The sequence below is a fragment of the Oncorhynchus masou genome, unplaced genomic scaffold, assembly GCF_036934945.1.
Source record: "Oncorhynchus masou masou isolate Uvic2021 unplaced genomic scaffold, UVic_Omas_1.1 unplaced_scaffold_1006, whole genome shotgun sequence".
Taxonomy (NCBI): Eukaryota; Metazoa; Chordata; class Actinopteri; order Salmoniformes; family Salmonidae; genus Oncorhynchus; species Oncorhynchus masou.
The window spans coordinates 90538-162626 of NW_026999758.1; the positions used below are offsets into that span (position 1 = coordinate 90538).

Sequence of the window (72089 nt, forward strand, 5' to 3'; positions counted from 1 at the left end):
GGTGGTTGGTGGTATGTAATAGTGGTGTATAGTTGGTGTGTGTAATAGTGGTATATCGTTGGTGGTATGTAATAGTGGTATATAGATGGTGGTATGTAATAGTGGTATATAGTTGGTGGTGTGTAATAGTGGTATATAGATGGTGGTATGTAATAGTGGTATATAGATGTTAGATGGTGGTATGTAATAGTGGTATATAGATGGTGGTTGGTGGTATGTAATAGTGGTGTATAGTTGTGTGTGTAATAATAGTGGTATATCGTTGGTGGTATGTAATAGTGGTATATAGTTGGTGGTATGTAATAGTGGTATATAGTTGGTGGTAGTTAATAGTGGTATATAGATGTTAGTTGGTGGTATGTAATAGTGGTATATAGTTGGTGGTGTGTAATAGGGGTATGTAGATGTTAGTTGGTGGTATTTAATAGTGGTATATAGTTGTCGGTGTGTAATAGTGGTATATAGTTGGTGGTATTTAATAGTGGTATATAGATGGTGGTATGTAATAATGGTATATAGATGGTGGTATTTAATAGTGGTATATAGATGGTGGTATGTAATAGTGGTATATAGATGGTGGTATTTAATAGTGGTATATAGATGGTGGTATGTAATAATGGTATGTAGTTGGTGGTGTGTAATAGGGGTATATAGATGTTAGTTGGTGGTATTTAATAGTGGTATATAGTTGTTGGTGTGTAATAGTGGTATATAGTTGGTGGTATTTAATAGTGGTATATAGTTGGTGGTATTTAATAGTGGTATATAGTTGGTGGTGTGTAATAGGGTATATAGATGTTAGATGGTGGTATTTAATAGTGGTATATAGTTGGTGGTATTTAATAGTGGTATATAGTTGGTGGTGTGTAATAGTGGTAAATAGATGTAGATGTAATCGTGGCTATTTTTTGTCCTTCCCTTTCTTTTTCTTTTAGAATCACAAAATGCAACCTGACAGATCACATACTCGTGCACAGCAGCTGTAAGCATGCACAAATAAATGTCCTAACGCCTTGATACCAAAGAAGGAGAAGAAGGATTTGACGCCATGATACCAAAGAAAGAGAAGAAGGATTAGGTAAGGGGTATGGTTACGGTAAGGAGTTAATTTTAGGGTGAGGTTATGGACGTCCCAAGGAACCTTTTATACCATTAGTTTTGTTTCCGTCCATACTACTGTAAGTGTGACACTTATTGTTTTGCTTATTCTACTCGTGACGACCGGCTCCACTGCTGATGACAAAATTACATGAATCTTATGATCGATAATTAACCCAACTCGATGTTTCCCCTGCTGATTATTATTGGCGATAAACCGTTTTTCATTGATGAGCGTCACTGTTCAAATCTACCGGGAGGAAACGTGAGTTGCTTTGCCAATGTTAGCAACATTATTCTATTACATACATTGGCAAGCTAGATCAATGCGAGTAGACAGACACATGGCTAAGTTAGCAACTATTCTTTCTGAAAGCCTCGTCTCGTGCATTGAGCTATGGAATAACTCGTGGGGGCGTCCCTATAGTCTAAAGAGGCTTCCTCACATTGGGAGCATCTCAATTGTATTTCCTTGATACCCCGAGTGTCCCTCTTCTTCTCTTCTCAAAGCACATTGGAGCAGAAGATCTGAGGATCCCGACTTCTTCATTCCAGTGTTCTGTCAAAACGGCCTCTCAGGAAATGCTTTTGAGAGGGTTTGAGAGCAATGGCTGTCTTCTGCGCTGAAATGACAAACATCGGGACAGACACCAAAATATAGCTTTGGTGCAATTTTCAGAGGTATGTGATACATTTTCACAACTAAGTACAAAACTCAAAGCAGATCATCAAAAATGCAGTTGATTCAAAACTCATTTTAAATTGACTTAGTACAATACACCAAATCAGTCACTTTTCCACCAAATTTAGTGTTTCATCTAGAAATACATGTTCATGTTCATATAAAGTAATTTCCTTTCACAATGCTCACATTACTTTTGGCTATGATTGTCTTCTCTTTTGTTAAAATACATTTTACTATTACTTAATCCGACTGTTCTTAATGGATGATCACCTAAGCATTTAAAAAAAATCTAACTTTATTTGTCACATGCGCCGAATACAACAAGTGTAGGCTTTACCGGGAAATGTTTATTTACCAGCCCTTAACCAACAGTGCAGTTCAAAAAGAAGAAAATATTTACCAAGTAGACTAAAATAAAAAGTAACACAATAAGAATAACAATAATGAGGCTTTAAATAGGGGGCACCGGTGCAGAGTCAGTGTGCAGGGGTACAGGCCAGTTGAGGTAATCTGTACATGTAGGTGGGGGCGGAGTGACTAAGCATAGATAATAAACTGTAGCATGTAACAACCAACCAGCGAGTAGCTGCAGTGTACAAAAGGGAGGGGATGGGTGGTCATTGTAAATTGTCCAGTGACAAATTTATTAATTTTTCAGCAGTCTTATGGCTTGGGGGTAGAAGCTGTTGAGGAGCCTTTTCGTCCTAGACTTGGTGCTCCGGTACCACTTGCCATGTGGTAGCAGAGAAAACAGTCTATAACTTGGGTGACTGGAGTCTCTGACAGTTTTATGGGCTTTCCTCTGACACCGCCTATTATATAGGTCCTGGATGGCAGGAAGCTTGGCCCCAGTGATGTACTGGGCCATTCGCACTACCCTATGTAGCACCTTACGGTTAGATGCCGAGCAGTTGCCATTCCAGGCGGTGATGCAACCGGTCAGGATGCTCTCGATGCTGTAGAACCTTTTGAGGATCTGAGGACCCATGCTACATCAGTCTCCTGAGGGGGAAAAGGCGTTGTCGTGCCCTCTTTGGACCATGTTAGTTTGTTGGTGATGTGGACACCAAGGAACTTGAAGCTCTCAATCTGCTCCACTGCAGCCCCGTTGATGAGAATGGGGCGTGCTCGGTCCTCCTTTTTCCTGTAGTCCACAATCATCTCCTTAGTCTTGTTCACATTGAGGGAGAGGTTGTTGTCCTGGCACCACACTGACAGTTCTCTGACCTCCTCCCTATAGGCCGTCTCATCGTTGTCGGTGATCAGACCTACTACTGTTGTGTCGTCAGCAAACTTAAGGATGGTGTTGGAGTCTTGTTTGGTCACGCAGTCGTGGGTGAACAGGGAGTACAGGAGGGGGAGTACACACCCCTGAGGGGCCCCAGTGTTGAGGATCAATGTGGCAGACGTGTTGTTGCCTACCCTTACCACCTGGGGTGGCCCGGCCTGTCAAGAAGTCCAGGATCCAGTTGCAGAGGGAGGTGTTTAGTCCCAGGGTCCTTAGCTTAGTGATGAGCTTGTAGTCAATGAACAGCATTCTCACATAGGTGTTCCTTTTGTCCAGGTGGGAAAGGGCAGTGTGGAGTGCGATTGAAATTGCGTCATCTGTGGTTCTGTTGGGGCGGTATGCGAATTGGAGTGGGTCTAGGGTGTCCGGGAGGATGCTGTTGATGTGAGCCATGACCAGCCTTTCAAAGCACTTCATGGCTACCGACGTGAGTGCCACGGGGGCGGAAATAATTTAGGCAGGTTACCTTCGCTTCCTTGGTTACAGGGACTGTGATGGTCAGCTTGAAACATGTAGGTATTACATACTTGGTCAGGGAGAAAATGTCAGTGCATGTCAGTGCATGCTTTGAGTACACATCCTGGAAATCCGTCTGGCCTAGCGGCTTTGTGAATATTGGTCTGTTTAAATGTTTTGTTCACATTGGCTGCCAAGAGCATTATCACACAGTCATCCAGAACAGCTGGTGCTCTCATGCATGCTTCAGTGTTGCTTGCCTCAAAACGAGCATAAAAGTAATTTAGCTTGTCTGGTAGGCTTGCGTCACTGGGCAGCTCGCATCTAGGTTTCCCTTTGTAGTCCGTAATAGTTTTCAAACCTGCCACATCTGACGAGCATCAGAGCCGGTGTAGTAGGATTCAATCTTAATCCTGTATTGACACTTTGCTTGTTTGATGGTTGGTCTGAGGGTATAGCGGGATTTCTTATAAGCGTCCGGGTTGGTCTCCCGCTCCTTGAAAGTTGCAGCTCTAGCCTTTAGCTCGATGCGGATGTTGCCTGTAATCCATGGCTTCTGGTTGGGATATGTACGTACTAGAGGTCGACCGATTATGATTTTTCAACGACGATTCCCGATTATTGGAGGACCAAAATAATCGATACCGATTAATCGGCCGATATTTTTAGAATTTATTTGTAATAATGACAATTACAACAATGAACACTGAATGAACACTTATTTTAACTTAATATAATACACCAATAAAATCAATTTAGCCTCAAGTAAATTATGAAATATGTTCAATTTGGTTTAAATAATGCAAAAACATATTGTGTGGTAGAAATTAAAAGTGCAATATGTGCCATGTAAGAAATCTAACTTTTCAGTTCCTTGCTCAGAACATGAGAACATATGAAAGCTGGTAGTTCCTTTTAACATGAGTCTTCAATATTCCCAGGTAAGAAGTTTTAGGTTGTAGTTATTATAGGAAATTATAGGACTATTTCTCTCTATACCATTTGTATTTCATTAACCTTTGACTATTAGATGTTCTTATAGGCACTTTAGTATTGCCAGTGTAACAGTATAGCTTCCGTCCCTCTCCTCGCTCCTCCCTGGGCTCGAACCAGCAACACAACAACAGCCACCATCGAAGCAGCGTTACCCATGCAGAACAAGGGGAACAACTACTAGAAGGCTCAGAGTGAGTGACGTTTGAAACGCTATTAGCGCGCGCTAACTAGCGAGCCATTTCACATCGGTTACACCAGCCTCATCTCGGGAGTTGATAGGTTTGAAGTCATAAACGGCGCAATGCTTGACGCACAACGAAGAGCTGCTAGCAAACCGCACGAAAGTGCTGTTTGAATGAATGTTTACGCGCCTGCTTCTGCCTACCACCGCTCAGTCAGATACTTAGATATTTGTATGCTCAGTCAGATTATATGCAACGCAGGACACGCTAGATAATATCTAGTAATATCATCAACCATGTGTAGTTAACTAGTAATTATGATTGATTGTTTGTTGACTGTCCGTCCGTCGGTGCAGAGTGATGACGTCATCAGAAGGTGGGGAGGCGGTGCTTCTGGTTGGAGAGGGGAACTTCTCGTTCTCTGCCGCTCTGAGCCGGATCGTCGCCACGGAGACAAATGACATCACCTCAGGGACCGATGACATCACAAGGGAGACCGATAACATCACCACAGGGACCGATGACATAGCTGGTGGGAGGGGCTTGAGGATCACAGCCACCTGTCTCCAGACCAAAGAGGAGGCGCTACGACACCACGGCTCCGCCCACAACATACACACAATCACACACTCAGGTAGCTCTGCCCACAACATACACACAATCACACACTCAGGTAGCTCCGCCCACAACCGCACCATTAAAGATTGTGGATAAATGAAGACGACTCAAGCCATTTACAGATTTGTGTTAATGGTTTCTGTCTGTATAAGTGGGTGTTGCTTTTCTTCATAACATCTGGCTTGGAGAGAGGGTATTGCTGCTTCTGGTCTACTTATTGCCCCACCTATCCTTTCTCTGCCTTCTCTGGGGCACCCCCTCCACGGTTCCGGGGCAATAAGAAGACCAGTCTGGCCCCGCCTCAATCAAAAAATATACTGTCTCACTTTCTCTTCCGTCTCTGACACCATCACACACTCCAATTAGAGACAGGCTGGGTGTGTGTGTTCTATTCTGTTTTGTTTCTGAATGGACAATGTGATGTCCTTATGTACAGTTGGTCTAATGTGTGTGTGTGTGTGTCAGGTGGGGAGGTGCTGTTTGAGGTGGATTGTACGCGTCTGTCAGAGTGTGTGTGTCTGCGTGGTCGACAGTTTGACCGCGTCATCTTTAACTTCCCTCACTGCGGTCGGAAGAGTGGCGTGAAGAAGAACAGGCTGCTGCTCAAACACTTTTTCCTCAGGTGAGACACACACACACACACACACACACACACAACACTGTTGAATCTCATCTCACCTCTAAGTGTGTGTGTGTAGCTGTGTGGGAGTGCTGAAGGAGGAAGGGGAGGTGCTTGTGTCTCTGTGCAACGGGCAGGGCGGGACTCCAGCCGACCGGCCAATGAGAGAGTGGCACAACAGCTGGCAGGTGGTCGCCATGGCAGCAGAGGCAGGGCTTATCCTGAACGAGGTCCGCCCCTTCGATGGCGAGAAACCTGACAGTTACCAATCCACCGGGTACAGGTGAGCTGATGGCGTCTCAGAGTAGGAGTGCTGATCTAGGATCAGATCAAAATGAATAAGAGGATATGGACATCGTGGCAAACCAACCAATCAATCAAATGTATTTATGAAGCTTTACCCAGCCTAAAAGTCCACAGAGCAGATACCCAGCCTAAAAGTCCACAGAGCAGATACCCAGCCTAAAAGTCCACAGAGCAGATACCCAGCCTAAAAGCCCACAGAGCAGATACCCAGCCTAAAAGCCCACAGAGCAGATACCCAGCCTAAAAGCCCACAGAGCAGATACCCAGCCTAAAAGCCCACAGAGCAGATACCCAGCCTAAAAGCCCACAGAGCAGATACCCAGCCTAAAAGCCCACAGAGCAGATACCCAGCCTAAAAGCCCACAGAGCAGATACCCAGCCTAAAAGCCCACAGAGCAGATACCCAGCCTAAAAGCCCACAGAGCAGATACCCAGCCTAAAAGCCCACAGAGCAGATACCCAGCCTAAAAGCCCACAGAGCAGATACCCAGCCTAAAAGCCCACAGAGCAGATACCCAGCCTAAATGCCCACAGAGCAGATACCCAGCCTAAATGCCCACAGAGCAGATACCCAGCCTAAATACCCACAGAGCAGATACCCAGCCTAAATACCCACAGAGCAGATACCCAGCCTAAAAGCCCACAGAGCAGATACCCAGCCTAAATGCCCACAGAGCAGATACCCAGCCTAAAAGCCCACAGAGCAGATACCCAGCCTAAAAGCCCACAGAGCAGATACCCAGCCTAAAAGTCCACAGAGCAGATACCCAGCCTAAAAGCCCACAGAGCAGATACCCAGCCTAAAAGCCCACAGAGCAGATACCCAGCCTAAATGCCCACAGAGCAGATACCCAGCCTAAATGCCCACAGAGCAGATACCCAGCCTAAATGCCCACAGAGCAGATACCCAGCCTAAAAGCCCACAGAGCAGATACCCAGCCTAAATGCCCACAGAGCAGATACCCAGCCTAAATGCCCACAGAGCAGATACCCAGCCTAAATGCCCACAGAGCAGATACCCAGCCTAAAAGCCCACAGAGCAGATACCCAGCCTAAATGCCCACAGAGCAGATACCCAGCCTAAATGCCCACAGAGCAGATACCCAGCCTAAATACCCACAGAGCAGATACCCAGCCTAAAAGCCCACAGAGCAGATACCCAGCCTAAATGCCCACAGAGCAGATACCCAGCCTAAATGCCCACAGAGCAGATACCCAGCCTAAATGCCCACAGAGCAGATACCCAGCCTAAATGCCCACAGAGCAGATACCCAGCCTAAATGCCCACAGAGCAGATACCCGGCCTAAATGCCCACAGAGCAGATACCGGGCCTAAATGCCCACAGAGCAGATACCCGGCCTAAATGCCCACAGAGCAGATACCCGGCCTAAATGCCCACAGAGCAGATACCGGGCCTGAAAGCCCACAGAGCAGATACCGGGCCTGAAAGCCCACAGAGCAGATACCGGGCCTAAATGCCCACAGAGCAGATACCCGGCCTAAATGCCCACAGAGCAGATACCCGGCCTAAAAGCCCACAGAGCAGATACCGGGCCTAAAAGCCCACAGAGCAGATACCCGGCCTAAAAGCCCACAGAGCAGATACCCGGCCTAAATGCCCACAGAGCAGATACCCGTCCTAAAAGCCCACAGAGCAGATACCCGGCCTAAATGCCCACAGAGCAGATACCCAGCCTAAAAGTCCACAGAGCAGATACCTGTCCTGAAAGCCCACAGAGCAGATACCCGTCCTGAAAGCCCACAGAGCAGATACCCGTCCTAAAAGCCCACAGAGCAGATACCCGGCCTAAATGCCCACAGAGCAGATACCCAGCCTAAAAGTCCACAGAGCAGATACCTGTCCTGAAAGCCCACAGAGCAGATACCTGTCCTGAAAGCCCACAGAGCAGATACCTGTCCTGAAAGCCCACAGAGCAGATACCTGTCCTGAAAGCCCACAGAGCAGATACCTGTCCTGAAAGCCCACAGAGCAGATACCTGTCCTGAAAGCCCACAGAGCAGATACCTGTCCTTAAAGCCCACAGAGCAGATACCTGTCCTTAAAGCAGAAGGCAATGCAGCAGCAAACATACCTCACTGATAGTTAAAGAACGTAGCAAACATTGAATTGAGGCACCCAAGAGGAAGGGTTTTGGTTGACTGTGTGTTTGTGTGTTGTCAGGAGCCAGGATAAGTGCTTCCATGCAGAGCAGGGCGTGACTCATGTGTTCAGTCGTAGTGTGGCCTGCAGCGCCCCCCAGAGGAAGGACATGAAGCAGCACATTCTGGGAGGACGACCACTGACCTACCACATACCTGCTGAACTTTCACATTACATACACAGGTACACACACACACTGACCTACCACATACCTGTAGGGTGACCACATTTAAAATCTCCAAATGTGGGACAACAGGATGATTTTGCGGGACAGATGAATATTCATCCAACGTCTGGCACTGTCCACACACACTGTCCACACACTGTCCACACACGCTGTCCACACACGCTGTCCACACACGCTGTCCACACACACTGTCCACACACACTGTCCACACACGCTGTCCACACACGCTGTCCACACACGCTGTCCACACACGCTGTCCACACACGCTGTCCACACACGCTGTCCACACACGCTGTCCACACACGCTGTCCACACACGCTGTCCACACACGCTGTCCACACACGCTGTCCACACACACTGTCCACACACGCTGTCCACACACACTGTCCACACACGCTGTCCACACACGCTGTCCACACACGCTGTCCACACACGCTGTCCACACACGCTGTCCACACACGCTGTCCACACACGCTGCCCACACACACTGCCCACACACTCTGCCCACACACACTGCCCACACACGCTGCCCACACACACTGCCCCACACTCTGCCCACACACGCTGCCCACACACACTGCCCACACACTCTGCCCACACACACTGCCCACACACGCTGTCCACACACACTGCCCACACACTCTGCCCACACACACTGCCCACACACACTGCCCACACACACTGCCCACACACACTGCCCACACACACTGCCCACACACACTGCCCACACACACTGTCCACACACACTGCCCACACACTGTCCACACACACTGTCCACACACACTGCCCCACACACTGTCCACACACTCTGCCCACACACTGCCCACACACACTGCCCACACACTGCCCACACACACTGCCCACACACGCTGTCCACACACACTGCCCACACACTCTGCCCACACACACTCCACACACACTGCCCACACACACTGCCCACACACACTGCCCACACACACTGCCCACACACACTGCCCACACACTGCCCACACACACTGTCCACACACACTGCCCACACACACTGTCCACACACACTGTCCACACACACTGCCCACACACACTGTCCACACACACTGCCCACACACACTGCCCACACACTGCCCACACACACTGCCCACACACACTGCCCACACACACTGCCCACACACACTGTCACACACACTGCCCACACACACTGTCCACACACACTGCCCACACACACTGTCCACACACACTGCCCACACACACTGCCCACACACACTGCCCACACACTCTGTCCACACACACTGTCCACACACACTGTCCACATACTGTCCACACACACTGCCCACACACACTGCCCACACACACTGCCCACACACACTGCCCACACACACTGTCCACACACACTGCCCACACACACTGCCCACACACACTGTCCACACACACTGTCCACACACACTGCCCACACACACTGCCCACACACACTGCCCACACACACTGCCCACACACACTGTCCACACACACTGCCCACACACACTGTCCACACACTGTCCACACACACTGCCCACACACACTGTCCACACACACTGCCCACACACACTGCCCACACACACTGCCCACACACACTGCCCACACACACTGCCCACACACACTGCCCACACACACTGCCCACACACACTGTCCACGCACACTGCCCACACACACTGCCCACACACACTGTCCACACACACTGTCCACACACACTGTCCACACACACTGTCCACATACTGCCCACACACACTGTCCACACACACTGTCCACACACACTGCCCACACACACTGCCCACACACACTGCCCACACACACTGTCCACACACACTGCCCACACACACTGCCCACACACACTGTCCACACACACTGTCCACACACTGCCCACACACACTGCCCACACACACTGCCCACACACACTGTCCACACACACTGCCCACACACACTGTCCACACACACTGTCCACACACACTGCCCACACACACTGCCCACACACACTGCCCACACACACTGTCCACACACACTGTCCACACACACTGCCCACACACACTGCCCACACACACTGTCCACACACACTGTCCACACACACTGTCCACACACACTGCCCACACACTGTCCACACACACTGCCCACACACACTGCCCACACACACTGCCCACACACACTGCCCACACACTGATCCCCATTAGGATCCCCGTCAGCTACTCTTCCTGGGGTTTATTATGGATCCCCATTAGTTCCTGTTTCCAAGGCAGCATAATAATAAACCCCAGGAAGAGTAGCTGCTGCCATGGCAGGAACTAATGTGGATCCATAATAAACCCCAGGAAGAGTAGCTGTTGCCTTGGCAGGAACTAATGGGGATCCATAATAAACCCCAGGAAGAGTAGCTGCTGCCTTGGCAGGAACTAATGGGGATCCATAATAAACCCCAGGAAGAGTAGCTGCTGCCTTGACAGGAACTAATGGGGATCCATAATAAACCCCAGGAAGAGTAGCTGTTGCCTTGGCAGGAACTAATGGGGATCCATAATAAACCCCAGGAAGAGTAGCTGTTGCCTTGGCAGGAACTAATGGGGATCCATAATAAACCCCAGGAAGAGTAGCTGCTGCCTTGACAGGAACTAATGGGGATCCATAATAAACCCCAGGAAGAGTAGCTGCTGCCTTGGCAGGAACTAATGGGGATCCATAATAAACCCCAGGAAGAGTAGCTGCTGCCTTGGCAGGAACTAATGGGGATCCATAATAAAAACAAATACAAACAACAATTATTTTTTTATTTAAGTAGGCAGGTCAGTTAAGAACAAATTCTTATTTACAATGATTCGATGATCGTAGATTCGATCTTGCAATCTTTTGGGTACCGTCCCAACGCTTTAACCATGAGGCTACCTGCCGCCCCAAATAATCAAGGGTCAAAACAACCACACATTGAACATTAACAATAAGCATAGAGTACAGGTTTGTGGTCTGTCAGACACTGGCCCTCATCTTATGGCAGACAGGAATGTAGTGCGCTGTCAATCCACTGCTCTCTGCATCCCTCCCCCCAACAGGGGATAAGTTTTATATTTTTGACAGTCACACAAGTTCTAAAAGAATAAAGACATTTCAAATGTCATTTTGTCTTTATACAGTGTTGTAACTCTCTCTCTCTTTCTCTACAGGGGTTTTCTCTCGAATTCTAATCATCCCGTCAGGCTGGTTCAGGACTTTCTGGTTCAGGCCCTGGAGAGGGAATGGCCTGTCTCCATGGTTACTGAGCCCCTCCCCCTGCTCATACACTCCTCCCCCCAGAGACTAAATGCATGTTGCCCTGAGATACAAGACACACACACACATTGCTACTGGCTACACCCCTCCCACACACACACCACTTCACACACACCCTCAGATGATCACAAACACATAGACACTCTACTGGCAGACACACACATAACCTACGACTCAGAGGATGAGGGAAGGGAGAGAGAGTGTAGCAGCCGTTTTAAGGAGTGTGTAGGTGAGGGAAAGGAGTGTGAGGGAGAGGAGTGTGTAGGTGAGGGAGAGGAGTGTGTAGGTGAGGGAGAGGAGTGTGTAGGTGAGGGAGAGGAGTGTGTAGGTGTTGGGGGATACGTGCTGCGTCCTTCTCTACTGCCTCAGATGGAGATACTGAGAGAGGAGAGAGAACACAGAGAGAGAGAGGTTCTGCATGGTGTGAGCGGCCTAGTCTTTCAGAGAGTTCACATCAGTCCCTGGTCCCCCCCTGCCTTCCACCAGCTCCTCCTCTGGGGAGCATGGCCCAAAGCCTCTCAGTCAATCCCTGACCTGGGGCGGAGTCTGGAGCGTCTGCTGACCCCCTATGGGCTTTCCCTGGCTGAGGAGCAGGGGTCTCTGTGGCTGGCAGCCGAGCGATGGGACGGCTAGGCCGGCTGTGGGCTGATGACCTCACTGATGGCGTCTGTGTGTGTCTGAACCTTGACCTCCTGGCTTCACTGGTCTACTCCCTACCTGACTGGCGCCTGCTCTGGTCACCTGACCCCGCTTCCTCAACCACTTCCTGCTCCGCCCATTGCCAGAGCAACCGTTCCATCCCTTCTCCCTGTTTCCACAGAGCTTTGTTTATGACATCAGCTCTGGGCGGGGCCAGACTGGCAGGAGGCAGCGTTTCATGCTCTAGTCAGGGAGGCCAGTAGAGAGATGGTAGAGAACGTTATGCTCATCGACACCTACACACCCAACACACAGACCGACACACACCTGACGTAACACACACCTACACACCCAACACACAGACCGACACACACCCTGACGTAACACACACCTACACACCCTACACACAGACCGACACACACCCTGACGTAACACACACCTACACACCCAACACACAGACCGACACACACCCTGACGTAACACACACCAGCTACTGTTACAGACTCACCTATCGCCACACACACATGCCCTCTCACACACACGCGCTCAAACTCCACACACACCTGCAAAGCCTGCTGTCCACACGCATGCATCTCACCGTCAGGTAGTGTCTGTCTGTCTGTGAGAGATGAGTGCAGTGTGGTAATATGCTGTTGGTGTCAGGACGGTGTTGGTGTCAGGATGGTGTTGGTGTCAGGATGGTGTTGGTGTCAGGACGGTGTTGGTGTCAGGATGGTGTTGGTGTCAGGATGGTGTTGGTGTCAGGATGGTGTTGGTGTCAGGATGGTGTTGGTGTCAGGATGCTGTTGGTGTCAGGACGGTGTTGGTGTCAGGATGGTGTTGGTGTCAGGACGGTGTTGGTGTCAGGATGGTGTTGGTGTCAGGATGGTGTTGGTGTCAGGATGGTGTTGGTGTCAGGATGGTGTTGGTGTCAGGATGGTGTTGGTGTCAGGATGGTGTTGGTGTCAGGACGGTGTTGGTGTCAGGATGGTGTTGGTGTCAGGATGGTGTTGGTGTCAGGACGGTGTTGGTGTCAGGACGGGTGTTGGTGTCAGGACGGTGTTGGTGTCAGGACGGTGTTGGTGTCAGGACGGTGTTGGTGTCAGGATGGTGTTGGTGTCAGGATGGTGTTGGTGTCAGGACGGTGTTGGTGTCAGGACGGTGTTGGTGTCAGGACGGTGTTGGTGTCAGGACGGTGTTGGTGTCAGGATGGTGTTGGTGTCAGGATGGTGTTGGTGTCAGGACGGTGTTGGTGTCAGGACGGTGTTGGTGTCAGGATGGTGTTGGTGTCAGGACGGTGTTGGTGTCAGGACGGTGTTGGTGTCAGGACGGTGTTGGTGTCAGGATGGTGTTGGTGTCAGGATGGTGTTGGTGTCAGGATGGTGTTGGTGTCAGGATGGTGTTGGTGTCAGGATGGTGTTGATGTCAGGATGGTGTTGGTGTCAGGATGGTGTTGGTGTCAGGATGGTGTTGGTGTCAGGATGGTGTTGGTGTCAGGATGGTGTTGGTGTCAGGATGGTGTTGGTGTCAGGATGGTGTTGGTGTCAGGATGGTGTTGGTGTCAGGGATGGTGTTGGTGTCAGGCGGGTGTTGGTGTTGGTGTCAGGACGGTGTTGGTGTCAGGGTTGGTGTCGGTGTTGGTGTTGGTGTCAGGATGGTGTTGGTGTCAGGACGGTGTTGGTGTCAGGATGGTGTTGGTGTCAGGACGGTGTTGGTGTCAGGACGGTGTGGTGTTGGTGTCAGGATGGTGTTGGTGTCAGGATGGTGTTGGTGTCAGGATGGTGTTGGTGTCAGGACGGTGTTGGTGTCAGGATGGTGTTGGTGTCAGGACGGTGTTGGTGTCAGGATGGTGTTGGTGTCAGGACGGTGTTGGTGTCAGGACGGTGTTGGTGTCAGGATGGTGTTGGTGTCAGGATGGTGTTGGTGTCAGGATGGTGTTGGTGTCAGGATGGTGTTGGTGTCAGGATGGTGTTGGTGTTGGTGTTGGTGTCAGGATGGTGTTGGTGTTGGTGTCAGGATGGTGTTGGTGTTTTGGATGTCAGGATGGTGTTGGTGTCAGATGGTGTTGGTGTCAGGATGGTGTTGGTGTTGGTGTCAGGATGGTGTTGGTGTCAGGATGGTGTTGGTGTCAGGATGGTGTTGGTGTCAGGATGGTGTTGGTGTCAGGATGGTGTTGGTGTCAGGGCGGTGTTGGTGTTGGTGTCAGGACGGTGTTGGTGTCAGGGTGGTGTTGGTGTCAGGATGGTGTTGGTGTCAGGACGGTGTTGGTGTCAGGGCAGGTGTTGGTGTCAGGACGGTGTTGGTGTCAGGACGGTGTTGGTGGTGTCAGGATGGTGTTGGTGTCAGGATGGTGTTGGTGTCAGGATGGTGTTGGTGTCAGGATGGTGTTGGTGTCAGGACGGTGTTGGTGTCAGGATGGTGTTGGTGTCAGGACGGTGTTGGTGTCAGGACGGTGTTGGTGTGGATGGTGTTGGTGTCAGGATGGTGTTGGTGTCAGGATGGTGTTGGTGTCAGGATGGTGTTGGTGTCAGGATGGTGTTGGTGTCAGGATGGTGTTGGTGTCAGGATGGTGTTGGTGTCAGGATGGTGTTGGTGTCAGGATGGTGTTGGTGTCAGGATGGTGTTGGTGTCAGGATGGTGTTGGTGTTGGTGTTGGTGTCAGGATGGTGTTGGTGTCAGGTGGTGTTGGTGTCAGGATGGTGTTGGTGTCAGGATGGTGTTGGTTGGTGTCAGGATGGTGTTGGTGTCAGGATGGTGTTGGTGTCAGGATGGTGTTGGTGTCAGGATGGTGTTGGTGTCAGGATGGTGTTGGTGTCAGGACGGTGTTGGTGTCAGGACGGTGTTGGTGTCAGGACGGTGTTGGTGTCAGGATGGTGTTGGTGTCAGGACGGTGTTGGTGTCAGGATGGTGTTGGTGTCAGGATGGTGTTGGTGTCAGGACGGTGTTGGTGTCAGGATGGTGTTGGTGTCAGGATGGTGTTGGTGTCAGGGGTGTTGGTGTCAGGACGGTGTTGGTGTCAGGACGGTGTTGGTGTCAGGATGGTGTTGGTGTCAGGATGGTGTTGTGTTGGTGTTGGTGTCAGGATGGTGTTGGTGTTGGTGTCAGGATGGTGTTGGTGTCAGGATGGTGTTGGTGTCAGGATGGTGTTGGTGTCAGGATGGTGTTGGTGTTTTGTTGATGTCAGGATGGTGTTGGTGTCAGGACGGTGTTGGTGTCAGGATGGTGTTGGTGTCAGGATGGTGTTGGTGTCAGGATGGTGTTGGTGTCAGGATGGTGTTGGTGTCAGGATGGTGTTGGTGTCAGGATGGTGTTGATGTCAGGATGGTGTTGGTGTCAGGATGGTGTTGGTGTCAGGATGGTGTTGGTGTCAGGATGGTGTTGGTGTCAGGATGGTGTTGGTGTCAGGATGGTGTTGGTGTCAGGATGGTGTTGGTGTCAGGATGGTGTTGTGTTGGTGTTGGTGTCAGGATGGTGTTGGTGTCAGGACGGTGTTGGTGTCAGGACGGTGTTGGTGTCAGGATGGTGTTGGTGTCAGGATGGTGTTGGTGTCAGGATGGTGTTGTGTTGGTGTTGGTGTCAGGATGGTGTTGGTGTCAGGATGGTGTTGGTGTCAGGATGGTGTTGGTGTCAGGATGGTGTTGGTGTCAGGATGGTGTTGGTGTCAGGATGGTGTTGGTGTGGTGGATGGTGTTGGTGTCAGGATGGTGTTGGTGTCAGGACGGTGTTGGTGTCAGGATGGTGTTGGTGTCAGGATGGTGTTGGTGTCAGGATGGTGTTGGTGTCAGGATGGTGTTGGTGTCAGGATGGTGTTGGTGTCAGGATGGTGTTGGTGTCAGGATGGTGTTGGTGTCAGGATGGTGTTGGTGTTGGTGTCAGGACGGTGTTGTGTTGTGTCATTGGCCCCCACACTTACCCTGTAATGTCAAAGTGGAATGATGTTTTTTCAAATTTTTTACAAATTAATAAAAAATGAAAAGCTGAAATGTCATGAGTCAATGCATCTCAATGCTCGAGGGCTCCCTAGTGGTGCAGCGGTCTCAGGGACTGCATCTCAATGCTAGTGGTGCAGCGGTCTCAGGGACTGCATCTCAACGCTAGAGGGCTCCCTACTGGTGCAGCGGTCTCAGGTACTGCATAATGCTAGTGGTGCAGCGGTCTCAGGGACTGCATCTCAACGCTAGAGGGCTCCCTACTGGTGCAGCGGTCTCAGGTACTGCATAATGCTAGTGGTGCAGCGGTCTCAGGGACTGCATAATGCTAGTGGTGCAGCGGTCTCAGGGACTGCATCTCAACGCTAGTGGGCTCCCTAGTGGTGCAGCGGTCTCAGGGACTGCATAATGCTAGTGGTGCAGCGGTCTCAGGGACAGCATAATGCTAGTGGTGCAGCGGTCTCAGGGACTGCATCTCAACGCTAGTGGGCTCCCTAGTGGTGCAGTGGTCTCAGGGACTGCATCTCAACGCTAGAGGGCTCCCTAGTGGTGCAGCGGTCTCAGGGACTGCATCTCAACGCTAGAGGGCTCCCTAGTGGTGCAGCGGTCTCAGGGACTGCATCTCAACGCTAGAGGGCTCCCTAGTGGTGCAGCGGTCTCAGGGACTGCATCTCAATGCTAGTGGTGCAGCGGTCTCAGGGACTGCATAATGCTAGTGGTGCAGCGGTCTCAGGGACTGCATCTCAACGCTAGTGATGCAGCGGTCTCAGGGACTGCATCTCAACGCTAGTGGGCTCCCTAGTGATGCAGCGGTCTCAGGGACTGCATCTCAACGCTAGAGGGCTTCCTAGTGGAGCAGCGGTCTCAGGGACTGCATCTCAACGCTAGAGGGCTCCCTAGTGGTACAGCGGTCTCAGGGACTGCATCTCAACGCTAGAGGGCTCCCTAGTGGTGCAGCCGTCTCAGGGACTGCATCTCAACGCTAGTGGGCTCCCTAGTGGTGCAGCGGTCTCAGGGACTGCATCTCAACGCTAAAGGGCTCCCCTAGTGGTGCAGCGGTCTCAGGGACTGCATCTCAACACTAAAGGGCTCCCTAGTGGTGCAGCGGTCTCAGGGACTGCATCTCAACGCTAGTGGGCTCCCTAGTGGTGCAGCGGTCTCAGGGACTGCATCTCAACGCTAGAGGGCTCCCTAGTGGTGCAGCGGTCTCAGGGACTGCATCTCAATGCTAGTGGTGCAGCGGTCTCAGGGACTGCATCTCAACACTAAAGGGCTCCCTAGTGATGCAGCGGTCTCAGGGACTGCATCTCAACGCTAGAGGGCTCCCTAGTGGTGCAGCGGTCTCAGGGACTGCATAATGCTAGTGGTGCAGCAGTCTCAGGGACTGCATCTCAACGCTAGAGGGCTCCCTAGTGGTGCAGCGGTCTCAGGGACTGCATCTCAACGCTAGTGGTGCAGCGGTCTCAGGGACTGCATAATGCTAGTGGTGCAGCGGTCTCAGGGACTGCATCTCAACGCTAGTGGTGCAGCGGTCTGAGGGACTGCATCTCAACGCTAGAGGGCTCCCTAGTGGTGCAGCGGTCTCAGGGACTGCATCTCAACGCTAAAGGGCTCCCTAGTGGTGCAGCGGTCTCAGGGACTGCATCTCAATGCTAGAGGGCTCCCTAGTGGTGCAGCGGTCTCAGGGACTGCATCTCAACGCTAGAGGGCTCCCTAGTGGTGCAGCGGTTCAGGGACTGCATCTCAATGCTAGAGGGCTCCCTAGTGGTGCAGCGGTCTCAGGACTGCATCTCAATGCTAGTGGTGCAGCGGTCTCAGGGACTGCATAATGCTAGTGGTGCAGCGGTCTCAGGGACTGCATCTCAACGCTAGTGATGCAGCGGTCTCAGGGACTGCATCTCAACGCTAGTGGGCTCCCTAGTAATGCAGCGGTCTCAGGGACTGCATCTCAACGCTAGAGGGCTTCCTAGTGGAGCAGCGGTCTCAGGGACTGCATCTCAACGCTAGAGGGCTCCCTAGTGGTACAGCGGTCTCAGGGACTGCATCTCAACGCTAGAGGGCTCCTAGTGGTGCAGCCGTCTCAGGGACTGCATCTCAACGCTAGTGGGCTCCCTAGTGGTGCAGCGGTCTCAGGGACTGCATCTCAACGCTAAAGGGCTCCCTAGTGGTGCAGCGGTCTCAGGGACTGCATCTCAACGCTAAAGGGCTCCCTAGTGGTGCAGCGGTCTCAGGGACTGCATCTCAACGCTAGTGGGCTCCCTAGTGGTGCAGCGGTCTCAGGGACTGCATCTCAACGCTAGAGGGCTCCCTAGTGGTGCAGCGGTCTGAGGGACTGCATCTCAACGCTAGTGGTGCAGCGGTCTCAGGGACTGCATCTCAACACTAAAGGGCTCCCTAGTGATGCAGCGGTCTCAGGGACTGCATCTCAACGCTAGAGGGCTCCCTAGTGGTGCAGCGGTCTCAGGGACTGCATAATGCTAGTGGTGCAGCAGTCTCAGGGACTGCATCTCAACGCTAGAGGGCTCCCTAGTGGTGCAGCGGTCTCAGGGACTGCATCTCAACGCTAGTGGTGCAGCGGTCTCAGGGACTGCATAATGCTAGTGGTGCAGCGGTCTCAGGGACTGCATCTCAACGCTAGTGGTGCAGCGGTCTGAGGGACTGCATCTCAACGCTAGAGGGCTCCCTAGTGGTGCAGCGGTCTCAGGGACTGCATCTCAACGCTAGAGGGCTCCCTAGTGGTGCAGCGGTCTCAGGGACTGCATCTCAATGCTAGAGGGCTCCCTAGTGGTGCAGCGGTCTCAGGGACTGCATCTCAACGCTAGAGGGCTCCCTAGTGGTGCAGCGGTCTCAGGGACTGCATCTCAATGCTAGAGGGCTCCCTAGTGGTGCAGCGGTCTCAGGGACTGCATAATGCTAGTGGTGCAGCATTCTCAGGGACTGCATCTCAACGCTAAAGGGCTCCCTAGTGGTGCAGTGGTCTCAGGGACTGCATCTCAACGCTCGAGGGCTCCCTAGTGGTGCAGCGGTCTCAGGGACTGCATCTCAACGCTCGAGGGCTCCCTAGTGGTGCAGCGGTCTCAGGGACTGCATCTCAACGCTAGAGGGCTCCCTAGTGATGCAGCGGTCTCAGGGACTGCATCTCAACGCTAGTGGGCTCCCTAGTGGTGCAGCGGTCTCAGGGACTGCATCTCAATGCTAGTGGTGCAGCGGTCTCAGGGACAGCATCTCAACGCTAGTGGTGCAGCGGTCTCAGGGACTGCATCTCAACGCTAGAGGGCTCCCTAGTGGTGCAGCGGTCTCAGGGACTGCATAATGCTAGTGGTGCAGCGGTCTCAGGGACAGCATAATGCTAGTGGTGCAGCGGTCTCAGGGACTGCATCTCAACGCTAGTGATGCAGCGGTCTCAGGGACTGCATCTCAAAGCTAGTGGTGCAGCGGTCTCAGGGACTGCATCTCAACCCTAGAGGTGTCACTACAGTCCCTGGTTTGATTCTAGGCTGTATTACATCCGGCCGTGATAGGGAGTCCCATAGGAATGGTTGGGCAATAATAAACTGGTCCTGAACATCTCTACATTTCAGAGCATTGTATTTGGTGCTAACCATTCTCTAAGCCTTAGACCGCAATTGAATTTGGTAATGAATAGTGTGGCTGTTGACGAAGTTGAAGGAGAGTAAATGCTGGTGTTATCTTAGATTGTAAACTGTCATGTTCAAAACATGTACAAGCGATTTGGAAACTATTCAAACCCTTTGACATTCTCTACATTTTGTTACATTACAGCCTTTTTCGAAAATGTATTAAATTGTTTTCACCCCCTCATCAATCTACATACATAATACAATACCCCATAACGACAAATATTTAGAAATGTCTGCACATATAAAATATCACATTTACATAAGTATGCAGACCCTTTACTCAGTACTTGTTGACGCACCTTTGGCAGCGATTACAGCCGTGAGTATTATTGGGTATAACTCTACAAGCTTGGCACAATTTGGGGAGTTTCTCCCATTCTTCTCTGCAGATCCTCTCAAGCTCTGTCAGGTTGGAAGGGGAGTGTTGCTGCACAGCTATTTTCAGGTCTCTCCAAAGATGTTTCGATTGGGATCAAGTCCGGACTCTGGCTGGGCCACTCAAGGACATTCAGAGACTTGTCCCGAAGCCACTCCTGCGTTGTCTTGTCTGTGTGCTTAGGGTCATTGGCAGCTGAACCTTTGCCCAAGTCGGAAGGCCCTGAGCGCTCTGGAGCAGGTTTTCATCAAGGATCTCTGTACTTTGATGCTGCCACCACCATGCTTCACCGTATGAATGGTGCCAGGTTTCCTCCAGACGTGACGCTTGGCATTCAGGCCAAAGAGTTTGATCTTGGTTTCATCAGACCAGAGAATCTTGTTTCTCAGGGTCTGAGAGTCTTTAGGTGCCTTTTGGCGAACTCCAAGCGGGCTGTCATGTGTGTTTTACTGTAGAGTGGCTTCCGTCTGGCCAGTCTACCATAAAGGCCTGATTGGTGGAGTGCTGCTGAGATGGTTGTCATTCTGGAAGGTTCTCCCATCTCCACAGAGAAACTCTGGAGCTCTGTCAGAGTGACCATCAGGTTCTTGGCAGTGGTGTAAAGTACTTAAGTAGTACTTAAAAGTATTTTTACTTAAAACCGGATTAGTGGGACGCTAGCCAACATCCAGTGAAATTGCTGAGAGCGAAATTCTAAATCCCAAATTCGTAATATTAAACATTCATGAAAATACAAGTGTTACACATCAGTTAAAAGATGAACTTCTTGTTAATCCATCCGCTGTGTCAGATTTCAAAAAGGCTTTACGGCTAAAGCACACCATCTGAGGACAGCGCCCAGCATACAAAAGCATTAAAAACATTTTCCAACCAAGCAGAGGCGTCACGAAAGTCAGAAATGGCGATAAAATAAATCACTTACCTTTGAAGATCTTCCTCTGTTTGCAATCCAAAGGGTCCCAGCGACATCACAAATGGTTGTTTTGTTCGATAAAGTCCTTCTTTATATCCCAAAACGGTCAGTTTAGTTGGCGCGCTTCATTCAGTAATCCACCGGTTTCCCTCGTTCAAAATGCATACAAAATGAATCCCAAACGTTACCAATAAACTTATACAATTTAAGACGGAGAATAGTATGTTCATTACTGGAGATAAATAACGAAGTGCTCGCCCTCACCGGAGCGCGCTACAAACACTACAGCCAAAATGGGAGCTACTTAGAAAAACTACAAATTCTAGCTCATTTTTCAAAACACTAGCCTGAAACTCTTTCAAAAGACTGTTGAATTCTAGTGGAAGCCAGTTCTAGTGGAAGCCCTATAAACTGCAATCTGGGAGTATTTCCTTTCATATTCCCATAGGCAGCCATTGTAATCAGTGGTGAGCTCAAAAACAAAAACCTCTGGATGGATTGTCCTCGGATTTTCACCTGCAATATCAGTTCTGTTATACTTACAGACATTATTTTAACAGTTTTAGAAACTTTAGAGTGTTTTCTATCCAATACTACCTGCATACAGCATATGCATATCCTAGCTTCTGGGCCTGAGTAACAGGCAGATTACTTTGGGCACCTCAGTCATCAGAACTTCAGAATACTGCCCTCTAGCCTTAAAAAGTTAATTAAGTAGTTTTTTTGTGGTATCTGTACTTTACTATTTATATTTTACTCCACTACATCCCTGAAGAAAATAATGTACTTTTTACTCCTTACATTTTCCCTGAAACCCAAAAGTACATTATGAATGCTTAGCAGGAAAATTGCCTAATTCGCACACTTATCAAGAGAACATCCCTACTGCATCTGATCTGGCAGACTCACTAAACACAAAGGCTTCATTTGTAAATGATGTCTGAGTGTTGAACTGCGACCGTGGCTGTCCGTAAATAAAGAAATATAAAAAATTATGTCTGGTTTGCTTAATATAAGATGTTTAAAATTATTTATACTTTTTAAACCAAATACTTTTAGACTTTTACTCAAGTAGTATTTTACTGGGTGACTTTTACTTTTGTCATTTTCTTTTAATAAGGTACCTTTACATTTACAAGTATGAAATTTGGGTACTTTTTCCACAGTTGGTTCTTGGTCACCTCCCTGAACAAGGCCATTCTCCCCCCTTTTTTTATTTAACTAGGCAAGTCAGTTAAGAACAAATTCTTATTTTCAATGAAGGCCTAGGAACAGTGGGTTAACTGCCTGTTCAGGGGCAGAATGACAGATTTGTACCTTGTCAGCTCGGGGGTTTGAACTTGCAACCTTCCGGTTACTAGTCCAACGCTCTAACCACTAGGCTACCCTGCCGCCCCCACTCTAGGAGTCTTGGTGGTTCCAAACGTCTTCCATTTTAGAATGATGGAGGCCACTGTGTTCTTGGGGACCTTCGATGCTGCAGAAATGTTTTGGTACCCTTCCCCAGATCTGTGCCTCGACTCAATCCTGTCTCTGAGCTCTACGGACAATTCCTTTGACCTCATGGCTTGGTTTTTGCTCTGACATGCAGTGTAAACTGTGGGACAGATGTGTGCCTTTCCAAATAATGTACAATCAATAGAATCTACCACAGGGGTAGAGGGGGCCTGCTATAGACAGTCATTAGAGGAGATCTGTTATAGCCAGTCATTGGAGGAGGAGGAGATCTGCTATAGTCAGTCATTAGAGGGGGTCTGCTATAGCCAGTCATTAGAGGAGATCTGCTATAGCCAGTCATTAGAGGGGTCTGCTATAGCCAGTCATTAGAGGAGATCTGCTATAGCCAGTCATTAGAGGGGTCTGCTATAGCCAGTCATTAGAGGGGGTCTGCTGTAGCCAGTCATTAGAGGGGGTCTGCTATTGCCAGTCATTAGAGGGGGTCTGCTATAGACAGTAATAGGAGGAGATCTGCTATAGCCAGTCATTAGAGGGGTCTGCTATAGACAGTAATAGGAGGAGATCTGCTATAGCCAGTCATTGAAGGGGTTCTGCTATAGTCAGTCATTAGAGGGGGTCTGCTATAGTCAGTCATTAGAGGGGGTCTGCTCTGGCCAGTCATTAGAGGGGGTCTGCTATTGCCAGTCATTAGAGGGGTCTGCTATAGCCAGTCATTAGAGGATATCTGCTATAGCCAGTCGTTGGAGGGGGTCAATTAAGTCTTTTGTCTGAAATTTATTTTTCATCGTGTCGTACCCCAGTAAGACCAGCTGTCGCCACTGGGGCCGTAGCCCTGTCTACCACAGGTATATAACGCTGCCCTACCACAGAGACAGGGCCAGGTCAGAGGTTAACTGGTCATTACACTCTACATTGAACTGATATCATCCTCATCACCATAGAGACAGGGCCAGGTCAGAGGTTAACTGGTCATTACACTCTACATTTAACTGATATCATCCTCATCACCATAGAGACAGGGCCAGGTCAGAGGTTAACTGGTCATTACACTCTACATTTAACTGATATCATCCTCATCACCATAGAGACAGGGCCAGGTCAGAGGTTAACTGGTCATTACACGCTACATTTAACTGATATCATCCTCATCACCATAGAGACAGGGCCAGGTCAGAGGTTAACTGGTCATTACAAAACCTGGAGAATAAAAACCTTCTGAAGAAAGACACTGAGTGCAGATGCTTTTATTTAGTACACACACACACACACTTTAAACACACTGTAACATGTTTGCATTGTCATTTCAGAAAATGTCATAATATACAGGTATCTGCAGTAATAGTGGAATGACAGTGTATCACATTTTTTTTTATTATTATCTAAAATGCAGACTTTGTATTTGACAACAAAAGACTGGCTTCTGTCAAGATGGGAAAACTGCATCTTCCCTCTCCTCCATCAACATCACTGAGAGGTGTGGTCATCTCGCCCTCGACACAACGAGCACTGGGTGAAAGTGGCCAATGTAGAAATCACTTCCTGGTTGCTATAATTCCACAGTCTAATCTCAATTAAATTGTATGTGACAAAAAAAAATCAATGAATAGTGTTGGGCAGGGATATTCAACTGGCGGCCTGCGGGCCAGATTCAATTGCCCTACTGAATTGCCCTGCTGTAGGGTATCATCAGTCCCTATAAGAATACAGTTGAATTGCCCTGCTGTAGGGTATCATCAGTCCCTATAAGAATACAGTTGAATTGCCCTGCTGTAGGGTATCATCAGTCCCTATAAGAATACTGTTGAATTGCCCTGCTGTAGGGTATCATCAGTCCCTATAAGAATACAGTTGAATTGCCCTGCTGTAGGGTATCATCAGTCCCTATAAGAATACAGTTGAATTGCCCTGCTGTAGGGAATCATCAGTCCCTATAAGAATACAGTTGAATTGCCCTGCTGTAGGGTATCATCAGTCCCTATAAGAATACAGTTGAATTGCCCTGCTGTAGGGAATCATCAGTCCCTATAAGAATACAGTTGAATTGCCCTGCTGTAGGGTATCATCAGTCCCTATAAGAATACAGTTGAATTGCCCTGCTGTAGGGAATCATCAGTCCCTATAAGAATACAGTTGAATTGCCCTGCTGTAGGGAATCATTGTACCATCTGAATTGCTGTGAAATATATTTTCAATAACAAAAACTATATTTTTAAGGATTTTTGAAGTAGGTGAATGAAACTGAAAGTAAAATAGTCTGATGTCACTTTGTTAAATCCACTTCAATCAGTGTAGATGAAGGGGAGGAGACGGGTTAAAGAAGGATTTTTAAGCCTTGAGACAGTTGAGACATGGATTGTGTATGTGTGCGCCATTCAGAGTGTGAATGGGCAAGACAACATATTAAAGCCCCTTTGAATGGGGTATGGTAGTAGGTGTCAGGCGCACCGGTTTGTGTCAAGAACTGCAACGCTGCTGGGTTTTTCACGCTCAACAATTTATAAATGTACGTTCAGTGTTAGTTTCCTTACATATTGCATCATTCCATTGCATTGTTAGTTTACCTTTCTTTCCTCTGTCACGTTCGTGTGGTTGTTCATGAGGATCGCTAGCAGTAGTGGATGATATCGGGTTAACACATTATTAAGTTGGGAAATCATTTGGGACAGGTGGTCTATTTGAATCACTAATCACTCAGACGATATGTAGCCATGTAAACCTGGAGCCTGGTGCCTGGTTCACGACGACTGGACTGTTGTCATCACAGCTCCATGATTAGGGAGGATTATAGGATTCATAGGACTACTGGTCAACCCCTATTCTCACCTTCCAATATCTTATGGATTCAACAATTGAATCTTTAAAAATGTTATTATAGGCAAGTCAGTTAAGAACAAATTATTTTCAAATGACAGCCTAGGAACAGTGGGTTAACTGGTCTAGGAACAGTGGGTTAACTGGTCTAGGAACAGTGGGTTAACTGGTCTAGGAACAGTGGGTTAACTGGTCTAGGAACAGTGGGTTAACTGGTCTAGGAACAGTGGGTTAACTGGTCTAGGAACAGTGGGTTAACTGGTCTAGGAACAGTGGGTTAACTGCCTTGTTCAGGGGCAAACGACAGATGCTTATCTTGTCAGCTCTAGTCCAACACTCTAACCACTAGGCTACTCCTATGGCAACTTTCACGATAAAATCAAACCATTGTATTTTTATTCACATATATTTCGTGCATAAAGGCTCTCCAACGCTGTTAGTATATTTATTATTATATAAAAACTTTCCTATCCCTAAATAATAAACAAGATCAGAGTATATTTTTATCTACCAATTGTTGCTGAAAAGTAGATGACTATGCATATATTTCAGTGATCCCTAATATTCTGAACCGTTCTCTCCATGTATTAGAGTCTGTAGAGAATTAAAGGTACACCAAATTTAAAGGGATGGCTTTAGATAAAAGTACTGAAAACCCTATTTAATGAAATGACTCCACAAGTAAATTAATGACTCCACGAGTAAATCTGTTGGCCAGCAAGTGGGAGGGATTTCAGGAGTTGTATTAAATGTATTCAGCGCGCGAAAGGGAGCCATGCGTGCAAAGCTCATTATGCACCTGCACAAGGTTAGTCTGTATACCAATGACAGAGAAGTGCCAATTCAAGGGGTGTGTTCTGAATTGGGCCTATCATGCCTAAATTATTGTTGTCATGTTGTGGTCAGGCAGCAAGGGAAGAATGGGACAAGATCTGAACAGGAGGAGGATGAGACAGGAGGAGGACAGGACCAGGCTTTGGTGTCTCAGGCACAGCTGGGGTCAAGGTTCATGACCTGACAGTGACCCCTCAGGGAGGGCAGCATAACAGGGCCATGCACACACACAGACTGTCAGTAGCTGTCAGTAGCTGTCAATAGCTGTCACTGTCAGTAGGTGTCACTGTCAGTAGCTGTCACAGTAGCTATCACTCTCAGTAGCTGTCAGTAACTGTCACAGTAGCTATCACTGTCAGTAGCTGTCACTGTCAGTATCTGTTACTGTCAGTAGCTGTCAGTAGCTGTCACTGTCAGTAGCTGTCAATAGCTGTCACAGTAGCTATCACTCTCAGTAAGCTGTCACTGTCAGTAGCTGTCAGCAGTTGTCACAGTAGCTGTCACTGTCAGTAGATGTCAGTAGATGTAACTGTCAGTAGTTGTCACTGTCAGTAGCTGTCAGTAGTTGTCACTGTCAGTAGCTGTCAGTAGTTGTCACAGTAGCTGTCACTGTCAGTAGATGTCACTGTCAGTAGCTGTCCGTAGCTGTCAGTAGTTGTCACTGACAGTAGCTGTCACTGTCAGTAGTTGTCACAGTAGTTGTCACTGTCAGTATATGTCAGTAGCTTTCAGTTACTGTCACTGTCAGTGTATGTCAGTAGTTGTCACAGTAGCTGTCAGTAGATATAACTGTCAGTAGTTGTCACTGTCAGTGTATGTCAGTAGTTGTCACAGTAGCTGTCAGTAGATATAACTGTCAGTAGTTGTCACTGTCAGTAGCTGTCAGTAGCTGTCAGTAGATATAACTGTCAGTAGTTGTCACTGTCAGTAGCTGTCAGTCGTTGTCTGTAGTTGTCACAGTAGCTGTCACTGTCAGTAGCTGTCAGTAGCTGTCAGTAGATGTAACTGTCAGTAGTTGTCACTGTCAGTAGCTGTCAGTATATGTCAGTAGCTGTCAGTAGTTGTTAGTTGCTGTCACTGTCCAACCACTCTTTGTAGCACTTCCCACCCAGACTGCCCTCATTGCCATAGTAACCCACAGTGGCCTTCTTCCCATAGCAATCTACACTGGCATCGTTCCCATGACGACCCAGGCTTCTCTCGTGCTGTTCAGGGTTACCATAGCGATCCAGGCTGGTTTGGTAAAGACTGTCTCTATAGTGACTAGTGTTGTACAGCTCACTGCTCTTCACCACACAGCCATGAAGACCTAGTCTGTTGTTGTACGTCCCTCCGTTGCCGTGACAACCCAGACTGTTATCGTGCGTCTCTCTGTTGCCATGACGACCCAGACTGTTGTTATAAACCTCTCGGTTACCATGCCGACCCAGACTGTTGTTATAAACCTCTCCGTTGCGACCCAGACTGTTGTGGTAAATGTCTGAGTCGTCTTTGCGTCGCCCCAGACTAAGGTCATAGAGTTCAGAGGTCAACTGGAAGTTGCTCTCTGTGCTGGCCAGCGTGACGAAACCACTCTCCGTGTCTCGCAGACCCCCCAGGTTGTCATAGTCACCAGGGGACATGTCGGGGGAGGAGCCTAGGAGAAAGAACACAGGCCGTTACTATGGAGAAACAACAGGATCAGTGTTTCCCTTCCCCTTTGAATGAGTCATGGGTAACTGCATAAAATCACGTTGTTGTCACGCCTCCCTTTGAGGTCCTGGGAATTTTGTTTTAGCAAAACTGGTGTGAATGGACCGCTGGCTCCCAGTGGCTACATGTTGATTGGATGTTACATTTCAAGACCCCTCCCCATATGCCTGTTGTTGCTATGTGTTTTGTTATCCTCACTGTTTTCAGATGAGGTAGGACACATTTTACAGAGTTGTTCTGTAGGATAGTTTGCAAAATAATAACAATTCATTACATCTCAAAAGCGCTTTTCATTATCTCAAAGTGCATCGAATTAAATAGAAAAATAGTTTAACAATCTAAACAAATATATGTAACCATGTCATGAGAGCAACAATCAAAGTTTAGGAGGAAGGTTAGGCCATCCGGTAATTTATAAAAAAAATAAAAAAAATATCACATTTACAAACACTACCGTTCAAAAGTTTGGAGTCACTTAGAAATGTCCTTGGTTTTTGAAAGAAAATCAATTTTTTGGTCCATTAAAATAACATCAAATTGATCAGAAATAGAGTGTAGACACGGTTAATGTTGTAAATTACTATTGTAACTGGAAATGGCCAATATATTTACCCGCAAAACACCAGTCTCAACTTCAACAGTTAAGAGGCGACTCCGGGATGCTGGCCTTTGAGGCAGAGTTGCAAAGAAAAAGCCATATCTCAGACTGGCCAATAAAAAGAAAAGGTTAAGATGGGCAAAAGAACACAGACACTGGACAGAGGAACTCTAGAAGGCCAGCATCCCGGAGTCGCCTCTTCACTGTTGACGTTGAGACTGGACAGAGGAACTCTGCCTAGAAGGCCAGCATCCCGGAGTCGCCTCTTCACTGTTGACGTTGAGACGGGTGTTTTGTGGGTACTATTTAATGAAGCTGCCAGTTGAGGACTTGTGAAGCGTCTGTTTCTCAAACTAGACACTCTAATGTACTTGTCCTCTTGCTCAGTTGTGCCCGGGGCCTCCCACTCCTCTTTCTATTCTGGTTAGGGACAGTTTACGCTCTTCTGTGAAGGGAGTAGTACACAGCGTAGTACGGGATCTTCAGTTTCTTGGCAATTTCTCGCATGGAATAGCCTTCATTTCTCAGAACAAGAATAGAAGAAAGGTCTTTGTTTCTGGACATTTTGAGCCTGTAATCAAACCCACAAACGCTGATGCTCCAGATTTGTTTTTATTTGTTTTATTTATTTAACTAGGTCAGTTAAGAACAAATTCTTATTTTCAATGAAGGTCTAGGATCAGTGGGTTAAATGTTTACCTTGTCAGCTCGTTGATTCGATCTTACAACCTTTCCTTTACTAGTCCAACGCTCTAACCACTAGGCTACCTGCCGCCCCAGATACTAGTCTAAAGTAGGCCAGTTTTATTGCTTCTTTAATCAGGACAACAGTTTCCAGCTGTGCTAACATAATTGCAAAAGGGTTTTCTAATGATTAATTAGCCTTTTAAAATGATAAACTTTATATTAGATAACACAACGTTCCATTGGAACACAGGAGTGATGGTTGCTGATAATGGGCCTCTGTACGCATATGTAGATATTCCATTTTAAAAAACTACCGTTTCCAGCTACAAAAGTAATTTACAACATTAAAAATGTCTACACTGTCTTTCTGATCAATTGAATGTTATTTTAATGGACAGAAAATGTGCTTTTCTTTCAGAAACAAGGATATTTCTAAGTGACCCCAAACTTACATGTGACTGAATTCAAACCAATTGCCTCCATCAGGTACAACAGTGCATGTTTCTTTACTCATGTTATTGGACGCACACAACGTAAAGAACAGTATGAATGTTGCTGGAGAAGTTGAACCTTAACAACAGGTGAAATGGTAGTTTCTGCCAGCCTTTCCAGACAGACATTTTAACTAAAAGGGGCACAAGCAGTTCTTAAGGGGCCAGTGTACCATTTGGCCTCTGCCGAGGTTACTCTGCCGAGGTTAGCCGAGATTACTCTGCCGAGGTTACTCTGCCGAGGTTAGCTGAGGTTACTCTGCCGAGGTTAGCCGAGGTTACTCTGCCGAGGTTACTCTGCCGAGGTTAGCTGAGGTTACTCTGCCGAGGTTACTCTGCCGAGGTTAGGAAGACATACTGCAGCAGTCTACAGTCAGGAAGACATACTGCAGCAGTCTACAGTCAGGAAGACATACTGCAGCAGTCTACAGTCAGGAAGACGTATTGACTGTCATTAGTATATTCTACAATGTTTTATCATTCATTATTATTATAATCCACTTCGTCATTTTAACAGTTTCTTCCTTAACAAAAAGTTTGATGCAAACTTGTCTCGAACTTACAGTTAAAAACACTCAATTATAAGTCAACCACTTTAGCAGTGTGTCCCTCCTAGAAGGGAAGAGGAGGGCAACAGCCAAACATGACTGCTGTTTGACACTGTATGGTGATATGTAGAGATGGGATGAGGAGAGCAACAGCCAAACATGACAACTGTCTGACACTGTATGGTGATATGTAGAGAAGTGATGAGGAGAGCAACAGCCAAACATGACTGCTGTTTGACACTGTATGGTGATATGTAGAGAAGTGATGAGGAGAGCAACAGCCAAACATGACTGCTGTTTGACACTGTATGGTGATATGTAGAGAAGGGATGAGGAGAGCAACAGCCAAACATGACTGCTGTTTGACACTGTATGGTGATATGTAGAGAAGGGATGAGGAGAGCAACAGCCAAACATGACTGCTGTTTGACACTGTATGGTGATATGTAGAGAAGTGATGAGGAGAGCAACAGCCAAACATGACAACTGTCTGACACTGTATGGTGATATGTAGAGAAGGGATGAGGAGAGCAACAGCCAAACATGACTGCTGTTTGACACTGTATGGTGATATGTAGAGAAGGGATGAGGAGAGCAACAGCCAAACATGACTGCTGTTTGACACTGTATGGTGATATGTAGAGATGGGATGAGGAGAGCAACAGCCAAACATGACAACTGTCTGACACTGTATGGTGATATGTAGAGATGGGATGAGGAGAGCAACAGCCAAACATGACTGCTGTTTGACACTGTATGGTGATATGTAGAGAAGGGATGAGGAGAGCAACAGCCAAACATGACTACTGTTTGACACTATATGGTGATATGTAGAGAAGGAAGGAGGAGAGCAACAGCCAAACATGACAACTGTCTGACACTGTATGGTGATATGTAGAGAAGGAAGGAGGAGAGCAACAGCCAAACATGACTACTGTTTGACACTATATGGTGATATGTAGAGAAGGAAGGAGGAGAGCAACAGCCAAACATGACTGCTGTTTTTACACTGTATGGTGATATGTAGAGAAGGAAGGAGGAGAGCAACAGCCAAACATGACTGCTGTTTGACACTGTATGGTGATATGTAGAGAAGGAAGGAGGAGAGCAACAGCCAAACATGACTACTGTTCGGCGCATTTTATTTTTATTTTTTTACAATGTGTGATACATTTTCTTGTCTTTTACCATAAAAGCACATAGATGTATGTGAAATAGATAAACTATTTTTTATTTATTTTATGCCTCGACACAATCCTGTCTTGGAACTCTACGGACAATTCCTTCAAGCTCATGTTTAATCAAGTTGTAGAAACATCTCAAGGATGATTAATGGAAACAGGATGCACCAGAGCTTAATTTTGAGTCTCATAGCAAAGGGTCTGAATTATGTAAATAAGGTATGTTTTTATTTATTTTGGGTGTAGATTGATGAGGAAAAATCAATTTTAAAATAAGGCTGTAACATAACATAATGTGGGAAAAATGAAGGGGTCTGAATACTTTCTAAATGCATTGCAAATGCCTGGAATATTTCAATTTTGGAGAATGGGTTAAAGTTATGTATAGTAACACCAGGCGTAAAATGTTCAATATAGGCTACTTCTCAGAAAGAATTAAACTGTCAAGAGGAGTAAAACAAGGTTGTCCACTATCGGCATATCTATTTATTATGGTCATCGAAATGTTAGCTATTATTATTTTTGATTTAACCTGCATTTAACTAGGCAAGTCAGTTAAGAAAAAATTATTATTTACAATGACAGCCTACCCCGGCCAAACCCTAACCCAGATGATGCTGGGCCAATTGTGTGCCGCCCTGTAGGACCCCCAATCACTGCCGGTTGGTTTGGAATCAAACCAGGGTCTGTAGTGATGCCTCTAGCACAAACGACCTCCACTTATCACTATCAAACGCTCCCTGAAACACTTCAGCGAGCAGGTCTTTCTAGTCGACCTGGCCGGGGTATCCTGGGAGGATATTGACCTCATCCTGTCAGTAGAGGATGCCTGGTTATTCTTTAAAAGTGCTTTCCTCACAATCTTAAATAAGCATAATTTGCAAATAAATTCATAAAAAATTCTACAAGGTGATTTTCAGGATTTTTTAAAATCATTTTGTCTGTCATAGTTTAAGTGTACCTATGATGAAAATTACAGGCCTCTCATCTTTTTAAGTGGGACAACTTGCACAATTGGTGGCTGACGAAATACTTTTTGCCCCACTGTATATATGGGGGATTAAAACATCCCAACTCCCCAGATTTTGCTGCAAAGAGACAGAATCATTAGATCATATGTTTTGGTACTGTTGCGACGATCCTCCCACTCTGTCTGACGAATTCTTTCTCTCTGCTCTTGTTTTCCTTAATAGGATGTCGATGGGCGGAGCTGAAAGGGTTGTCATGGAAATGGAACACACCTGGGCTCGGGTGTGTCCTGGGGATGAATACACCTTCCCCCAATACATCGGGAAGACTCTCCACGTAGTCACACTTTCAGTTTTTGGTATTGCATTTTGGGGCTTCTTTGTGTTAATTTGTTCTGATTTGTTTTGGCACATCTCAACACCCCTCATTAATCACCATCTACACATGTGTCCACTCATTTACACTACTGACTACTGACGACACACACCATTGTTACTTGGATATAGGTAACTTCGTTTAATAAATATATTTTGTTATTTCTTTATCTCTGCATCGTCTCCCTCTTTGTTATGGGCTACGAGATAGTTCGCAACACTGTCCATATGTAGCTTGCTTTTGGTTAAAGGTTCAGGAATGGCTGACTCTGCAAATAGCACTGCAGGGTGATTTAAAAAATCATAGTCAATCAATAATATAATAAAACTCTTAGCAAAAATGTTTATCTTTAATTTACAATCTGTAGAAACAGAATAGAAAGCACAGTGTGAATATACAGGGCATTTGGAAAGTATTCAGACCCCTTGACTTTTTCCACATTTTGTTACGTTACAGCCTTATTTTAAAATAGATTAAATTGTTTTTTTCCCCTCATCAATCTACACACAATACCCCATAATGACAAAACAAAAACAGATTTTGGAAAATGTATTGCCGAATCAGCAGCCGTTTCCAATAACCGAGCCGACAAGGTGAAAAATCTGTCTGTGGCCTTGAGGAAGGCACTTAACCCCTTAATTTTCTCCAGTACATCTACGGTTGACCCTGTACAACACCACATTACACTGACCCTGTACAACACCACATTGTACTGACCCTTTACTGACCCTGTACAACACCACTTTACACTGACCCTGTACAACACCACATTACAAAGACCCTGTACTGCCCCTGTACAACACCACATTACACTGACCCTGTACTGACCCTGTACAACACCACATTACACTGACCCTGTACTGACCCTGTACAACACCACATTACACTGACCCTGTACTGACCCTGTACTGACCCTGTACAACAACACATTACACTGACCCTGTACTGACCCTGAACAACAACACATTACACTGACCCTGTACTGACCCTGTACAACAACACATTACACTGACCCTGTACTGACCCTGAACAACAACACATTACACTGACCCTGTACTGACCCTGTACAACAACACATTACACTGACCCTGTACTGACTCTGTACAACACCACATTACACTGACCCTGTACAACACCACATTACACTGACCCTGTACAACAACACATTACACTGACCCTGTACAACAACACATTACACTGACCCTGTACTGACCCTGTACAACACCACATTACACTGACCCTGTACAACACCACATTACACTGACCCTGTACTGACCCTGTACTGACCCTGTACTGACCCTGTACAACACCACATTACACTGACCCTGTACAACACCACATTACACTGACCCTGTACTGACCCTGTACAACACCACATTACACTGACCCTGTACAACACCACATTACACTGACCCTGTACTGACCCTGAACAACAACACATTACACTGACCCTGTACTGACCCTGTACAACACCACATTACATTGACCCTGTACAACACCACATTACACTGACCCTGTACAACACCACATTACACTGACCCTGTACTGACCCTGTACAACACCACATTGCACTGACCATGTACAACACCGGGTTTCCGGTTCCGGGTTGAGCGAGCGGTCGCATCTACACTTCGGTCCGCAGGTAGTATAACTTTTCATTACATTTCATTATAGTACAACGGTTTTGATTTGTCTAATCTTAGCAATTTCTTCTTAGCTAGCTACATAGCCGTCTTTGTATCAAAGATAATTGCGTAATTATCGTATTTCGTCGTCCTAACGTAGTCTACACTGCTTTCTGCCCAGCAGCTAGCTAACGTCCACTAGCACAGCAGCTAGCTAACGTCCACTAGCACTGTAGAAACTATTACACTCAACGACTCGATTAGTGTAGTGTTAGCTAGCTACATAGTTGTCTTTGCTGTCTTCGTATCCAAGGTAATTGTGTAGTTTAGAGTGTGTAGACTTAGAGTGATTATCTTAATTTACCGAGGTTAGCTAGCCAGCTATTTGTCGTCCTTAACGTAGGAGTCACTGCTAGCTAGCTAGCCAACAGCTAGCCAACGTCTTCCGAATTGAACTTCAACAACCCGGTCAACATTCCGCCTCGCTCCACAGGTAGTATCACATTTTCATTTCACTTCATTACAGTACAACGGTTTGATTTGTTTGATCGTAGCTAGCTAGCTACATAGCCGTCTTTGTATCTAAGACAATTGTGTAGTCTGGAGCGATTTTCTAGGTTAGCTAGCCAGCTATTGTCTTTCTTTTAACGTAACGTTACGTAATCAACACTGCTAGCTAGCCAGCTAGCCCCGAATAGCAGCACTGTAGAAACTATTACACTCGACGGAACGACTTGATTAGTGTAGTGTCAACAACGTAGCCACTGCCAGCTAGCCTACTCCAGCAGTACTGTATCATTTCAATCATTTTAGTCAATAAGATTCTTGCTACGTAAGTTTAACGTTCTGAACATTCGATAAGTGTAGTCCACTTGTCATTCCAATCTCCTTTGCATTAGCGTAGCCTCTTCTGTAGCCTGTCAACTATGTGTCTATCTATCCCTGTTCTCTCCTCTCTGCACAGACCATACAAACGCTCCACACCGCGTGGCCGCGTCACCCTAATCTGGTGGTCCCAGCGCGCACGACCCACGTGGAGTTCCAGGTCTCCGGTAGCCTCTGGAACTGCCGATCTGCGGCCAACAAGGCAGAGTTCATCTCAGCCTATGCCTCCCTCCAGTCCCTCGACTTCTTGGCACTGACGGAAACATGGATCACCACAGACAACACTGCTACTCCTACTGCTCTCTCTTCGTCCGCCCACGTGTTCTCGCACACCCCGAGAGCTTCTGGTCAGCGGGGTGGTGGCACCGGGATCCTCATCTCTCCCAAGTGGTCATTCTCTCTTTCTCCCCTTACCCATCTGTCTATCGCCTCCTTTGAATTCCATGCTGTCACAGTTACCAGCCCTTTCAAGCTTAACATCCTTATCATTTATCGCCCTCCAGGTTCCCTCGGAGAGTTCATCAATGAGCTTGATGCCTTGATAAGCTCCTTTCCTGAGGACGGCTCACCTCTCACAGTCCTGGGCGACTTTAACCTCCCCACGTCTACCTTTGACTCATTCCTCTCTGCCTCCTTCTTTCCACTCCTCTCCTCTTTTGACCTCACCCTCTCACCTTCGCCCCCTACTCACAAGGCAGGCAATACGCTCGACCTCATCTTTACTAGATGCTGTTCTTCCACTAACCTCATTGCAACTCCCCTCCAAGTCTCCGACCACTACCTTGTATCCTTTTCCCTCTCGCTCTCATCCAACACTTCCCACACTGCCCCTACACGGATGGTATCGCGCCGTCCCAACCTTCGCTCTCTCTCCCGCTACTCTCTCCTCTTCCATCCTATCATCTCTTCCCTCTGCTCATACCTTCTCCAACCTATCTCCTGATTCTGCCTCCTCAACCCTCCTCTCTTCCCTTTCTGCATCCTTTGACTCTCTATGTCCCCTATCCTCCAGGCCGGCTCGGTCCTCCCCTCCCGCTCCGTGGCTCGACGACTCATTGCGAGCTCACAGAACAGTGCTCCGGGCAGCCGAGCGGAAATGGAGGAAAACCGCCTCCCTGCGGACCTGGCATCCTTTCACTCCCTCCTCTCTACATTTTCCTCCTCTGTCTCTGCTGCTAAAGCCACTTTCTTCCACTCTAAATTCCAAGCATCTGCCTCTAACCCTAGGAAGCTCTTTGCCACCTTCTCCTCCCTCCTGAATCCTCCTCCCCTCCCCCCTCCTCCCTCTCTGCAGATGACTTCGTCAACCATTTTGAAAAGAAGGTCGACGACATCCGATCCTCGTTTGCTAAGTCAAACGACACCGCTGGTTCTGCTCACACTGCCCTACCCTGTGCTCTGACCTCTTTCTCCCTCTCTCTCCAGATGAAATCTTGCTTCTTGTGACGGCCGGCCGCCCAACAACCTGCCCGCTTGACCCTATCCCCTCCTCTCTTCTCCAGACCATTTCCGGAGACCTTCTCCCTTACCTCACCTCGCTCATCAACTCATCCCTGACCGCTGCCTACGTCCCTTCCGTCTTCAAGAGAGCGAGAGTTGCACCCCTTCTGAAAAAACCTACACTCGATCCCTCCGATGTCAACAACTACAGACCAGTATCCCTTCTTTCTTTTCTCTCCAAAACTCTTGAACGTGCCGTCCTTGGCCAGCTCTCCCGCTATCTCTCTCAGAATGACCTTCTTGATCCAAATCAGTCAGGTTTCAAGACTAGTCATTCAACTGAGACTGCTCTTCTCTGTATCACGGAGGCGCTCCGCACTGCTAAAGCTAACTCTCTCCTCTGCTCTCATCCTTCTAGACCTATCGGCTGCCTTCGATACTGTGAACCATCAGATCCTCCTCTCCACCCTCTCCGAGTTGGGCATCTCCGGCGCGGCCCTCGCTTGGATTGCGTCCTACCTGACAGGTCGCTCCTACCAGGTGGCGTGGCGAGAATCTGTCTCCCGCCACGCGCTCTCACCACTGGTGTCCCCCAGGGCTCTGTTCTAGGCCCTCTCCTATTCTCGCTATACACCAAGTCACTTGGCTCTGTCATAACCTCACATGGTCTCTCCTATCATTGCTATGCAGACGACACACAATTAATCTTCTCCTTTCCCCCTTCTGATGACCAGGTGGCGAATCGCATCTCTGCATGTCTGGCAGACATATCAGTGTGGATGACGGATCACCACCTCAAGCTGAACCTCGGCAAGACGGAGCTGCTCTTCCTCCCGGGGAAGGACTGCCCGTTCCATGATCTCGCCATCACGGTTGACAACTCCATTGTGTCCTCCTCCCAGAGCGCTAAGAACCTTGGCGTGATCCTGGACAACACCCTGTCGTTCTCAACCAACATCATGGCGGTGGCCCGTTCCTGTAGGTTCATGCTCTACAACATCCGCAGAGTACGACCCTGCCTCACACAGGAAGCGGCGCAGGTCCTAATCCAGGCACTTGTCATCTCCCGTCTGGATTACTGCAACTCGCTGTTGGCTGGGCTCCCTGCCTGTGCCATTAAACCCCTACAACTCATCCAGAACGCCGCAGCCCGTCTGGTGTTCAACCTTCCCAAGTTCTCTCACGTCACCCCGCTCCTCCGCTCTCTCCACTGGCTTCCAGTTGAAGCTCGCATCCGCTACAAGACCATGGTGCTTGCCTACGGAGCTGTGAGGGAACGGCACCGCAGTACCCTCCAGGCTCTGATCAGGCCCTACACCCAAGCAAGGGCACTGCGTTCATCCACCTCTGGCCTGCTCGCCTCCCTACCATTGAGGAAGTACAGTTCCCGCTCAGCCCAGTCAAAACTGTTCGCTGCTCTGGCCCCCCAATGGTGGAACAAACTCCCTCACGACGCCAGGACAGCGGAGTCAATCACCACCTTCCGGAGACACCTGAAACCCCACCTCTTCAAGGAATACCTAGGATAGGATAAGTAATCCTTCTCACCCCCCTTAATGATTTAGATGCACTATTGTAAAGTGGCTGTTCCACTGATGTCAGAAGGTGAATTCACCAATTTGTAAGTCGCTCTGGATAAGAGCGTCTCCTAAATGACTTAAATGTAAATATGTACACTGACCCTGTAGTGACCCTGTACAACACCACATTACACTGACCCTGTACTGACCCTGTACTGACCCTGTACAACAACACATTACACTGACCCTGTACTGACCCTGTACAACACCACATTACACTGACCCTGTACTGACCCTGTACAACACCACATTACACTGACCCTGTACTGACCCTGTACAACAACACATTACACTGACCCTGTACTGACCCTGTACTGACCCTGTACAACAACACATTACACTGACCCTGTACAACATCACATTACACTGACCTTGTACTGACCCTGTACAACACCACATTACACTGACCCTGTACAACACCACATTACACTGACCCTGTACAACACCACATTACACTGACCCTGTACTGACCCTGTACTGACCCTGTACAACACCGCATTACACTGACCCTGTACAACACCACATTACACTGACCCTGTACAACACCACATTACACTGACCCTGTACAACACCACATTACACTGACCCTGTACAACACCACATTACACTGACCCTGTACAACACCACATTACACTGACCCTGTACAACACCACATTACACTGACCCTGTACTGACCCTGTACAACACCACATTACACTGACCCTGTACTGACCCTGTACTGACCCTGTACAACACCACATTTCACTGACCCTGTACAACACCACATTACACTGACCCTGTACAACAACACATTACACTGACCCTGTACTGACCCTGTACAACACCACATTACACTGACCCTGTACAACAACACATTACACTGACCCTGTACAACAACACATTACACTGACCCTGTACAACACCACATTACACTGACCCTGTACAACACCACATTACACTGACCCTGTACTGACCCTGTACAACAACGCATTACACTGACCCTGTACTGACCCTGTACAACACCACATTACACTGACCCTGTACTGACCCTGTACAACACCACATTACACTGACCCTGTACAACACCACATTACACTGACCCTGTACTGACCCTGTACATCACCACATTACACTGACCCTGTACTGACCCTGTACTGACCCTGTACAACAACACATTACACTGACCCTGTACAACATCACATTACACTGACCCTGTACTGACCCTGTACAACACCACATTACACTGACCCTGTACAACACCACATTACACTGACCCTGTACAACACCACATTACACTGACCCTGTACAACACCACATTACACTGACCCTGTACTGACCCTGTACAACACCACATTACACTGACCCTGTACTGACCCTGTACTGACCCTGTACAACACCACATTTCACTGACCCTGTACAACACCACATTACACTGACCCTGTACAACAACACATTACACTGACCCTGTACTGACCCTGTACAACACCACATTACACTGACCCTATACAACAACACATTACACTGACCCTGTACAACACCACATTACACTGACCCTGTAGTGACCCTGTACAACACCACATTACACTGACCCTGTACTGACCCTGTACAACAACACATTACACTGACCCTGTACTGACCCTGTACAACACCACATTACACTGACCCTGTACATCACCACATTACACTGACCCTGTACTGACCCTGTACTGACCCTGTACAACAACACATTACACTGACCCTGTACAACATCACATTACACTGACCCTGTACTGACCCTGTACAACACCACATTACACTGACCCTGTACAACATCACATTACACTGACCCTGTACTGACCCTGTACAACACCACATTACACTGACCCTGTACAACACCACATTACACTGACCCTGTACAACACCACATTACACTGACCCTGTACTGACCCTGTACAACACCACATTACACTGACCCTGTACAACACCACATTACACTGACCCTGTACAACACCACATTACACTGACCCTGTACTGACCCTGTACTGACCCTGTACAACACCACATTACACTGACCCTGTACAACACCACATTACACTGACCCTGTACAACACCACATTACACTGACCCTGTACTGACCCTGTACAACAACACATTACACTGACCCTGTACAACACCACATTACACTGACCCTGTACAACACCACATTACACTGACCCTGTACAACACCACATTACACTGACCCTGTACAACACCACATTACACTGACCCTGTACTGACCCTGTACAACACCACATTACACTGACCCTGTACAACACCACATTACACTGACCCTGTACTGACCCTGTACAACACCACATTACACTGACCCTGTACTGACCCTGTACAACACCGCATTACACTGACCCTGTACAACACCACATTACACTGACCCTGTACTGACCCTGTACTGACCCTGTACAACACCACATTACACTGACCCTGTACTGACCCTGTACAACACCACATTACACTGACCCTGTACAACACCACATTACACTGACCCTGTACTGACCCTGTACAACACCACATTACACTGACCCTGTACAACACCACATTACACTGACCCTGTACTGACCCTGTACAACACCACATTACACTGACCCTGTACTGACCCTGTACAACACCACATTACACTGACCCTGTACTGACCCTGTACTGACCCTGTACAACACCACATTACACTGACCCTGTACAACACCACATTACACTGACCCTGTACAACACCACATTACACTGACCCTGTACAACACCACATTACACTGACCCTGTACTGACCCTGTACAACACCACATTACACTGACCCTGTACTGACCCTGTACTGACCCTGTACAACACCACATTTCACTGACCCTGTACAACACCACATTACACTGACCCTGTACAACAACACATTACACTGACCCTGTACTGACCCTGTACAACACCACATTACACTGACCCTGTACTGACCCTGTACAACAACACATTACACTGACCCTGTACTGACCCTGTACTGACCCTGTACAACAACACATTACACTGACCCTGTACAACACCACATTACACTGACCCTGTACTGACCCTGTACAACACCACATTACACTGACCCTGTACAACACCACATTACACTGACCCTGTAGTGACCCTGCACAAAACCACATTACACTGACCCTGTACTGACCCTGAACAACTACTGACCCTGTACAACAACACATTACACTGACCCTGTACTGACCCTGTACAACACCACATTACACTGACCCTGTACTGACCCTGTACAACACCACATTACACTGACCCTGTACTGACCCTGTACAACACCACATTACACTGACCCTGTACAACACCACATTACACTGACCCTGTACTGACCCTGTACAACACCACATTACACTGACCCTGTACAACACCACATTACACTGACCCTGTACAACACCACATTACACTGCACCAGTGACAATAAAACATATTTTTACCTAAGAATGAAGTGTTCTTGGTGTGGGGGCGTGTTCCAGCCAGGTCGGCCTCCTGCTGAGAGCGAATCACGTTGTAGACGTCAGGCGGCTGGGCGGGGTTTGGACAGGACCCTGGGTCGCTAGGACACACCTCTGTCTGCTGCTCACGCCGCTTCCTCCTACACACAGAGACAGTGAGCTTCCTCCTACACACAGAGACAGTGAGCTTCCTCCTACACACAGAGACAGTGAGCTTCCTCCTACACACAGCGACAGTGAGCTTCCTCCTACACACAGAGACAATGAGCTTCCTCCTACACACAGAGACAGTGAGCTTCCTCCTACACACAGAGACAGTGAGCTTCCTCCTACACACAGAGACAGTGAGCTTCCTCCTACACACAGAGACAGTGAGCTTCCTCCTACACACAGAGACAGTGAGCTTCTGGAATAGATATATTGACAGTCACTAAATCAGTCAATGCATTATTCTCAATCTGGTAGTATGAATGCTATCCATACTACCAGTCTATCTCATGCTAGTTAGTACTTGCTCCTCACCGTCGAGCCAGCAGCGTGAAGCAGAAGACCGCAGTTGCTATTAGTAACACCATCAACAACGGGATGATGGGCAGGACTATGTAAACAATGTTCAGAGCTGAAACAGACACACACAGTTCAGAGACATGCACAAAAACACACACACGGTAAGAGGTCGAGGGTAATAGGTTAGAGGTCAGGGTACCTGGGGTGTGTCTCTTCTCTTCAGTGTCAAAGGTCGTGGTCAGGGTGACAGAGACAAGGGAGGAGCATCTGTAGACAGGAACATTAATGTTCATTAATTTAGTTATATCTCTCGATACTCATCTATACATAGTCATTTAGTTATATCTATCTATACTCATAGTCATTTAGTTATATCTGTCACGCGGGATTAGGTGGGTGAGGAAGGAATCAGGTGCAGAGAGTTCCACTGACAAGCACAACAACACAGGGCGCGGACAGTAAATGTGACTACCCAACAACACAGGGCGCGGACAGTAAATGACAAGCCCGAAAACACAGGGCGCGGACAGTAAATGACAAGCCCGACAACACAGGGCGCGGACAGTAAATGTGACTACCCAACAACACAGGGCGCGGACAGTAAATGACAAGCCCGACAACACAGGGCGCGGACAGTAAATGTGACTACCCAACAACACAGGGCGCGGAGAGTAAATGTGAATACCCAACAACACAGGGCGTGGACAGTAAATGACAAGCCCGACAACACAGGGCGCGGACAGTAAATGTGACTACCCAACAACACAGGGCGCGGACAGTAAATGACAAGCCCGACAACACAGGGCGCGGACAGTAAATGTGACTACCCAACAACACAGGGCGCGGACAGTAAATGACAAGCCCAAAAACACAGGGCGCGGACAGTAAATGTGACTACCCAACAACACAGGGCGCGGACAGTAAATGTGACTACCCAAAAACACAGGGCGCGGACAGTAAATGACAAGCCCGACAACACAGGGCGCGGACAGTAAATGTGACTACCCAACAACGCAGGGCGCGGACAGTAAATGACAAGCCCAACAACACAGGGCGCGGACAGTAAATGACAAGCCCAACAACACAGGGCGCGGACAGTAAATGTGACTACCCAACAACACAGGGCGCGGACAGTAAATGTGACTACCCAACAACACAGGGCGCGGACAGTAAATGACAAGCCCAACAACACAGGGCGCGGACAGTAAAAGTGACTACCCAAAACACAGGGTGCAAAGTCCAGAAAAGATTATACACCTCTACCTAAACACACACACGTAACACAAAGACAATCCCGCACAAAACAAGGGCGGGTACACGTACTTTAAATAAGGAAGCTCATTAAACCATACAACAGAACACAGGTGAAACTAATAAGACAAAACAAACAGACAAAAGAAAAAGGGATCGTGGCGGCTAGTAGGCCGGTGACGACGACCGCCGAGCACCGCCCAAACAGGCAGGGGAGCCAACTTCTAGTAGGCCGGTGACGACGACCGCCGAGCACCGCCCAAACAGGCAGGGGAGCCAACTTCTAGTAGGCCGGTGACGACGACCGCTGAGCACCGCCCAAACAGGCAGGGGAGCCAACTTCTAGTAGGACGGTGACGACGACCGCGGAGCACGCGCCCAAACAGGCAGGGGAGCCAACTTCTAGTAGGCCGGTGACGACGACCGCCGAGCACCGCCCAAACAGGCAGGGGAGCCAACTTCTAGTAGGCCGGTGACGACGACCGCCGAGCACCGCCCAAACAGGCAGGGGAGCCAACTTCTAGTAGGACGGTGACGACGACCGCCGAGCACCGCCCAAACAGGCAGGGGAGCCAACTTCTAGTAGGCCGGTGACGACGACCGCTGAGCACCGCCCAAACAGGCAGGGGAGCCACCTTCTAGTAGGACGGTGACGCACCGACAGGCGCGGAGCACCGCCCAAACAGGCAGGGGAGCCAACTTCTAGTAGGCCGGTGACGACGACCGCCGAGCACCGCCCAAACAGGCAGGGGAGCCAACTTCTAGTAGGCCGGTGACGACGACCGCCGAGCACCGCCCAAACAGGCAGGGGAGCCAACTTCTAGTAGGCCGGTGACGACGACCGCCGAGCACCGCCCAAACAGGCAGGGGAGCCAACTTCTAGTAGGCCGGTGACGATGACCGCTGAGCACCGCCCAAACAGGCAGGGGAGCCAACTTCTAGTAGGACAGTGACGACGACCGCCGAGCACCGCCTGAACAGCCAGGGGAGCCACCTTCTAGTAGGACGGTGACGACGACCGCCGAGCACCGCCCCAACAGGAAGGGGAGCCAACTTCTAGTAGGACGGTGACGACGACCGCCGAGCACCGCCCAAACAGGCAGGGGAGCCAACTTCTAGTAGGACGGTGACGACGACCGCCGAGCACCGCCCAAACAGGCAGGGGAGCCAACTTCTAGTAGGACGGTGACGACGACCGCCGAGCACCGCCCAAACAGGCAGGGGAGCCAACTTCTAGTAGGCCGGTGACGACGACCGCTGAGCACCGCCCAAACAGGCAGGGGAGCCAACTTCTAGTAGGCCGGTGACGACGACCGCCGAGCACCGCCAAAACAGGCAGGGGAGCCAACTTCTAGTAGGACGGTGACGCGACCGCCGAGCACCGCCAAACAGGCAGGGGAGCCAACTTCTAGTAGGACGGTGACGACGACCGCCGAACACCGCCCGAACAGGCAGGGGAGCCAACTTCTAGTAGGCCGGTGACGACGACCGCCGAGCACCGCCCGAACAGGCAGGGGAGCACACTTCTAATAGGACGGTGACGACGACGGCCGAGCACCGCCCGAACAGGCAGGGGAGCCACCTTCTAGTAGGCCGGTGACGACGACCGCTGAGCACCGCCCGAACAGGCAGGGGAGCCACCTTCTAGTAGGCCGGTGACGACGACCGCTGAGCACCGCCCGAACAGGCAGGGGAGCCAACTTCTAGTAGGCCGGTGACGACGACCGCTGAGCACCGCCCAAACAGGGGGAGAGCACCGCCGCCGCACATCCTAAACAGGCAGGGGAGCCAACTTCTAGTAGGCCGGTGACGACGACCGCGAGCACCGCCCCCAACAGGCACCGGGGAGCCAACTTCTAGTAGGCCGGTGACGACGACCGCAGAGCACCGCCCAAACAGGCAGGGGAGCCAACTTCTAGTAGGACGGTGACGACGACCGCCGAGCACCACCCAAACAGGCAGGGGAGCCAACTTCTAGTAGGACGGTGATGACGACCGCCGAGCACCGCCCGAACAGGCAGGGGGAGCCACCTTCTAGTAGGACGGTGACGACGACCGCCGAGCACCGCCCCAACAGGCAGGGGAGCCAACTTCTAGTAGGACGGTGACGACGACCGCCAAGCACATCCCAAACAGGCAGGGGAGCCAACTTCTAGTAGGACGGTGACGACGACCGCTGAGCACCGCCCAAACATGCAGGGGAGCCACCTTCTAGTAGGCCGGTGACGACGACCGCCGAGCACCGCCCAAACAGGCAGGGGTGCCAACTTCTAGTAGGCCGGTGACGACGACCGCCGAGCACCGGCCAAACAGGCAGGGGAGCCAACTTCTAGTAGGCCGGTGACGACGACCGCTGAGCACCGCCCAAACAGGCAGGGGAGCCAACTTCTAGTAGGCCGGTGACGACGACCGCAGAGCACCGCCCAAACAGGCAGGGGAGCCAACTTCTAGTAGGCCGGTGACGACGACCGCTGAGCACCGCCCAAACAGGCAGGGGAGCCAACTTCTAGTAGGCCGGTGACGACGACCGCTGAGCACCGCCCGAACAGGCAGGGGAGCCAACTTCTAGTAGGCCGGTGACGACGACCGCTGAGCACCGCCCGAACAGGCAGGGGAGCCAACTTCTAGTAGGACGGTGACGACGACCGCCGAGCACCGCCCCAACAGGCAGGGGAGCCAACTTCTAGTAGGACGGTGACGACGACCGCCGAGCACCGCCCAAACAGGCAGGGGAGCCAACTTCTAGTAGGACGGTGACGACGACCGCCGAGCACCGCCCGAACAGCCAGGGGAGCCACCTTCTAGTAGGACGGTGACGACGACCGCCGAGCACCGCCCCAACAGGAAGGGGAGCCAACTTCTAGTAGGACGGTGACGACGACCGCCGAGCACCACCCAAACAGGCAGGGGAGCCAACTTCTAGTAGGACGGTGATGACGACCGCCGAGCACCGCCCGAACAGGCAGGGGAGCCACCTTCTAGTAGGACGGTGACGGCGACCGCCGAGCACCGCCCCAACAGGCAGGGGAGCCAACTTCTAGTAGGACGGTGACGACGACCGCCAAGCACATCCCAAACAGGCAGGGGAGCCAACTTCTAGTAGGACGGTGACGACGACCGCCGAGCACCGCCCAAACAGGCAGGGGAGCCAACTTCTAGTAGGCCGGTGACGACGACCGCCGAGCACCGCCCAAACAGGCAGGGGTGCCAACTTCTAGTAGGCCGGTGACGACGACCGCCGAGCACCGGCCAAACAGGCAGGGGAGCCAACTTCTAGTAGGCCGGTGACGACGACCGCAGGCAGGGGAGCACCGCCCAAACAGGCACGGGGAGCCACTTCTAGTAGGCCGGTGACGACGACCGCAGAGCACCGCCCAAACAGGCAGGGGAGCCAACTTCTAGTAGGACGGTGACGACGACCGCTGAGCACCGCCCCGAACAGGCAGGGGAGCCAACTTCTAGTAGGCCGGTGACGACGACCGCTGAGCACATCGCCCGAACAGGCAGGGGAGCCAACTTCTAGTAGGCCGGTGACGACGACCGCTGAGCACCGCCCGAACAGGCAGGGGAGCCAACTTCTAGTAGGCCGGTGACGACGACCGCTGAGCACCGCCCCAACAGGCAGGGGAGCCAACTTCTAGTAGGCCGGTGACGACGACCGCTGAGCACCGCCCAAACAGGCAGGGGAGCCAACTTCTAGTAGGACGGTGACGACGACCGCCAAGCACATCCTAAACAGGCAGTGGAGCCAACTTCTAGTAGGACGGTGAAGACGACCGCCGAGCACCACCCGAACAGGCAGGGGAGCCACCTTCTAGTAGGACGGTGACGACGACCGCCGAGCACCGCCCCAACAGGCAGGGGAGCCAACTTCTAGTAGGACGGTGACGACGACCGCCAAGCACATCCTAAACAGGCAGGGGAGCCAACTTCTAGTAGGACGGTGACGACGACCGCCGAGCACCGCCCAAACATGCAGGGGAGCCACCTTCTAGTAGGCCGGTGACGACGACCGCCGAGCACCGCCCAAACAGGCAGGGGTGCCAACTTCTAGTAGGCCGGTGACGACGACCGCTGAGCACCACCCAAACAGGCAGGGGAGCCAACTTCTAGTAGGCCGGTGACGACGACCGCTGAGCACCGCCCAAACAGGCAGGGGAGCCAACTTCTAGTAGGCCGGTGACGACGACCGCAGAGCACCGCCCAAACAGGCAGGGGTGCCAACTTCTAGTAGGACGGTGACGACGACCGCTGAGCACCGCCCGAACAGGCAGGGGAGCCAACTTCTAGTAGGCCGGTGACGACGACCGCCGAGCACCGCCCGAACAGGCAGGGGAGCCAACTTCTAGTAGGCCGGTGACGACGACCGCGAGCACCGCCCAAACAGGCAGGGGAGCCAACTTCTAGTAGGCCGGTGACGACGACCGCCGAGCACCGCCCCAACAGGCAGGGGAGCCAACTTCTAGTAGGCCGATGACCGCGCACCGCCCAAACCGCAGAGAGTACCGCCCAAACAGGCAGGGGAGCCAACTTCTAGTAGGACGGTTACGACGACCGCCGAGCACCGCCCAAACAGGCAGGGGAGCCAACTTCTAGTAGGACGGTGACGTCGACCGCCGAGCACCGCCCGAACAGGCAGGGGAGCCAACTTCTAGTAGGACGGTGACGAGCACCGCCCGAACCGCTTCTAGTAGGAACACCGAGCACCCCGAACAGGCAGGGGAGCCAACTTCTAGTAGGCCGGTGACGACGACCGCCGAGCACCGCCCGAACAGGCAGGGGAGCACACTTCTAATAGGACGGTGACGACGACGGCCGAGCACCGCCCGAACAGGCAGGGGAGCCAACTTCTAGTAGGCCGGTGACGACGAACGCTGAGCACCGCCCGAACAGGCAGGGGAGCCACCTTCTAGTAGGCCGGTGACGACGACCGCTGAGCACCGCCCGAACAGGCAGGGGAGCCAACTTCTAGTAGGCCGGTGCACCGCCCGACGACCGCTGAGCACCGCACCCCGAACAGGCAGGGGAGCCAACTTCTAGTAGGCCGGTGACGACGACCGCTGAGCACCGCCCAACAGGCAGGGGAGCCAACTTCTAGTAGGCCGGTGACGACGAGCCACCGCAGAGCACCGCCCAAACAGGCAGGGGAGCCAACTTCTAGTAGGACGGTTACGACGACCGCCGAGCACCGCCCAAACAGGCAGGGGAGCCAACTTCTAGTAGGCCGGTGACGACGACCGCTGAGCACCACCCAAACAGGTAGGGGAGCCAACTTCTAGTAGGATGGTGACGACGACCGCCGAGCACCACCCAAACAGGCAGGCGAGCCAACTTCTAGTAGGACGGTGAAGACGACCGCCGAGCACCGCCCGAACAGGCAGGGGAGCCACCTTCTAGTAGGACGGTGACGACGACCGCGAGCACCGCCCCAACAGGCAGGGGAGCCAACTTCTAGTAGGACGGTGACGACGACCGCCAAGCACATCCCAAACAGGCAGGGGAGCCAACTTCTAGTAGGACGGTGACGACGACCGCTGAGCACCGCCCAAACATGCAGGGGAGCCACCTTCTAGTAGGCCGGTGACGACGACCGCCGAGCACCGCCCAAACAGGCAGGGGTGCCAACTTCTAGTAGGCCGGTGACGACGACCGCCGAGCACCGGCCAAACAGGCAGGGGAGCCAACTTCTAGTAGGCCGGTGACGACGACCGCTGAGCACCGCCCAAACAGGCAGGGGAGCCAACTTCTAGTAGGCCGGTGACGACGACCGCAGAGCACCGCCCAAACAGGCAGGGGAGCCAACTTCTAGTAGGACGGTGACGACGACCGCTGAGCACCGCCCGAACAGGCAGGGGAGCCAACTTCTAGTAGGCCGGTGACGACGACCGCTGAGCACCGCCCGAACAGGCAGGGGAGCCAACTTCTAGTAGGCCGGTGACGACGACCGCTGAGCACCGCCCGAACAGGCAGGGGAGCCAACTTCTAGTAGGCCGGTGACGACGACCGCTGAGCACCGCCCCAACAGGCAGGGGAGCCAACTTCTAGTAGGCCGGTGACGACGACCGCAGAGCACCGCCCAAACAGGCAGGGGAGCCAACTTCTAGTAGGACGGTGACGACGACCGCCGAGCACCGCCCAAACAGGCAGGGGAGCCAACTTCTAGTAGGCCGGTGACGACGACCGCTGAGCACCACCCAAACAGGCAGGGGAGCCAACTTCTAGTAGGACGGTGACGACGACCGCCGAGCACCACCCAAACAGGCAGGCGAGCCAACTTCTAGTAGGACGGTGAAGACGACCGCCGAGCACCACCCGAACAGGCAGGGGAGCCACCTTCTAGTAGGACGGTGACGACGACCGCCGAGCACCGCCCCAACAGGCAGGGGAGCCAACTTCTAGTAGGACGGTGACGACGACCGCCAAGCACATCCTAAACAGGCAGGGGAGCCAACTTCTAGTAGGACGGTGACGACGACCGCCGAGCACCGCCCAAACATGCAGGGGAGCCACCTTCTAGTAGGCCGGTGACGACGACCGCCGAGCACCGCCCAAACAGGCAGGGGTGCCACCTTCTAGTAGGCCGGTGACGACGACCGCTGAGCACCACCCAAACAGGCAGGGGAGCCAACTTCTAGTAGGCCGGTGACGACGACCGCTGAGCACCGCCCAAACAGGCAGGGGAGCCAACTTCTAGTAGGCCGGTGACGACGACCGCTGAGCACCGCCCAAACAGGCAGGGGAGCCAACTTCTAGTAGGCCGGTGACGACGACCGCAGAGCACCGCCCAAACAGGCAGGGATGCCAACTTCTAGTAGGACGGTGACGACGACCGCCGAGCACCACCCCAACAGGCAGGGGAGCCAACTTCTAGTAGGACGGTGACGACGACCGCCGAGCACCGCCCCAACAGGCAGGGGAGCCAACTTCTAGTAGGACGGTGACGACGACCGCCGAGCACCGCCCAAACAGGCAGGGGAGCCAACTTCTAGTAGGACGGTGACGACGACCGCCGAGCACCGCCCAAACAGGCAGGGGAGCCAACTTCTAGTAGGACGGTGACGACGACCGCCGAGCACCGCCCAAACAGGCAGGGGAGCCAACTTCTAGTAGGACGGGACGACGACCGCCCAAACAGGAGCACCGCCCGAACAGGCACCGCCCGAACAGGGAGGCAACTTCTAGTAGGACGGTGACGACGACCGCCGAGCACCGCCCGAACAGGCAGGGGAGCCAACTTCTAGTAGGCCGGTGACGACGACCGCTGAGCACCGCCCGAACAGGCAGGGGAGCCAACTTCTAGTAGGCTGGTGACGACGACCGCTGAGCACCGCCCAAACAGGCAGGGGAGCCAACTTCGGTGGAAGTCGTGACAATATCTCTCTAAACTCATACAGTTGAAGTTGGAAGATTACATATATACGTTAGCAAAATACATTTAAACTCAGTTTTTCACAATTCCTGACATTTAATCCTGGTAAAAATTCCCTGTCTTAGGTCAGTTAGGATAAACACTTTATTTTAAGAAAGTGAAATGTAGTAGAGAGAATGATTTATTTCAGCTTTTATTTCTTTCATCACATTCCCAGTGGGTCAGAAGTTTGCATACACTCAATTAGTATTTGGTAGCATTGCCTTTTAATTGTTTAACTTGGGTCAAACATTTTGGGTAGCCTTCCACAAGCTTCCCACAATAAGTTGGGTGAATGTTGGCCCATTCCTCCTGACAGAGGTGGTGTAACTGAGTCAGGTTTGTAAGGCCTCCTTGCTCGCACATTCTTTTTCAGTTCTGCCCACAAATGTTCTATAGGATTGAGGTCAGGGCTTTGTGATGACACTCCAATACCTTGACATTGTTGTCCTTAAGCTATTTTGCCACAACTTTGGAAGTATGCTTGGGGTCATTGTCCATTTGGAAGACCCATTAGTGACCAAGCTTTAACTTCCTGACTGACATCTTGAGATGTTGCTTTCAATATATCCACATAATTTTCCTAACTCACAATGCTATCTATTTTGTGAAGTGCACCAGTCCCTCCTCCTCCATTTTTGTTTCATCAGACCAGAGGACATTTGCACTTTTCACACCAAAGTACGTTTATCTCTAGAAGACAGAACGCATCTCCTTCCTGAGTGGTATGACGGCTGCGTAGTCCCATGGTGTTTATACTTGCGTACTATTGTTTGTACAGATGAACTTGGTAACTTCAGGGGTTTGGAAATTGCTCCCAAGGATGAACCAGACTTGTGGAGGTCTTTAAAAAATTCTGAGGTCTTGGCTGATTTCTTTTGATTTTCCCATGATGTCAAGCAAAGAGGCACTGAGTCTCAAGATAGGCCTTGAAATACATCCATAGGTACACACCTAATTGACTCAAATGATGTCAAGTATCCTATCAGAAGCTTCTAAAGCCATGACATCATTTTCTGGAATTTTCCAAGCTGTTTAAAGGCACAGTCAACTTAGTGTATGTAAACTTGTAAACTTCTGACCATTGTGATACAGTGAATTATAAGTGAAATAATCTGTCTGTAAACAATTGCTGGAAAAATTACTTGTGTCATGCACAAAGTAGATGTCCTAACCGACTTGCCAAAACTATAGTTCGTTAACAAGAAATTTGTGGAATGATTGAAAAAAATGAGTTATGACTCTAACCTAAGTGTATGTAAAGTTTCCGACTTCAACAGTATATACATAGTAATTTAGTTAAATCTATCTATACATCTAGTGGAAAGCCTTCCCAGAAAAGTGGAGGCTGTTATAGCAGCAAAGGGGGACCAACTCCATATTAATGACTTCCCAGAAGAGTGGAGGTTGTTATAGCAGCAATGTTCCAACATCTAGTGGAAAGCCTTCCCAGAAGAGTGGAGGCTGTTATAGCAGCAAAGGGGGACCAACTCCATATTAATGACTTCCCAGAAGAGTGGAGGTTGTTACAGCAGCAAAGGGGAGACCAACTCCATATTAATGACTTCCCAGAAGAGTGGAGGCTGTTATAGCAGTAAAGGGGGGACCAACTCCATAGTAATGACTTCCCAGAAGAGTAGAGGCTGTTATAGCAGTAAAGGGGGGACCAACTCCATATTAATGACTTCCCAGAAGAGTGGAGGCTGTTATAGCAGTAAAGGGGGACCAACTCCATAGTAATGACTTCCCAGAAGAGTGGAGGCTGTTATAGCAGTAAAGGGGGGACCAACTTCATATTAATGACTTCCCAGAAGAGTGGAGGCTGTTATAGCAGTAAAGGGGGGACCAACTCCATATTAATGACTTCCCAGAAGAGTAGAGGCTGTTATAGCAGTAAAGGGGGGACCAACTCCATAGTAATGACTTCCCAGAAGAGTGGAGGTTGTTACAGCAGTAAAGGGGGGACCAACTTCATATTAATGACTTCCCAGAAGAGTGGAGGCTGTTATAGCAGTAAAGGGGGGACCAACTCCATAGTAATGACTTCCCAGAAGAGTGGAGGCTGTTATAGCAGTAAAGGGGGGACCAACTCCATATTAATGACTTCCCAGAAGAGTGGAGGCTGTTATAGCAGTAAAGGGGGGACCAACTCCATAGTAATGACTTCCCAGAAGAGTGGAGGCTGTTATAGCAGTAAAGGGGGACCAACTCCATAGTAATGACTTCCCAGAAGAGTGGAGGCTGTTACAGCAGTAAAGGGGGACCAACTTCATATTAATGACTTCCCAGAAGAGTGGAGGCTGTTATAGCAGTAAAGGGGGACCAACTCCATAGTAATGACTTCCCAGAAGTTGGAGGATGTTCAGCAGTAAAGGGGGGACCAACTTCATATTAATGACTTCCCAGAAGAGTGGAGGCTGTTACAGCAGTAAAGGGGGTACCAACTTCATATTAATGACTTCCCAGAAGAGTGGGGGAGGCTGTTATAGCAGTAAAGGGGGGACCAACTCAATCAGTAATGACTTCCCAGAAGAGTGAGGCTGTTACAGCAGTAAAGGGGTACCAACTTCATATTAAAAACTTCCCAGAAGAGTGGAGGCTGTTATAGCAGTGGGGGACCAACTCCATAGTAATCACTTCCAAGAAGAGTGGAGGCTGTTATAGCAGTAAAGGAAGGGGGGGACCAATTCATTTAATGACTTCCCAGAAGAGTAGAGGCTCTTATAGCAGTAAAGGGGACCAACTCCATAGTAATGCCCATGACATGTGGAACAGAGATGTTACAATAGAAGCATCTAAATATTTTGGTCATGTAGTGTAAGGATTAATATTCAGACCTCGTTAATACCATAAATGGGGTTTCAGACACTTTAAGTAGTGATTGACTCCCTGTCCTGTGCAGTGTTGGGGGAGGGTTCCAGCCTTATCTGGAACACAACACAATCAATCAGTTTTATAAAGCCCTTTAACATGAGCAGATGTAACAAAGATGTCACAACAACCCAACCTGAAAACTCCAAACAGCAAGCAGTGCAGATGTAGAAGCACAGTGGCTAAGAAAACTCAATAGAAAGGAAGGAACCTAGGAAGCAACCAAGAGAGGACTGAGGCTCTGAGGGTGGCCAGTAATCTAATGGTGTACTGGGTAGACCAGATGAACCAGGCTCTGAGGGGTGGCCAGTCCTCTTCTGGCTGTACTGGGTAGACCAGAGGAACCAGGCTCTGAGGGGTGGCCAGTCCTCTACTGGCTGTACTGGGTAGACCAGAGGAACCAGGCTCTGAGGGGTATCTGCTGTGTCCTATCATCTGTGTGTGTGTAGTGTGGAACCAGGCTCTGTGGGTGTGTGTCCTCTACTGGCTGTGTGGGTGTGTGGAACCAGGCTGTGTGTGTGTGTGTGTGTGTACCTGCAGTGTACTTGCAGATGAAATTCTCTTGGTGACCAGTTGTCATACTGGCAATGGAACATGTAGAGGAACCGAGGCCGGGAGGGCGGACGGTTGGTGGTACATCACCACACACTGGGTAGTGAGGAACCAGGCTCTGTCCCAGTGCCAGTTCCTAACACACACTGCATGCAGGAACAAACACACACAGCAAAACACATACGTGACCAGTTACACTGGCTGTCTTTATTATATGAACTATTCCATGTAAGCAGAAGGAGGTGTGGTAGAAAGGAACCCAGCCAATGGAGGCGTGGTCCCTAAAGCAGACCCAGACAGGTGGAGGCGTGGCTTGACCAGTCCCAGCTGAAGGAGGCGTGGCTTAGAGCAGACCCACCTGAAGGAGGTGGACCAGCAGACCCAACTGAAATAGGCGGGACTTAGAGCAGACCAGTCCTGAAATGGCGGGACTTAGAGCAGACCCACCTGAAGGAGGCGGGGCTTAGAGCAGACCCAACTGAAGGAGGTGGGGCTTAGAGCAGACCCACTCTGAGGAGGCGGGGCTTAGAGCAGACCCAACTGAAGGACGGAGCTGCTCTTCCTCCCGGGAAGGACTGCCCGTCCATGATCTCGCCATCACGGTTGACAACTCCATTGTGGCCTCCTCCCAGGCTAAGAACCTGGCGTGATCCTGGACAACACCCTGTCGAGGGTCAACCAACATCATGGCGGTGGCCAGAGGAACCTGTAGGTTCATGCTCTACAACATCCGCAGAGTACGACCCTGTGTGTCACACAGGAAGCGGCGCAGGTCCTAATCCAGTGCACTTGTCATCTCCCGTCTGGATTACTGCAGTGTACTTGCAGATGAAATTGGCTGGGTCCAGTTGTCCTGTGCCATTAAACCCTACAACTCATCCAGAACGCGGGCCCGTCTGGTGTACATCACCTTCCCAAGTTCTCTCCACGTCACCCCGCTCCTCCGCTCTCCACTGGTTCCTAAGTTGAACGCATCCGCTACAAGACCATGGTGCTTGCCACGGAGCGTGAGGGGTTACACACCAGTGTCTTCCATTGATCAGGCCCTATTCCATGCAAGGGCAGATCCAGGTCTGGCCTGCAGACCCTACCAATGGAGGAAGTACAGTTCCCGCTAAAGCCCAGACCCAAACTGTTCGCGTGGCTCTGGCCCCCAATGGTGGAACAAATCCCTCACGACGCCAGGACAGCGGAGTCAATCACCACCTTCCGGAGACACCTGAAACCCCACCTCTTCAAGGAATACCTAGGATAGGATAAGTAATCCTTCTCACCACCCCCCTTAATGATTTAGATGCACTATTGTAAAGTGGCTGTTCCACTGGATGTCAGAAGGTGAAGGACCAATTTGTAAGTCGCTCTGGATAAGACGTCTGCTTGAAATGACTTAAATGTAAATGTAAATGTAAGGAGGCTGGGCTTAAAGTAGACCCACCTGAAGGAGGTGTGGCTTAGAGCAGACCCAACTGAAGGAGGCGGGGCTTAGAGCAGACCCAACTGAAGGAGGCTGGGCTTAAAGTAGACCCACCTGAAGGAGGTGTGGCTTAGAGCAGACCCACCTGATGGAGGCGGGGCTTAGAACAGACCCACCTGATGGAGGCGGGGCTTAGAGCAGACCCACCTGAAGGAGGCGAGGCTCCCGTCGGTCCAGTAGTACTGTGAGGGACAGTCGTAGACGTTTTCCGTGTCACCATGGTTACGACGAAGGCCAATCCAGAAGTCTCCGTCGGAGGGACGGAGCTCAGTGACAAGCTGCTCTATGATTCGCTGCTCGGCTGGTGACTCAACGCTCAGCAGCTCCCCTCCGTCACGGCGACACGCTAGCTTCGCCTCCAGGAAGCTGAGCCGCCGTCCAGGGTCAGAAAAATATGCCAGTTTATAGCACGGCCGGCCCCGATCCACCCTACACACACGCTGGCCTACACACGCACAGACACACACGGTTACTATTGCTACGTACATCGATGGGGAATTTTACACTAATAATAACTAGCTAATTTGGGACAGATATTTTTTTCATACTGGTTAATAAACAACCCTGCACCTCACCTCTGACTTCAAACAACTCTGCTATGGAGGGACAGACAGACAGACAGACAGACAGACAGACAGACAGACAGACAGACAGACAGACAGACAGACAGACAGACAGAGACAGAGAGACAGAGAGACAGACAGACAGAGAGAGAGGGGCCAGTTAATGTCATGTTATTTTATGTTATATTTCTGTGTTAAATGAAACCCCCTCCACAGTGACATCACTTACACATCCTTCCAATATAATAACATCAACAACATTCTGATGTAGATGAGAGAGATTAGGCTAGGGCGGTATCCAGATTGTCATACCTTCATACCGACTTTGTGCCATACCGGGATATTCAGTACTACCGGCACTGAACACAAGGGGCGCTGTTTTCAACCCCACTGATAATCTGTAATCCAAAAGGTTTAGCAATGCTAACAAGTACATGTACAATCCCATAGAGAATGTATTTTATAGTGTTTGATCTAAACTATACAAGTATACAATTAACTCAAAAATCTAGCTGGCAAACATTTAATTACGAATTCCATACTGTAATTAGATCACCTAGCGCATGCTGCAAAACCCTTAAAAAGTAGCAACAAATATTCTAATTGTTTTCTAATTAGATTTGTCCAAATACCCCGGTATATATGGTATACCTCCCAAGCCTAAGAGAGAACTAACCATTGTCTGTATCTGAGGAACAGAGATAATAGAGAACCAAACACAGTCTGTATCTGAGGAACAGAGATAATAGAGAACCAAACACAGTCTGTATCTGAGGAACAGAGATAATAGAGAACCAAACACAGTCTGTATCTGAGGAACAGAGATAATAGAGAACCAAACAGTCTGTATCTGAGGAACAGAGATAATAGAGAACCAAACACAGTCTGTATCTGAGGCAGAGTTGCTCAGTTGCTGTGGCTCAGTTGGTAGAGCATGGCACTTGCAACGCAAGGGTTATGGGTTTGATTCCTACGAGGGACAAGTATGAAAATGTATTGTATACACTCACTACTGTAAGTCGCTCCGGATAAGAGTGTCTGCAAAATGACTAAAACTAACAGAGATGATAGAGAACCAACCACTGTCTGTATCTGATGAACAGAGATGATAGAGAACCAACCACTGTCTGTATCGGGTGATAGAGAACCAACCACTGTCTGTATCTGATGACAGAGAACCAAACACTGTCTATATCTGATGATAGAGAACCAACCACTGTCTGTATCTGATGACAGAGAACCAAACACTGTCTATATCTGATGATAGAGAACCAACCACTGTCTATATCTGATGATAGAGAACCAACCACTGTCTATATTTGATGATAGAGAACCAACCACTGTCTGTATCTCATGAAGGAGAACCAAACACTGTAACTCCACATTGATCTGGTACTGGTACCCCCTGTGTTTAGCTCCACACTGATCTGGTACTGGTACTCCCTGTATATAGCTCCACATTGATCTGGTACCTCCTGTATATAGCTCCACATTGATCTGGTACCTCCTGTATATAGCTCCACATAGATCTGGTACTGCTACTCCCAGTATATAGCTCCACACTGATCTGGTACTGGTACACCCTGTATATAGCTCCACATAGATCTGGTACTGCTACTCCCTGTATATAGCTTCACATTGATCTGGTACTGGTACACCCTCCATATAGCTTCACATGGATCTGGTACTCCTGTAAATAGCTCCACATTGATCTGGTACTGGTACTCCGGGTATATAGCTCCACATTGATCTGGAACTCCTTGTAAACAGCTTCATATTGATCTGGTACTCCCTGTATACAGCCCCACATTGATCTGGTACTTCCTGTATATAGCTCCACATTGATCTGGTACTCCCTGTATATAGCTCCACATTGATCTGGTACTCCCTGTATATAGCTCCACATTGATCTGGTACTCCCTGTATATAGCTCCACATTGATCTGGTACTCCCTGTATATAGTTCCACATTGATCTGGTACTGCTACTCCCTGTATATAGCTCCACATTGATCTGGTACTGGAACTCCCTGTATATAGCTCCACATTGATCTGGTACTGCTATTCCCTGTGTATAGCTCCACATTGATCTGGTACTGGAACTCCCTGTATATAGCTCCACATTGATCTGGTACTGGTACTCCCTGTATACAGCTCCACATTTATTTGGTACTCCCTGTATATAGCTCCACATTGATCTGGTACTGCTACTCCTGTATATAGCTCCACATTGATCTGGTACTGCTACTCCATGTATACAGCTCCACATTGATATGGTACTCCCTGTATACAGCTCCACATTGATCTGGTACTCCCTGTATATAGCTCCACATTGATCTGGTACTCCCTGTATATAGCTCCACATTGATCTGGTACCTCCTGTATATAGCTCCACATTGATCTGGTACTGGTACTCCCTGTATATAGCTCCACATTGATATGGTACTCCCTGTATATAGCTCCACATTGATCTGGTACTCCCTGTATATAGCTCCACATTGATCTGGTACTCCCTGTATATAGCTCCACATTGATCTGGTACCTCCTGTATATAGCTCCACATTGATCTGGTACTCCCTGTATATAGCTCCACAATGATCTGGTACCTCCTGTTTATAGCTCCACATTGATCTGGTACTCCCTTATATACCTCCACTTTGATCTGGTACTGGTACTCCCTGTATATAGCTCCACATTGATCTGGTACTTCCTGTATATAGCTCAACATTGATCTGGTACTCCCTGTATATAGCTCCACATTGATCTGATACTGGTACTCCCTGTATATAGCTCCACATTGATCTGGTACTCCCTGTATATAGCTCCACAATGATCTGGTACCTCCTGTATATAGCTCCACATTGATCTGGTACTCCTTGTATATACCTCCACATTGATCTGGTACTTCCTGTATATAGCTCCACATTGATCTGATACTAGTACTCCCTGTTTATAGCTCCACATTGATCTGGTATTGGTACTCCCTGTATATAGCTCCACATTGATCTGGTACTGGTACTCCCTGTATATAACTCCACATTGATCTGGTATGTCCTCTATATAGCTCCACATTGATCTGGTACTGGTACTCCCTGTATATAACTCCACATTGATCTGGTACTTCCTCTATATAGCTTCACATTGATCTGGTCCTCCCTGTATATATCTCCACATTGATCTGGTACTGGTACTCCCTGTATATAGCTCCACATTGATCTGGTACTCCTTGGACATAGCTCCACATTGATCTGGTACTCCCTGTATATAGCTCCACATTGATCTGGTACTCCCTGTATATAGCTCCACATTGATCTGGTACTCCCTGTATATAGATCCACATTGATCTGGTACTCCCTGTATATAGCTCCACATTGATCTGGTACTCCCTGTATATAGCTCCACATTGATCTGGTACTCCCTGTATATAGATCCACATTGATCTGGTACTCCCTGTATATAGCTCCACATTGATCTGGTACTTGTTCTTCCTGTATATAGCTCCACATTGATCTGGTACTGGTACTTCCTGTATATAGCTCCACATTGATATGGTATTGGTACTCCCTGCATATAGCTCCACATCGATCTGGCACTGGTACTCCCTGTATATAGCTCCACATTAATCTGGTACTTGTACTCCCTGTATATAGCTACACATTGATCTGGTACTTCCTGTATATAGCTCCACATTGATCTGGTACTGGTACTCCCTGTATATAGCTCCACATTGATCTGGTACTTGTACTTCCTGTATATAGCTCCACATTGATCTGGTACTCCCTGTATATAGCTCCACATTGATCTGGTACTCCTGTATATAGCTCCGCATTGATCTGGTACTGGTACTCCCTGTATATAGCTCCACATCGATCTGGTACTGGTACTCCGTGTATATAGCTCCACATTGATCTGGTACTTGTACTTCCTGTATATAGCTCCACATTGATCTGGTACTCCCTGTATATAGCTCCACATTGATCTGGTACTCCCTGTATATAGATCCACATTGATCTGGTACTCCCTGTATATAGCTCCACATCGATCTGGTACTGGTACTCCGTGTATATAGCTCCACATCGATCTGGTACTGGTACTCCCTGTATATAGCTCCACATTGATCTGGTACTTGTACTCCCTGTATATAGCTCCACATTGATCTGGTACTTCCTGTATATAGCTCCACATTGATCTGGTACTTGTACTCCCTGTATATAGCTCCACATTGATCTGGTACTGGTACTCCCTGTATATAGCTCCACATTGATCTGGTACTTCCTCTATATAGCTTCACATTGATCTGGTCCTCCCTGTATATATCTCCACATTTGTCTGGTACTTGTACTCCCTGTATATAGCTCCACATTGATCTGGTACTTGTACTCCCTGTAAATAGCTCCACATTGGTCTGGTACTGGTACTCCTGTATATAGCTCCACATTGATCTGGTACTTGTACTCCCTGTATATAGCTCCACATTGATCTGGTACTGGTACTTCCTGTATATAGCTCCACATTGATCTGGTACTGGTACTTCCTGTATATAGCTCCACATTGATCTGGTATGTCCTCTATATAGCTCCACATTGATCTGGTACTGGTACTGCCTGTATATAGCTCCACATTGATCTGGTACTCCCTGTATATAGATCCACATTGATCTGGTACTCCCTGTATATAGCTCCACATTGATCTGGTACTTGTACTCCCTGTATATTGCTCCACATTGATTAGGTACTTCCTGTATATAGCTCCACCTTGATCTGGTACTTGTACTCCCTGTATATAGCTCCACATTGATCTGGTACTGGTACTCCCTGTATATAGCTCCACATTGATCTGGTACTCCCTGTGTATAGCTCCACATTGATCTGGTACTTGTACTCCCTGTATATAGCTCCACATTGATCTGATACTTCCTGTATTTAAATCCATTCTTGTGAATGTAATTTTATTCCTCGTGTTACTATTTAATTTTCAAAAAATGTGTTATTTTTAAACTCTGCATCGCTTCAGCAAGCATTTCACGATAAAGTCTATACTAGGTGTACAGCACACGTGACAAATACAATTGAATTTGGTTTGTGTGTTTGTGTCACTCACCGGTGATAAGGCTGGCCGCAGCAGACTGGAGCAAAGACACAACAATCAGATTCACCATCTGGTCCTTCCTCCTTCTCTTCTTCACCTCTCCCTCCATCAGAGAACTGACCAACTGAAGCCCCGAAGTCAGATATACAGGCTTTAACAGCGCACTACAGTACAGGCTACTATCTACTCAAGATAAGAGACCAGGCTTACTACAGAGAGACTCTCCCTACACACACTGAACCACTAGTAGAGAGAGAGAGAGAGTGTATGTGGATGTAATCTTTTAAGAGCAGTTTTAATGATGATGATGAGGAGGAGGAGGAGGAGGAGGAGGAGGGGGAGGGGGACGTTAGTTATTGATCTTGAAAGTCGGGGGAGAAGAAGGAGTGATCTAATCAGCAGAGTGCTACTGGTTCTAAACGCTGACTAGACTACAGACAGACACTACAGACACACTACAGACAGACACTACTGGTTCTAAACGCTGACTAGACTACAGACAGACACTACTGACACACTACAGACAGACACTACAGGCACACTACAGACAGACACTACTGATACACTACAGACAGACACTACTGGTTCTAAACGCTGACTAGACTACAGACAGACACTACAGACACACTACAGACAGACACTACTGATAGACACTACTGATACACTACAGACAGACACTACAGGCACACTACAGGCACACTACAGACAGACACTACTGACACACTACAGACAGACACTACAGGCACACTACAGGCACACTACAGACAGACACTACTGATACACTACAGACAGACACTACTGACACACTACAGACAGACACTACTGACACACTACAGGCACACTACAGACAGACACTACTGATACACTACAGACAGACACTACAGGCACACTACAGGCACACTACAGACAGACACTACTGACACACTACAGACAGACACTACAGGCACACTACAGACAGACACTACTGATACACTACAGACAGACACTACTGACACACTACAGACAGACACTACAGGCACACTACAGACACACACTACTGATACACTACAGACAGACACTACAGGCACACTACAGACAGACACTACTGACAGACACTACTGACACACTACAGACAGACACTACAGACAGACACTACTGACACACTACAGACAGACACTACTGGTTCTAAACGCTGACTAGACTACAGACAGACACTACAGACACACTACAGACAGACACTACAGGCACACTACAGACAGAAACTACTGATACACTACAGACAGACACTACTGACACACTACAGACAGACACTACTGATACACTACAGACAGACACTACAGGCACACTACAGACAGACACTACTGATACACTACAGACAGACACTACAGATACACTACAGACAGACACTACTGATACACTACAGACAGACACTACTGACACACTACAGACAGACACTACTGGTTCTAAACGCTGACTAGACTACAGACAGACACTACTGATAGACACTACTGACACACTACAGACACACTACTGACACACTACAGACAGACACTACTGATACACTACAGACAGTAGCGTAACTGGTATCATCTGTCAGCAGACTGGGATGACTCGACAACTAACGAGGAGGAGATTTTTTTGTCACTGATCATTTGGACCAAACGAGCATCTGATGTAATATGCTGGTAAAGTTATGACATTGTTAGCACTGAACATGTAAACAATTAAGCTATTGGTGACAAACATTCAGTAGGAACGTTAATGATACTTATGTGATAATACCCGAGAAGCCGGTGTTTGGAGGACATGTTGAAACGCCACCCAGTCGTTCGTTCTAAATCTTCCATTGCCATACTGGCTGGCAACATTCTTATCCCTTGCTTGCTAGCTAGCCAGCTACGGCTAACTTACAGTCACGTCAAACAGACAGAGTAACATCAGTAGCTGCATTTATTTAATCTGTTTTCTAGTGACATTTATTTGATTACATCCATAACAAAGAGCCAATGAGGCATGATTTCACCTGGCATAGAAAATGTGCTCTCTCCTCAGGACACTGTTGTTCAGAGGAGCTAGTCAACAACACAGCTAACAACACAGTCAACACAATCACTTCAAACTGAAGCTGGAAAGACTGCAAACTAGCTGCACTTCTTTTCATTTGACCTTTTCTCAATGTACATTTCTTTGTCTTTATCCATAAACATGATGTCAGATAATTAATGATTTCAACTGGCTGAGATAGGCTGCCTGCCTCTCTCTCGTGTCCCGACTCTCGACACGTTCATTACTATGGGACAGGTGAAGATTGAATTTCAATACTGAAACAATGTCAGAGGGACAGACAATAAGGTTTATACAAATCTCCGCTGTTGAAAACTAAATGTTAGTCAAAAAGAAATTTGAGATAATGTCTAGATGCTTTTTATAGTGAAGATCAAGTTTATACAGTGCCTGGCTGGACTGATGAGACAGGGATTGCACAGTCGGATGGAACAGAGTAAATAGGCATTTTAATGTCATAGATTTAGCCGGTGGTAACTTGGGGATTAGACGCAGGCTGGAATGAACTTTTAACCAATCAGCATTAGACACACTCGTTGTATAGATAGAAATAAACTTTAACCAATATCTTTGTGTTAGAGACCTCAGAAAGCTCAGACTTAAACTCACATTCACCAGCTCTACAAGCGCTATAGTGTCAAAATACGTTAGTTGATCACCAAATATCGAGTTTTGCTGAGCAACTATTTACATTAACTTACGGTCAAAAAATCTAAATGTACAAGCAACTGGAAAAAAATCCTATTTGGCAAATCAATCATTAATCAATCAGCCACGCACAGGAGGTCCACAACAGCTCAATACGCTGGGAGGTGCCACGCACAGGAGGTCCACAACAGCTCAATACGCTGGGAGGTGCCACGCACAGGAAGTCTACAACAGCTCAATACGATGGGAGGTGCCACGCACAGGAAGTCCACAACAGCTCAATACGCTGGGAGGTGCCACGCACAGGAAGTCCACAACAGCTCAATACGCTGGGAGGTGCCACGCACAGGAAGTTCACAACAGCTCAATACGCTGGGAGGTGCCATGCACAGGAGGTCCACAACAGCTCAAAACGCTGGGAGGTGCCACGCACAGGAAGTCTACAACAGCTCAAAACGCTGGGAGGTGCCACGCACAGGAAGTCCACAACAGCTCAATACAATGGGAGGTGCCACGCACAGGAGGTCCACAACAGCTCAATACGCTGGGAGGTGCCACAGGTTGGAAATCTACAAAAGCTCCAACCTAAGTGTATGTAAACTTGACATCAACTGTGCACGCATGCGCGCACGCACACACACACATGTATCCCAAAAATATATGGGGGATTGGAAATGATGCAGACAACTATATTGATGGAAGCTTCAATCTACCCCCCACCCAAAAAAAACACAGTTTAGGGAAAGGCCTTTCCTGTTTCAGCATGACACAAAGCGTGGTCCGTGCAGAAATCGTTTGTAGAGATCAGTGTGGAAGTACTTGACTGGTCTGCACTAAGCCCTGACCTTAACCACGTCGATCACCTTTGGGGTGAATTGGAACACCGACTTCAAGCCGGTCCTAATCGCCCAACATCAGTGACCGACCTCACTAATGCCCTTGTGGCTGAATGGAAGCAAGTTTTTGCAGCAATGTACCAACATCTAGTGGAAAGCCTTCCCAGAAGAGTGGAGGCTATTATAGCAGCAATGTTGCAACATCTAGTGGAAAGCCTTCCCAGAAGAGTGGAGGCTGTTATAGCAGCAAAGGGTTGACCAATTCCATATTAATGTCCATGATTGTGGAATGAGATGATGGATGAACAGGTGTCCACATACGTTTGTTGACCTCGGTCCTCCTTCTCAAACTGAACAGAACATAAGCTCGTCTGCGCGCAGGATAGTACATTTAATGCCTAATAAAACATTACAAAATGGGAAGAAACCTTTGACTCTCCTCCTGAACACACTGTAGGCTTTGACAGCACAGCAATTGGTTAAGCAGCACAATTGTATTTTTTGATGAGCAAGAGCAGAGCAGGTTGGGGCTCGGGGTTGGAATATCCATTGCAGAGTGTACTGCAGCCTACTTGTATTTACACTGGGATGCCAGCAGATATCTTAGAGATATACCTTTTCTCTATGCTTCCCCCAGCATGCAGATGCAGGTGCAGTTGATATTGAGTGCTCAGCGGAGAATCAAAGAGGAGGGGTGGCATCGGGCACACATCAATATATTGTCTCATAAGAAACTAATTATAAAACACTGAAAAATATATAATGTTATTAATGACCTATTACAAGACCCTTCCCTGGGCTAGATTTATAAAAAATACTCCCCCCCCCCCCTTAAATGAAATGTAAAAAGTATGACACTCCCCCATTTTCCTCCCAGTAAACGTTCTGTAAATGTTGTTCTGTCCCTTACAATGGGAGAGCAATAACTCACGAGAGCCAATCAAATGGAAATGTTTGTAAACGTTAGCTAGTAACAGTGGCGATGTTAGCATGCCAATCTTAGGGCAAAAAATACATAATCTGGTTTGATGCATGCCAGCAATTCTAAACAATACATTAAATGCTGTTAATGCACTATAACTGTGACAAACGGTGCCCACAAACGTTTAGGGTCTATATAAAGCTGTCCCGAGAGAGGAGCTTATGGCTGACTTGATTAAATAAATATGTCTTCTAATGACTCCTTGTTGATTTGTGTAACTGGATAAGAACCACATTCTCCTTCAATAAAAATGAACGTCGACATGAGTTTACACTTTTGAACAATACACAAACATTATTACATTTGATGTTCAGTAAATTCACAATGTTTGTTCATATACCATTAACACTTAGCTCTAAGTATAAGCAAGTGCATGAAAAATTAGCTGCGACGAGGTTGGCTTATTGGTCCAGTAAAATCTAAATGGACAGCGACACAAATTCAGCTCAGATACATTCAGCTAGATGTTAGATCAGATACATTCAGCTAGGTGTTAGATCAGATACATTCAGCTAGGTGTTAGAACAGATACATTCAGCTAGGTGTTAGATCAGATACATTCAGCTAGGTGTTAGATCAGATACATTCAGCTAGGTGTTAGATCAGATACATTCAGCTAGGTGTTAGATCAGATACATTCAGCTAGATATTAGATCAGATACATTCAGCTAGGCGTTAGACCAGATACATTCAGCTAGGCGTTAGATCAGATACATTCAGCTAGGCGTTAGATCAGATACATTCAGCTAGGTGTTAGATCAGATACATTCAGCTAGGTGTTAGACCAGATACATTCAGCTAGGCGTTAGATCAGATACATTCAGCTAGGTGTTAGATCAGATACATTCAGCTAGGCGTTAGATCAGCTACATTCAGCTAGGTGTTAGATCAGATACATTCAGCTAGGTGTTAGATCAGGTACATTCAGCTAGATGTTAGATCAGATACATTCAGCTAGGTGTTAGATCAGATACATTCAGCTAGGTGTTAGAACAGATACATTCAGCTAGGTGTTAGATCAGATACATTCAGCTAGGTGTTAGATCAGATACATTCAGCTAGATGTTAGATCAGATACATTCAGCTAGGTGTTAGATCAGATACATTCAGCTAGGTGTTAGAACAGATATATTCAGCTAGGTGTTAGATCAGATACATTCAGCTAGATGTCAGATCAGATACATTCAGCTAGGTGTTAGATCAGATACATTCAGCTAGGTGTTAGAACAGATATATTCAGCTAGGTGTTAGATCAGATACATTCAGCTAGGTGTTAGAACAGATACATTCAGCTAGGTGTTAGATCAGATACATTCAGCTAGGTGTTAGAACAGATATATTCAGCTAGGTGTTAGATCAGATACATTCAGCTAGGTGTTAGATCAGATACATTCAGCTAGGTGTTAGATCAGATACATTCAGCTAGGCGTTAGATCAGATACATTCAGCTAGGCGTTAGATCAGATACATTCAGCTAGGCGTTCAGATACATCAGATATCATTCAGCTAGGCGTTAGATCAGATACATTCAGCTAGGTGTTAGATCAGATACATTCAGCTAGGTGTTAGATACATTCAGCTAGGTGTTAGATCAGATACATTCAGCTAGGTGTTAGATCAGATACATTCAGCTAGGTGTTAGATCAGCTACATTCAGCTAGGTGTTAGAACAGATATATTCAGCTAGGTGTTAGATCAGATACATTCAGCTAGGTGTTAGAACAGATACATTCAGCTAGATGTTAGATCAGATACATTCAGCTAGATGTTAGATCAGATACATTCAGCTAGGTGTTAGAGCAGATACATTCAGCTAAGTGTTAGAACAGATATATTCAGCTAGGTGTTGAGGCCTTAACTTTACTCTTCTTTAAGACACCACAGAGAGGCCTACCTTCAAACTCAGTGCCTCTTTGCTTGGCATCATGGGAAAATCCAAATAAATCAGCCAAGACCTCAGAAACAGAATTGTAGACCTCCACAAGTCTGGTTCATCCTTGGAAGCAATTTCCAAACGCCTGAAGGTACCATGTTCATCTGTACAAACAATAGTACTCAAGTATAAACGCCATGGGACTACGCAGACATCAGACCGCTCAGGAAGGAGATGCGCTCTGTCTTCTAGAGATGAATGTACTTTGGTGCGAAAAGTACAAATCAATCCCAGAAAAACAGCAAAGGACCTTGTGAAGATGCTTGAGGAAACAGATGCAAAAGTATCTATATCCACAGTAAAACGAGTCCTATATCGACATAACATGAAAGGCCGCTCAGCAAGGAAGACGCCACTGCTCCAAAACCGCCATAAAAAAAGCCAGACTATGGTTTGCAACTGCACATGGGGACAAAGATCATCATTTTTGGAGAAATGTCCTCTAGTCTGATGAAACAAAAGTAGAACTGTTTGGTCATAATGACCATTGTTATGTTTGGAGGAAAAAGGGGAGGCTTCCAAGCAAATGAACACCATCTCAACTACGAAGCACGGGGTGGCAGCATCATGTTGTGGGGATGCTTTGCTGCAGAAGGGACTGGTGCACTTCACAAAATAGATGGCTTCATGAGGGAGCAAAATTACATGGATATATTGAAGCAACATCTCAAAACATCAGTCAGGATGTTAAAGCTTGGTCGCAAGTGGGTCTTCCAAATGGACAATGACCCAAAGCATACTTCCAAAGTTGTGGCAAAATGGCTTAAGGAGAACAAAGTCAAGGTATTGGAGTGGCCATCGAAAGCCCTGACCTCAATCCTATAGAACATTTGTGGGCAGAACTGAAAAGCTTGTGCGAGCAAGGAGGCCTACAAACCTGACTCAGTTACACCAGCTCTGTCAGGAGGAATGTGGCCAAAATTCACCCAACTTATTGTGGGAAGCTTGTGGAAGGCTTCCGAAAAATTTGACCCAAGTTAAACAATTTAAAGGCAATGTTACCAAATATTTATTGAGTGTATGTAAACTTCTGACCCACTGGGAATGTTATGTATGAAATAAAAACTGAAGTAAATCCCTCTCTCAATTATTATTCTTAAAATAAAGTGGTGATCCTAACTGACCAAAGACAGGGAATTTTTACTCTGATTAAATGTCAGGAATTGTGAAAAACTGAGTTGAAATGTATTTGACTACTGTGTATGTAAACTTACGACTTCAACTGTACATGTGATACGTGGTTGCAAAGGGCATCAGTGTCTTAACAGTGCGATTTGACAAGGCAGGATGCTCTGAGTGCAGCCCAATCCAGAAATCTGGCAGTGGGTTCTGATTAATTAAATTCAATTTTCACAGAACCGTTTGTTGCAATTTTGATGAAGCTCTCTTGTTCAGATATCGGTAAGTGGACTGGAGGCAGAGCATGAAAGGGATAACAAATCCAGTTGTTTGTGTCATCTGTTTCAGGAAAGTACCTGCGTAATTGCGCACCCAGCTCACTCAGGTGCTTTGCTATATCACATTTGACATTGTCTGTAAGCTTGAGTTCATTTGCACACAAAAAAATCATACAATGATGGAAAGACCTGTGTGTTGTCCTTGGTAATGCAGACAGAGAAGAGCTCCATTCTTAATCATAGCCTCAATTTTGTCCCGTACATTGAGTATAGTTGCAGAGAGTCCCTGTGATTAATAGATCCAGATCATTCAGGTGAGAAAAAACATCCCCCAGACAGGCCAGTCGTGTGAGAAACTCGTCATCATGCAAGCAGTCAGACAAGTGAAAAACATCACCCAGACAGGCCAGTCGTGTGAGAAACTCGTCATCATCAAGCGATCAGACAAGTGAAAAACATCACCCAGACAGGCCAGTCGTGTGAGAAACTCGTCATCAAGCGGTCAGACAAGTGAAAAACATCCCCCAGACAGGCCAGTCGCGGTGAGAAACTCGTCATCATGCAAGCAGTCAGACAAGAGAAAACATCCCCCAGACAGGCCAGTCGTGTGAGAAACTCGTCATCATGCAAGCAGTCAGACAAGTGAAAAACATCACCCAGACAGGCCAGTCGTGTGAGAAACTAGTCATCATCAAGCGATCAGACAAGTGAAAAACATCACCCAGACAGGCCAGTCGTGTGAGAAACTCGTCATCAAGCGGTCAGACAAGTGAAAAACATCCCCCAGACAGGCCAGTCGTGTGAGAAACTCGTCATCATGCAAGCAGTCAGACAAGAGAAAAACATCACCCAGACAGGCCAGTCGTGTGAGAAACTCGTCATCATCAAGCGATCAGACAAGTGAAAAACATCCCCAGACAGGCCAGTCGTGTGAGAAACTCGTCATCATCAAGCGATCAGACAAGAGAAAAACATCACCCAGACAGGCCAGTCGTGTGAGAAACTCGTCATCATCAAGCAGTCAGACAAGTGAAAACATCACCCAGACAGGCCAGTCGTGTGAGAAACTCGTCATCATGCAAGCGGTCAGACAAGTGAAAATTATGGTCAGTAAAGAAAACTTTAAGCTCGTCTCTCAATAAAAAACATGTCAATACTTTGCCCCTTGATAACCAGCGCACTTCTGTATGTTGTAGAAGCTTTACATGGTCGCTGTCCATATCATTGCATAATACAGAAAATACACGAGAGTTCATGGGCCTTGCTTTAACAAAGTTAAACATTTTCACTGAACTGTCCAAAACGTCTTTCAAGCTGTCAGGAGTTCCCTTGGCAGCAAGAGCCTCTCAGTGGATGCTGCAGTGGACCCAAGAGCCTCTCGGTGGATGCTGCAGTGTACCTAAGAGACTCTAGGTGGATGCTGCAGTGTACCCAAGAGCCTCTCGGTGGATGCTGCAGTGTACCTAAGAGCCTCTAGGTGGATGCTGCAGTGTACCTAAGAGCCTCTCGGTGGATGCTGCAGTGTACCTAAGAGCCTCTCGGTGGATGCTGCAGTGTACCCAAGAGCCTCTCGGTGGATGCTGCAGTGGACTTTAAGAGCCTCTCGGTGGATGCTGCAGTGTACCCAAGAGCCTCTCGGTGGATGCTGCAGTGTACCCAAGAGCCTCTCGGTGGATGCTGCAGTGGACCTAAGAGCCTCTCGGTGGATGCTGCAGTGTACCTAAGAGCATCTCGGTGGATGCTGCAGTGTACCCAAGAGCCTCTCGGTGGATGCTGCAGTGGACTTTAAGAGCCTCTCGGTGGATGCTGCAGTGTACCCAAGAGACTCTTGGTGGATGCTGCAGTGTACCCAAGAGCCTCTCGGTGGATGCTGCAGTGGACTTTAAGAGCCTCTCGGTGGATGCTGCAGTGTACCCAAGAGACTCTTGGTGGATGCTGCAGTGTACCCAAGAGCCTCTTGGTGGATGCTGCAGTGGACTTTAAGATCCTCTCGGTGGATGCTGCAGTGTACCCGAGACTCTTGGTGGATGCTGCAGTGTACCCAAGAGCCTCTCGGTGGATGCTGCAGTGTACCTAAGAGCCTCTCGGTGGATGCTGCAGTGTACCCAAGAGCCTCTCGGTGGATGCTGCAGTGGACTTTAAGAGCCTCTCGGTGGATGCTGCAGTGTACCCAAGAGCCTCTCGGTGGATGCTGCAGTGTACCCAAGAGCCTCTCGGTGGATGCTGCAGTGGACCTAAGAGCCTCTCGGTGGATGCTGCAGTGTACCTAAGAGCATCTCGGTGGATGCTGCAGTGTACCCAAGAGCCTCTCGGTGGATGCTGCAGTGGACTTTAAGAGCCTCTAGGTGGATGCTGCAGTGTACCCAAGAGACTCTTGGTGGATGCTGCAGTGTACCCAAGAGCCTCTCGGTGGATGCTGCAGTGGACTTTAAGAGCCTCTCGGTGGATGCTGTAGTGTACCTAAGAGCCTCTCGGTGGATGCTGCAGTGTACCCAAGAGCCTCTCGGTGGATGCTGCAGTGGACCTAAGAGCCTC

General features: G+C 48.7%; 1 protein-coding gene and 1 pseudogene across 1 annotated transcript; one reads left to right on the top strand and one right to left on the bottom strand.

Moving 5' to 3' along the window:
* Nucleotides 1-4394: 4394 nt before the first annotated feature.
* On the top strand, nt 4395-13534 carry fdxacb1 (ferredoxin-fold anticodon binding domain containing 1). The gene is given in 10 exon segments (XM_064957776.1): nt 4395-4714; nt 5062-5339; nt 5789-5945; nt 6022-6225; nt 8432-8593; nt 11756-12090; nt 12127-12479; nt 12482-12608; nt 12611-12700; nt 12703-13534. Coding segments are annotated over 9 exon segments (1836 nt in total). The 5' UTR covers nt 4395-4714; nt 5062-5065; the 3' UTR covers nt 12837-13534.
* Nucleotides 13535-27526: 13992 nt separating this feature from the next.
* Nucleotides 27527-56554, bottom strand: LOC135528659 (layilin-like; annotated as a pseudogene).
* Between the last annotated feature and the right edge of the window lie 15535 nt (nt 56555-72089).